This window comes from Sceloporus occidentalis, unplaced genomic scaffold, assembly GCF_023333645.1.
Source record: "Sceloporus occidentalis isolate IW3139 unplaced genomic scaffold, rSceOcc1.0.p SCAF_1, whole genome shotgun sequence".
Classification (NCBI taxonomy): domain Eukaryota; kingdom Metazoa; phylum Chordata; class Lepidosauria; order Squamata; family Phrynosomatidae; genus Sceloporus; species Sceloporus occidentalis.
This window is the reverse complement of record NW_028316981.1, coordinates 88,482,706-88,554,794: the sequence shown is the minus strand read 5'-3', so window position 1 is coordinate 88,554,794 and position 72,089 is coordinate 88,482,706. Positions and strand designations below refer to the sequence as shown.

The 72,089-nt window shown below is 40.8% G+C and overlaps 1 protein-coding gene across 2 annotated transcripts; it reads right to left on the bottom strand.

Annotated features, from left to right (window-relative positions):
* Nucleotides 1–31,518: 31,518 nt before the first annotated feature.
* On the bottom strand, nt 31,519–63,910 carry LOC149321768 (SPARC). Of its 2 annotated transcripts, none has more exons than XM_089528239.1 (10): nt 63,742–63,910; nt 45,507–45,567; nt 44,122–44,172; nt 43,496–43,580; nt 41,315–41,436; nt 39,010–39,130; nt 35,812–35,945; nt 34,785–34,933; nt 32,971–33,119; nt 31,519–32,310 (listed from the first exon to the last, which is right to left on the bottom strand). In XM_089528239.1, the coding sequence occupies exons 2-10, from the start codon at nt 45,561–45,563 to the stop codon at nt 32,282–32,284; spliced, it is 897 nt and encodes a 298-aa protein (XP_089384365.1). In that variant the 5' UTR covers nt 45,564–45,567; nt 63,742–63,910; the 3' UTR covers nt 31,519–32,281. The 2 variants fall into 2 exon arrangements, with proteins under 2 accessions (XP_089384365.1, XP_089384366.1); XM_089528240.1 differs by having other exon boundaries at nt 44,122–44,169.
* Between the last annotated feature and the right edge of the window lie 8,179 nt (nt 63,911–72,089).

Genomic DNA, 72,089 nt, shown 5'->3' with positions numbered 1-72,089 from the left:
AAACTCATGTCAGTTTTCCATTGCCATATTAAGAACACTTTTTTGTTAAAGTAACAGCATTTCATTATGACTGAAAGTTGATAAGCTTTTGTCAACAGACAGGTAATTATTATTAGTTGTAATAGTTGTTGTTGTAATCATATTTTATTTCTGTCCCAACTTTCTCCCAATATCGGTATTCAAGGTGGCTAACAACAAATTTTAAAATAATACAAAAGTGTAAAAAAATCTAACTGGAAAGTTTAAAAAACAATTAAACATCTTATAAAGTTATAAATGTTAAGAATTTTAAATATTAAAATATATTTAAAATTCTATACATACCTTAAAATCTGAGTTGTATAGTAACCAACCTTTGTCATTTTGAAAAACCCTGATGGCACAAGAATGTTTTTACTTGCTGCTGAAAGGAGAGCAGGGATGGGGCCGTCCTGGCTTCTCTAGGGATGGAGTTCCAAAGCCTGGGAGGAGCCACCAAGAAGAACCTCTCCCTGATTCCTACCAAACAAGCCTAGGAGGGTGGTAGAACAGAGAGAAGCGACTCTGCAGATGATTGTAGATCTCTAATAGTTTCATAAAGGGAATATAATATAATAATATAATATAATATAATATAATATAATATAATGGCTTCAAATAACCTGGACCTAAGCCAAATAGGGCATTATTAGTCAAACAAGCATTTTGAATTGTGGATAGAAACAAAACAGCAATGGTAGCAACAAGGGAGATATCTACTCCCTGTCGCTAGCCTCATTTAACAACCTGGCTGCAGCTCTTTGGGCGAACTGACGCTTCTGAGCACTTTTCAAAGGCAGCCCCATGTATTACAGTAATCCAAACAGGATCTAAGGCATGTACTATTATGGCCAGATCTGACCCCTCCAGGAACTGATGCAGTTGACACACTACGGAACTAATCACACAGGAGGCAAAGCACCCAAATTGTTTTCAGACACATCAGGCTAACTGAGCATTAATGCAACATTAACCCATGCAGAAAGTGGGCAAAACCATGCTGATTTTCACTTTCGTGATTAATGCAACCGCCTGACTTATCAGGCTGGTCGTGTTGCAGCAGGAGGAGTCAGTGGCTCTCCCAGGCGGTTTGGGGCATCCTGGAAGCCGCAAGCGGCAATGTGGGCATCCAGGCTCCACGTAGTGGCTGGCTGGATGGCGGCATTTCCGGTTCATTTGGACTTCAACTCCCACGTGCCCTGGGAGCAGAAGTGCCACCACTGGGAAGCTGGGCCACCTCTGGGCTGGGAGACTACAACTCCTAGGTCCCCTTGCAGGGCAGAAGGGGCCTGGATTGGCTGCTTCTGGGGCTGCGGACTTGAGATTGGCTGGGAGAGGGGAATTCCTCCATGGCTTCCCAACCTATGATTGGCCAGCAGGTCTATTTAGGGCTGCGCGGCTCTGGGCTCGGTGCCATTTTTGCCAGCTCCCCACCCTTCTTTCAGGGTTGGTGATCTGCTGTCACAACTTTTCAAGTGTGGTAGCATAGGTCTTGGATCGGGTGGGCGTGGTTTCCTGTGCTGCAGAGCACTGGATCAGGAGTCCCTTGGGAACCCAGGGGTGCTGAGGGTCTACTGATGTCGCCAATGTGGAGGCAACATCAATTCAGTGTCCTCTGGTGACATGAAGCGAAGATGCGCATATGCGGATAACCGGCTCCTTGAGTGGCATGCACACTCTAAGCCGGTTCTCCCTCTGTCATTCCAAAGCCTGGCCGTGACCGGGCATTTCCGTTCATCGACCAACAACAGGTTGGTGGATGACATATCCAGACCTCAAGCTTCCGGGCCAACCCTCTTATAAGTTTGCTGTATTCAACAAAGTTGTGGCCATTTTTCTGCCAAAGCATTGTCTATTGTGTTATATGTACTGATTCTCCTTCCTTAGCAAATGCTCATTTAACCAAATGTCATTTGAAAACAATCCTACTTTTGCAGGATATTCTCAGATTTAAACCCCGTTTATCCATAGGATTTGGCCACTTCCCTCCCATGTGATATGGTCTTATGTTTAATTGTGCAAAGGTACTCTTGGTCACTGCTGAAACCTGGGCTTCTGGGCTCAGAGCTGAATTAAGGGGTACTTCCAAATTGTGAACCTGCATTTTCAGGAGGGATGTAACCCCATCTAACACAGGCTGAATCCCTATTCCCAGATCTGCTTTTGACTGATCAAGGAACACTTATTTTCTTATTTTGATTAAACTTCAGTTTGTTTTCCCTCATCCAGATGGGGAGATGAACAACTTCATACATGTTCTCTAACATCTTTTAGCCAAGAACAGTTATGGTTTCTGTTGTGCAACAACTGAGCGGCTGTTATGCAAATTAAGTGCATGAACAATGAGAAGAAGATAATAGTTGTTTAGTTTGGAACTAATCTTATTCTCAATGTTCATCTTAGTCTGTTTTAAGTGAGAAGTGTGGTATACCTAGAATTTATGAATCAGATCTTGGCCCATAGTGCTATACAGCAAGGATTACGCAAACATTAAATTGTTTGTTAATGTTTTGAGCATTGGACGATGACTCTGGAGAAAAGAATTTGAAGCTTTACCTTGCCACATAAACCTACTGGGTGACCTTTTGCAAGTCACACTTTCTCAGCCTCAGAGAAAGGCAAAAGCAAAAACCCCTCTGAACAAATCTTGCCATGAAAAGCCCATGATAGGGCTTGTCATAAATTGGAAACAATGTGAAGGCACATGACAACATTTCACACCCTCCAACATTTCATAGATGAATGCTAAGACACATGTAGTCAAACAACAGCAAAGTGTGTGAAAATGGCAAAATTTATTTATGATGGAGAATTTCCAAACTAGAAGAGGCTGCAGAAGTTTGTTTTTGCCTGAGCCAACTAGGAAGGACAAGAGTCTATTCCCTCCTCTCATCTCCCCTATGCTGAGTTAATTGAGTGCAAACTACTTTTGTAATTTGAACTCAGCTTGCAGCAATTAAAGTAAACTGAGGACAAAGGGGGAGAGAAGGAAGAGTGAGAAGCGTGAACATTTTAAAGCAGCCGATAAGGCAAGATGATAGATTATTAAACAGGACTATTCCTGTTTAAAAACTGCAGAGTGGTTTTTGTATATCTCTGATGATTCAGCAAAGAATACAACAGCAAATATATTTCTCTCTAGTAAAGTCCATCTAAGAATGACCACTCTTTGTTTCTGGTATCATACAACAAAGTAGGATTTCTCATAGCTTAAGGAATTTGGTTATGAATTGTTGTAACTTGGTGCATTGCCAGACTGATCACATCTTACTGTTTGTTCCTGCGCCTTTCCCATGTTAGTTTCGAAACTTATCATGGTTAAATACACATTGGGTTGAATTCAGATTTGGTTACACTAAGTTCCCAATGAAATCAAGTGGCTCCACTGACTAATTTCAGCATGAATTTAACAATTAGCTAACAATAGCTGCAATCTGAGCTTCATTTACTTAAGGAAGTAGCCAACTGAACTCTGTGGGAGTTTTCTTCAGAGATGTTTATAGAACTGCACTGTTAGTTTGGATTCAACCAACTGACTGAACAGTTTAGAGCTAGATCACCTTCAATTATTTCTATGGCTTCATTCCCATTTACCTCTTGATTCACTTCCTGCACTAATCCCTGTATGTTTGTAAATTTATTTTCCTAAAATTTAGAGTAATTTTAAAGTAGTACAGTAAATCTTTGGCACCACTAGGGTTTGGCTCCTGGGCCTCCCAGATGTATCAAAAATCTCTTCCCATTATATACAGTGGAGTAGTAACATTGCATTCCTTACATAAAATGGCAAAATCAAGATTTGCTTTTTGGATTTTTTTTTTAAAAAAATGTTTTCATATTGTGGCTAGTGGAATCAGTGGACACAGATGCATGGGTATGAAATGCCAACTATATAACCTTCAAACATTTTTCTAAGTCCTGCAGAGGTTATGATTACTTAATTTTCATGCCAAACTCAAAGCTGCATGTAATAATTATCTTACTAATATTGCATCAACTATTACGTTAGAAATCCATAGGATACATTTTATCAAGGAATAATGAGTAAAAGTATTTTTAATTATACAAAGTGAATATGACTGGTTTCAATGGGAAAAATATAATTACCTAAGGTGTCTGTTTATTGTAACGACTTCAGCACAGAATGAGATTTATGGCAAACGTATCGGTGAAACCTTAGCAATGAAATGATAATTAAATGGCCAGTCTTCATAAAAGCTATCAGTGAGCAAATATAAGCACTGTGCTTCACCAGGGTAATGTGCACTGTATGTGGAAATGGGCCTCTGTACATGGATTCACTGTGAGATGACCATTTGACTCTCACAAGTAATATGATGCTTAGATTCGGATTGAAAATGTAAGCACTAGGCCTGAAAGATTAATCTGTATTTATTATTTATTAATTACATAGCTCTGCTCTTCTGTACTTTAACTTCTCAAGGACTCTTGGGGCTTGTCTGTATTACCTACATTCCTACTGGGCTGGCTGTGCATTGTTTATACCACACAACCCTCACACCCAAATTTGGGTCCATGCTATTTATACAATATCCAGATCCAATTCAGGGTTTCCACTCCTTGTCCCACACACAAAAAAGACTTATCTCTTGCTTCAGGCTGCTGTCTTCCTATGCGAGCCTTGCGAGCATCTCTGCCAAGTTGTTCTGAGGTCAGAACAAGGTTGGGTGGCCAGCCAGCTTGCAGGGATCACGCGGGAAGACAGCCACCCATTGTTGCCACATTTTGCTGCAGCAGGTCAGCATGGGGATTTGGGTGGAATTCAGGGCCAGAATACTCTGGGAGCAGCTTGGAGTATTCTGGCAAATGTAGATGGGCCTTGAGGTTAGTCACCCAATAAGTTTCATGATCAATGGGAATTAGAAAATAAACCTTTCACATACCAGTCCTGCTCTAGCTGTCTGACCACTATACTACACTGCATGCTGTCATTTCAAAAATAATTTTCAAAGCCCAGCTATGGTCTGAAACAAGTTATTATGCTTTGTTTATTCCTTTTCTTTTCAACTAGAATATCAAGTCAACATACATTTTTTTCTTCATCGATTTAATCTCCTATAAAGTACAGTCCGCCCTCCCCTTACTCGGGGGATCCGTTCTGGATCCCCCTGCATAAGGGAAAAAATGTGGTGCGCGTGCACCACTTCTTCTTCCGGCATGGTTTCCAGGGTATGCTGAAAGCCGCGTAAGAGGTGCCTGCGTATGACACAGGCACACTGTAAATTATGCTAAGAGATAGTGAATGGGCCAAGCTCCTCCTCACCATGAACTGCCAATATCAAAAATTAGAGTAAAGCTAAAAAAAAAAAAACTTGTGTCAAAATGCAGCCTGAAGAATATCCCTGTAGAATTTAAATATAATGGTCTTATAAAAAAAAAGTTTACATTATTAAGCCTAATTGACTGGGAGCAAGAAGAATTCTCGACTGAAGCCTGGGACATTGTCAGAGAGGCATTCAAAAAGACACTATCTGCAGACAAAGAGAGAGGAAAGCCTCACTGAATGACAGATTAAACTCTTTAAGCAGTTTGGAAAAAATAAAAAGCAAAAGTAAAGGGGGTGAGAAATAGGCTCATAATCATAAACACAGCTCTTCAATTGCTTATGTGCAGGGACAAAAAGAATTACTATAACAATCAGTGTAGTAGAGAAACAGAAGATGACAGCAAAAAAGGTAGAACAAGAGGCCTCTTCCACAAGATCTGATAAATCAAAGGCAAATTTAAATCAAGAGTGGGGATGCTCTGTATCAAGCAGGGAAACACACTGCATGATGAAGAAATAAAAAAATGTAAACAGCACACTGTAAACTAATATAAACAACAACAAAGAGATGAAAGGATGAGAGATTTCTTCAAGGAAGAAGCACTTGAAGATGAAACTACAATTTTAAAAAGTGAAGTGGAAGCTGCACTCAAAGCACTTAGGAGAAATGTATCACAAGGAACAAATGGCATCTCAAATGGCATCACCTTCAAACTACAGAGACAGAATCCATTAATATTCTAACTAAAATCTGCTAGCAAATAAAGAAAACAAAAGAATGGCCCACAGACTAGAAACACTCAATATACATTCAAATCCTCAAGAAAGAGGATTGCAGTAACCACAGGACCATTGCGTTAATCTCCCAGGCAAACAAGGTGATGCTCAAAATTCTACAACAAAGACTTTTATCATATATGGAGTGAGAAATGCCAGATGTTCAAGCTAGGTTTGGAGGAGAAAGAGGCACAAGTGATGTTTTTGCAAACATACATTGGATAACGGACCACTTCAAAGAATTTCAGATGAAATTCTTTAAGACGTTAAGGAAAGACAAAAAGCAAAGCAAAGCCTTTGTAACAAAGCCTTTATTTGTGTAGAACATAAAAAACTATGGATCACTTTTAAAGAAATAGTTGTATCACAACTAGAACACATTCCAGACTTTAGGAAAGCTTATTTCAGTGAATTTAGGGAATAACTGAGTGTGATCCCATGGTCAGGAATACTAAAGATGAAGGGAGTTCAGGATAGATGGGAGTTTCTCAAAAGGGAAATATTGTAGGTTCCAATGAGGAGGAGAAATAGGAGGTGCCTCAAGAAACCAGGATGGATGTTTAAAGAACTTTCAGTTGGGCTGAGTTTTAAAAGAGACATATATAAGAAATGGGAAAGGGGGAAAATCACCAAAGAGGAATTCAAACAAATAGCCAGTACATGTACAGGTGAAGTCAGAAAAGCTAAAGCACAGAATGAGCTCAGGCTTGCTAGGAAGGTTAAGAACATTAAAAAGGGTTTTTTGTTTGTTTGTTATATTTGTAGCAAAAGGATGAAGAAGGATATGGTAGGGCCATTGCATGGTGAAGATGGCAAAATGATAACAGGGGACAGCAAAAAGACAGAACTACTTAACACTTACTTTGCCTCTGTCTTCTCACAAAAGGAAAAGAGTGCTCAATCTGAGGAAAATGGAGCAGATGACGCAGTAGGGGAAATACAGCAGAGAATAAGTAAAGAGCTAGTGCAGGAATAGCTGGTTAATCTAAATGAATTTAAGTCTCCGGGGCCAGAGGAACTATATCCAGGGGTGTTTTTAAAAACTGGCAGACGTAACCTCAGAGCCACTGGCAATAATCTTGGAGAATTCCTGGAGAACAGGAGACGTCCTAGTGGATTGGAGGAGGGCAAATTTTATCCCCATCTTCAAAAAGGGAAAAAAAGAGGACACAAAGAATTACCACCCAGTTAGTCTGACATCAATACCAGGAAAGATTCTAGAACAGATCATTAAATGGAAGATCTGCAAGCATTTAGAAAAGAATGCCATAATTGCAAAAATCAACATGGGTTTCTGAAAAACAAATCATGCTAGACTAATCTTATCTCTTTTAAAAATAAAATTACGAGCTTGGTAGACGAAGCATATCTTGATTTCATTAAGGCCTTTGACAAGATCCCCCATTTTATTCTTACAAACAAATTAGTAAAATGTTAGGTGGATTTGCAATTGGTTGACTGGCTGGACCCAAAGGGTGCTCAGCAATGGCTCCTTTTCATCCTGGAGAGAAGTGAGCAGTGGGGTCCCTCAGGGGTCTATCCTGGGCCCAGTGCTATTCAACATCTTTATGAATGACTTGGACAAAAGAACAGAGGGCAGGGTTATCAAATTTCAAGATTAACCCAAATTAGGTGGAGTAGCTAATACCCCAGAGGAGATCAAAATTCAAAACTCAAAATTACCAGAATAGATTAGAAAGCAGGAACAAAATTAACAAAATGAAAGTCAGCAGGGAGAAATGTAAGGTATTGTTGCACTTAGATTAAAAGAAGAAGAAGAAGAGAAGGAGAAGGAGGAGGAGGAGGAGGGAAAGAAAGGGGAAAAAAAGAAATGCATAGATTTAGGATGGGGGACACCTGTCTTAACGACAGTACAGTGGGGCCTTAGTATCCATGGACTTGCCATCCGTGTATTTAAACATCCGCAGGCAGCAAGCTCCTGTTGTCCCGAGTGGTGGCATGTGCAGTCACACCACCATTGGGGACAGTGGGACTTGAGCATCCACAGATTTTGGTATCTGCGGGGGTGGGTGAGTCCGGAACGGATCCCCTGTCGATACTGAGGTCTCACTGTACATGAGTCAACAGTGTGATGTAGCAGCTAAAAAAGCCAATGTGATTCCAGTCTGCATCAATTGAAGTATAGTGTCTAGATCAAGGGAAGAAATAGTTCTATTCTGTTTTGGTCAGGTGTCACCTGGAATACAGCATCCGGTTCTGGGCACCACAATTCAAGAAGGATGTTGACAAGTTGGAGTATGTCAGAGGAGGGTGACTAAAATGGTGAAGAGTCTAGAAATCATGCCATATGAAGACAGACTTAGGGAGCTGGGTATGTTTAGCCTGGAGAACAGATGTTTAAAAGGTGTTATGATAGCCCTGTTTAAATATTGAAAGGGGTGTCATAGTGAGGATGGAGCCAGCTTGTTTTCTGCTGCTCCAGAGAATAGGACCAAGAACAATGGATGCAAGCTACAGGAAAAGAGATTTCACTTCAACATTAGGAGGAACTTTTTGACAGTAAGGGCTGTTCGACAGTAGAACATACTCACTCGGAGTGTAGTGGGGTCTATTCTGCTTTGGTCAGGCCTCACCTGGAATACTGTATTCAGTCCTGGGCACCACAATTCAAGGAGGATGTTGACAAGTTGGAGCGTGTCCAGAGGAGGGTGACCAAAATGGTGAAGGGTCTGGAAACCAGGCCATATGAGGAGTGGCTTAGGGAGCTGTGTATGTTTAGCCTGGAGAAGAGAAGGATAAGAAGTGATATGATAGCCCTGTTTAAATATTTGAAAGCATGCCATATTGAGGATGGAACAAGCTTGTTTTCTGCTGTTCCATAGACTAGGATACAGAGTGATGGATGCAAACTACAGGAAAAGAGACTCCACCTCAAGACTGGGTAAAATGGTAAGAGCTGATTGACAATGGAACACACTCCCTTGGAGAGTGATGGAGCCTCCTTCTTTTGAGGTTTTTAAATACAGTCCACCCTTCCCTTATGCGGGGGATCGGTTCCAGACTCCCCATCCATGTAAGGGGAATTCCGTGTATGCTCGAGCCCTATTTAAATTAATGGGGCTTGTGCATGCGGTGGTGCGGCAGCGCATGCACACCATTACCCATTATGAGGTGCACTACCCCTTTCCCCAGTGCGGCTTTCAGGGTATGCTGAAAGCCACGTAAGGTGCACCCACGTATGACGCAGGTGCACTGTACAACCATCTGTCAGGGATGTATTGCTTGTGTGTTGCTGCATGGCAGGGGGCTGGACATGATGGCCCTTGAGGTCTCTTTGAACTCTATGATTCTATTTAATTATTCTAAGGCATAACCTGTGCTCAGGACAAGAGGTTATTGTTATGACAGAATATCGAGAAATTGAATGGTTTCCAGTTGGCAAGAGGCTATTTATAATCTTTATAACTTGTATGCTGATTATATCATATAGGATTATATCATATAGGATTCTATTCTGAGGAAGGAAGTGTGAAAATTGGGGGAAGGAACATCAACAATTTTAGATATGCAGAAGATACCATGATACTAGTAAAATATAGTAAGGACTTGGAAGAAAGTCAATGAAGAAAGTGCAAAGGCAGGTTTACTGCTGAATATTAAGAAACCAAAAATAATGACCACAGATATATAAATTTAAAATAAACAGTGAAGACATCAAGATAGTCAAAAGTCTCCTATACTTTGGTTCAGTAATTAACCAAAATGGGGGCTGTAGTATAAAAAAATCAGAAGACAAAGATTTGGAAGGGCAGCTGTGAAGGAACTAGACAAGATCCTCAAGTGTAGGTCAGAATTGTCCGTGTCAATCCATTTCCCATTTCTATGTATGGTTGTGAAAGCTGGACAATGAAGAAAGATGATAGGAAGAAAAGAAACTTATTTGAAATGTGGTACTGGAGAAGAGTTCTGTGGATACCCTGGATTGCTAAAAAAGACAAATAATGGGTCGTAGAGCAAATCAAGCCTGTACTCTTCCTAGAAGCCAAGATGGCTAAACTGGACAAAACATGAGAAGCCATGACTCACTAGAAAAAATAGTAAAGCTTGGTGGAAGGCAGCAGGAAACAAGGAAGACCACATTACAGATGTATCTACTCAATCAATGAAGCCACAGACCTGAGTTTGCAAGACCTGAGCAGGGCTGTTGATATGGAGGTCACCATAAGTGGAAATCGGCATGGTAACAGTTAACAACAACAACAACAACAACAGGACTATACAGTTCGGTAGATTTTCTGTACATATCCCCCTCCCCAGTAACAGACAGAAGAAAAGTGTTTGATCTGATGCAAGTGACTCTGGTTGTAAATACCCTAAAGGCACCAGCTCCAGTCTGATCTTGGAAGCTAAGCAGGGCCATTACTGGTTACTACTTGTATAGGAGACCTCCAATGAATACCAAAACAAAAAACAAAAAACAAAAACCAAGCTTCATTTATATACCGCTTCATACCGCCTAAGCAGTGTCTAAGCAGTTTACAACTGTAACCAGGTGTTGTAGACTACACTTCAGATGAAGAAATGGGTAAAAGCATCTCTGACTATTCCATGACTTAAAAAACCCTGTGAAATCCATGGGGCTGCCATAAATTGGCAGACAATTTTAAGGCTCACCACAAATGCATATAAGTGACTCTGAAGTTTGAGTTATTACATGGATTCCTACTGCCCCACCTACATTTCACATCCCTGTCTAACAGAAAGTCTCATTTTGGGGTGAAAAAAGTGTGTTACAGAGAACAAATGGAGTTCTTTGGGGGATTTACCTACATCTGGATTAAATCTAGACACACCAAGTCAATGCCTGTATGTCAGGTAAAGGATTAGAGGAAGGATTTCAGCTTTCATCCACGTAGATTAATCTTGATCCTGACTGCTGGTCTCAACTTCATTTTAAAACAGTGAAATCATACAGTTGAGATTAACTTTGTTTGTCCTATGGAATATTTTTTTCTTTATAAATATTTTGACGGGAGAGTAGAAACAAAACATTTGATTCCTGAGCCATATTTACAACCAGTTTCATTTCTTTCTGGCCTGTGCAGGTACTCTCATGGCCTCCTGTCAAGACAATCTTTCCAACACAAGAAATATATGTAAAAGTGGAGAGTCCTTTCCCTCTTCTTACTGGTAAATTTGCCAACTTTAGCAATAGCAATAGCAAGTACATTTCTATACCGCTTATCAATGCATTTAAGCACTCCCTAAGCAGTTTACAAAGTGTAAACTAATTGCCCCCAACAAGCTGGGTACTCATTTTAGCGACCTCGGAAGGATGCAAGCCTGAGTCGATCTTGAGCCCTTTTGCTGGTATTGAGCTTGCAACCTTATGGATTGTGAATGAGTGGCTGCAGTACAGGCATTTAACCACTGCCCCATCAGGGCTCCTTTAAAACTGGTCGTGCTCCTATTCTTGAAAGAAACCTATCATGCTCAAGTTTTGCTCATGGCAATTTTGGTACTTACTGGCCCTTGAGGAAAACACAAAATCCATAACTGGGCAATAGCTTTTATTGTCCTTCAGATGGAAGAAGCTTTCTTTCCTCTGGGGCTGTAACGATTTCATCCAGGCACTAGGTAAAAATCACCATATGACCTCAGTTGGCTTTTTTACCTAGTGCATCATTCTAAAATTAATTTCCAGCTTTGCTTATATAAAGACTGTCATGTTTGTCTCTACCTCTATTCTGCTGACTCAGGAACCTGTGTGTTTTGCCCAGGGCAATGGACAGATCTGAGTTACAACCAGCCATCAGTTCTATGTCCAACTATGCATTGCTAGGTTGTAACCTGATGCCTACACACCTTCATGATTCATTTACTTATTCAGCCTCCATCTTGAGTATGAGTTTAACATCTGGCCTATTTTTTATTTTATTTTTTGGTGGTGGTGGTGGTGGGGGGTTCTTTTCCATCTGTCTAGCCTGCAAAGAGTTCAAGAGAACTCAAACTTTCTTGGTATCTTGGTTGCTCCTCATAAATATGGTTTGAGTATGGATTTTAGTTATTGCAGGCATTGGTTTTTCCAGGACACAAGGCATAACTCACTTGTAACCATTTTCTTTATTTCTGACAGAGGTTGAAGCTGAGAAGTAATACTATCCTGGGTGGGATGGGGATACTCACAGTTCTTCATCATAATAAGCCTATGTTTTTCTGGGGATCTTTTGCAGACAGCTTTTCAAGAGCATCCCCCCTCCCCCACTATGCCCTATGTTCATTCATGCCACCCGCATGCCTCTATTTGCTGAAAGATTTGTGAGATGTAATGCATCTAAGACAAAGAACTTTTAATTATTACTTTCAAGGCATGAAAAGCCTGAACAAATCAGAAAACAAGTTCAGCCTGCTTTGGTTTGGGGATTTTTTTTGTACAGCTCTGTCTCTTCACATTTCATAGAATCATAGAATCATAGAATCATAGAATCGTAGAGTTGGAAGAGACCACTAGGGCCATCCAGTCCAACCCCCTGCCATGCAGGAAATCCAAATCAAAGCATCCCTGACAGATGGCCATCCAGCCTCTGTTTAAAGACCTCCAAGGAAGGAGACTCTATCACCTTCCGAGGAAGTGCATTCCACTGCCGAACAGCCCTTACTGTCAGGAAGTTCCTCCTAATGTTCAGGTGGAATCTCTTTTCCTGTAGCTTGCATCCATTGTTCCGGGTCCTGTTCTCTGGAGCAGCAGAAAACAAGCTTGCTCCCTCCTCAATATGACATCCTTTCAAATATTTAAACAGGGCTATCATATCACCTCTTAACCTTTTCTCCAGGCTAAACATCCCCAGCTCCCTAAGTCGTTCCTCATAGGGCATGGTCTCCAGACCCTTCACCATTTTTGTCACCCTCCTTTGGACACGCTCCAGTTTCTCAATGTCCTTTTTGAATTGTGGCGCCCAGAACTGGACACAATATTCTAGGTGGGGCCTGACCAAAGCAGAATACAGTGGCACTATTACTTCTCTTGATCTAGACACTATACTTCTATTGATGCAGCCTAAAATAGCATTGGCCTTTTTAGCTGCCGCATCACACTGTTCACTCATGTTCAACTTGTGGTCTACTTGGACTGCTAGATCCCTTTCACACGTAGTTTCATTCAGCCAGGTGTCACCCATCCTATATCTGTGCATTTTATTTTTCCGCCCTAAGTGCAATACCTTACATTTCTCTGTGTTGAATTTCATTTTGTTAGCTTTGGCCCAGCTTTCTAGTCTATTCAGGTCATTTTGAATCTTGATCCTGTCCTCTGGGGTATTAGCTATTCCCCCTAATTTGGTGTCATCTGCAAATTTGATAAGTATGCTCCCAATTCTGTCATCCAGGTCATTGATAAAGATGTTGAATAGCACTGGGCCCAGGACAGAGCCCTGTGGGACCCCACTGGTCACTTCTCTCCAGGATGAAAAGGAGCCATTGTTGAGCACCCTTTGGGTTCGGCCGGTCAACCAATTACAGATCCATTTAACAGTTCCTTTGTCTAGCCCACATTTTACAAGCTTGTTTGCAAGAATGTCATGGGAAACCTTGTCAAAGGCCTTACTGAAATCAAGATATACTATATCCACAGCATTCCCTTCATCTACCAAGCTGGTAATTTTGTCAAAGAAAGAGATTAGATTTGTCTGGCATGACTTGTTTCTCTGAAACCCATGTTGACTTTTTGTGATTATGGCATTGCCTTCTAGATGTTCACAGACTCTCTGTTTAATGATCTGCTCCAGAATCTTTCCTAGAACTGATGTCAGACTAACTGGACGATAATTGTTGGGATCCTCTTTTTTCCCCTTTTTGAAGATGGGGACAACGTTTGCCCTTCGCCAGTCTGCTGGGATCTCTCCTGTTCTCCAGGAGTTTTCAAATATGATTGCCAATGGCTCCGATATTACATTTGCCAGTTCTTTTAATACCCTTGGATGGAGTTCATCTGGTCCCGGAGACTTAAATTCATTTAGATTAACAAGGTGTTCCTCTACTTTCTCTTTCCTTATTCTGTGCTGAAATTCCCCTATTCTGTCCTCTGCTCCATTATTTACATAGTTCCCAGATTTTTATTGATCTTGTACCTGCTGTTATTGTTTGTGTATCTCTATGGATGAGCACTGTGCATTGATTTGGATTTGGTAACTGAGATGAAGACATATGGGTGGCATCATGTTAGAGACACAAACAGGCATAAAACCAATTTATGCCTCCCTCTGTCCTCTCTTTTTTTCTTGTGGCAATCAGAATTCTCTTTCTTCCTTGTGCAGTGACCACTATACCTCCATGGACATTTAGTGGCCAATGGAAAGTGAGGAATGGCTGAGAAATATCTGGCTATTTCTCTACAGCCAGATACATGACCATAAAGGCACTCACTGAGACCTCCAGAAGTCCTGGAAAAAGACGTCATCATTGTATGCCTGGCAACACTCAAATAGTGGCTGTGAAGCAGGGCACAGGAGGATGGTAAATCCTGTAGGAGGGGAGAGGGGAGGCGTTTTATAGTTCTACCACTTTAACAATCTACCTCCCAGTGCAGGATCTTGGCCATCCTGGAACCATCTTACTTATACATCTCACTGCCAAACTTTGTGTCCTCAACAGAATATTTCTGTGGGCATATAAAGTAAAGCACAACTTTACAACAGGGGGTTATTTCCCCACTTCCGACTGGGAGATAAGATCCTTCTCTTTCAGATATGAAGAAATGTGTGGCCCTCCTTATATTGCTGGACTTCAGCTTCATCTTCCATCATCTCTTACTCCTGAGTATGCTGTCTGGGGCTGATGGAATTTGCCATCCAATAACATCTGGAAGGCTATGTGTTCTCCTATTCCATTCTTAATAAACTTGGGCAATTAAAGTAAAATGAGAAATGAGAAAATTCCAGATAACTGAAAGAAGGAACAAGATGATAGATAGATAGATAGATAAATAAATAAATAAATAAATAAATGTATGTTCGTTTTTCAGTTTGGCTGTAGTCAAGCAACATGATCATCTAATGAACTCTGACTTATTAGGTATAAGCCATGTTCTAGTTCATGGTACCCTATTACTCCTACTTGCAACAGGACAGGCTAAACTTAGTAAGTGTTTTGTTCTAATGGGAGTACTGTACTTTCTTTTCTCTGGATTTATTTTCTCCCAGCATGCCAGAGAAAGAATCCAAGACTTGTTTTAGGCTTGTTAGAAGGGAAGGGGACACATTTGCATTCAGACAACACATGAAAGTGGCAGTGGTCAGATGATATGCTGCAAGTGGAAGCCATTGGGGAATGCACATGCTCACACTCATAACCAATATGCCTAGGCCCCCATAGTTTGTTGACTTATCATGTGGTCTTGTCATTTTATGCATGTGTTTAATTTTCTGAAAGTTTGTTCCCTCTATCACAAGGTAAAAGAATCTATTTGGCTCTTATTGAAATGCTTTTCCTGTTGCAATTTCTGACATTTACTTCAGACCTGACAGCAACCTTCCTAAGAGATTCTGTCTATGAAGGAGCCGAGAGTTTCATACAGGATAGAGGCAGACCCAGATCTCGAAATGGGAAGAAAAAAAATGTTGCTTTTCTTTTAATGCTTTTGTTCCCAGTCACCTTATGACCATGGGGGGCAATGACCTTCTCGTTAAAAATGGTTGCTGTCTGAACCACACTCTGTTGTGGCTTGATCACACATGTCTCTAAATTCATCTGTGAAATGTTGGAGGGTTGATTGACTGGAATGATTGACTTAATAATCACCCTGGGTTGATCAACTCGAGGGCAGTTAACAACAACAAACAGCAACACTTAAAAATAACTGTTAGAGAGTTCTAGCCTGCTTCCCTGGCCCACAGGACAGAATTCAAAGTACTTCTACATAGGATGAAGCCACAGGAGCAAAAATGGTATAAAACTATAGTCAGGGCTCTGTATCCACAATTTCTGTACCACAGATTCAACCATCCACAACTTGAATGTGTGTGCATCTGTGTGTATACCAAAATTCCAAATAGCAAACCTTGATTTTATGTCTGGGGTCTTGCAACAATATCAGATTTGTATCTGTTGCTGGAGCTCAGACATGTGGGTGAGAAAGATGGAAAAATGCAAATCTAATCTAATTTTGCAATTGTTTTATTATTTTTTTGAGAAAGAAAATCTAGCATGAAAGGTTAAAACCTCCATAACAAATAGATATATAGAGGCTTTGTGTTTTTAAAAGAAATTATATTCAATGTTTCGGTTCCCATTTAAGCTCAGTAGAGTCTTTGTGATATATTTGTTCATTCATCTAGGAACAGATACATCATACAGATTCTGCTGATCACACAGCTTGTTCCTAATGTTTTTGCATTTTGGATTGTACTGACTGGAAGTGAGTTTGTAGGTTATATTCCCCATGCTATATGTGCATCAAAGCCTGAGCTTGTACGCACAGCTTTACTTATTTGATAGTAGCCCCACCACTCTATCTGAAAAGTGTAGGGTTGTTTCCCCCTTCCAAAAAGGTGTATTTGACTACAGGCTCAGGATTTTATCACATCAGCCCACTGTACCACCAAAATACTGCTAGTTTAAGAATGGAAGCATACTGGTTTGGCATCATGTATTATCACACTTTTTTCTCCAATAGTACTTTGACAACTCATGGTTATGCAATCTCTCTTCTGCCCAGCCTTTATAACCATGCTTTCCTGCCTATGTCCTACCCTTTCAGTATCTTTCAGCGGTTGTTGTTGCTGTTGTTATTATTACCACAACTGGAAATGTGGTGACATAAAAAACATTAAAAAGAAAATAAAAGTAAAACCAAGGGGAAGAAGTACAGAATCATCCCACTCATATCACACGACTGTCTGAGAAGTGGAACTGTAGCAGAAAGGACCTATGAAATGGAAATTCATAGTAGAAAAGCAGAGCAATTGGGAGGCATCGACAAAAACCTGTAAATGAAAAGGAGCACTCCAGCAATGGATGGAACGCAAAGAAGCAGCAGGACAGTCACAGCATCATGTGATAAGTATTGGCTAAACACATTTTTATACTGTTGAAATTCCGACTTCTAACCTCATGTGATAAAGTCGTCAGTCACTTTCTCTTTGTTTACAGAGGCTGATCCTTAGAATTCCATTAGTCCATTTCTCTGACATGATGTTGCTTATGTGAGACACCTGAATGATCTCTTAAATGCCTGAGAAAATAAATATGATGTATCCCTCATACCTCCTCTTCTGGAACCAGAAATGAAGTCAGCAAGGAAGACTGTTATACTGCAAGTATCAGAAGACTGAAGTAATATCTTCTGTGAACTTCTTTCAAAAATGATTTGTGAAAATAATATACTAGTTATGGCACTTGTTATTGTTGGTTAAGAAAACCTATTATTCACAGGTGTATGCAGTGCCAGGTAATGTGGTACAGTGGTTTGAGCATTGGATTATGACTCTGGAGAATGGAATTTGATTCCTCATTCAGCCCTGAAAACATGATCTTAAGTGAGTCTGAGCCCTGAAAACTCTATTAAAAGGTTGCCTTGAAGGCACACAACCAAGTATGTGGTGCAACCCCATTGCTTTTAATTAGGTAAAAAAGTAAAATTAATTTTTAAAATCGTGCTCTTGGAAAGAAAATTTGAAACAGAAAAGCAACAGCCTAGCTGATGTTATGGAAAATATTTCCAGCTTTTATCTAATGGTTATGCAATCTTTTGTGGTCAAAATTCAGCCCTCGGCCACACCCAACCTACATTTTTGGCCAGCAAAGCAACACCTTATCCAGACTAGTCTCAACTTTAGATTGTGTATGGATGTGGTGGTGGTGGGGGGAACAGAACCATGCCTGCTGGCATAATTTCTGAGTATGAAACTGAAGTTGTGAATGGTCTACATGTACAGAGCTGTAAGTCAGTAGACTCTGTATGTGCATTTAAGAATCTTAGCCTGAATAGTTGTATAGTCCCAACTAGAGTTTGTTATCATCGTTATTTGCCACTAAGTCAGATTCAACCTATGGTGATCCTATGAATGAGGGACCTCCATGACCCATGGTCATCAACAGTCATGCTCAGGTCTTATAAAACCAGGGACCTTTTATTGAATCCATCTATAATTCCTCTTTTCCTATTCTCTCCCAGATTACCAAGCATTATTGTCTTTTCCAGTGAATCTTGACATCTCATACACTTGTCCAAAGTACAACAGCCTCAAGTTTAGTCATCTTGTCTTCCAGGGAGAGTTCATGGTTGATTGGTTTTACGACCCATTCATTTTTCTTTTTAGCAGTCCACTGTGTCTTCAGAATTGTGTCCAGCACCAGAATTGGTGTCTTATTTATTTACTTGATTCATATCCTACCTTTCTCCTAAAATAGGGACCAAAGCTGTTAGGAAGTGGGAATTTTCACACATCAAGAAAAACGGAATTCAACTCTAGTATTTCATATATTATCAGTGGCTAGAATGGGAGGAGGGTTTGGTGATCTGTACTGTCAAAGGCTTTGCTATAGTCAATAAAGCTCATTCTCAAGGCTTGGGGATGGAGGATTCATGGTAAAAATTCACTGTGACATAATGTTTAAAGCTGGGGAGTCCTGTCTATATTAGCTATCCACTGTTCACTTCATGCTGCAATGACACTCCTCAGAAAGAGAAGAATGTACCTGAGAGAAATGTGTAAACTGAATCCTGACAAATTAGAAAGCATGTGAACAAGAACATTGTCTGTCAGTTTAGGAAAGAAAGAAACAAGAGGGAACTTGTTAGCAAACAAAAAAGAATGAAAACTTGTGTGTGCTGCATTTATTTATAACGTAGGTAAATAAGGGGTGAAAAGAAATGTTTGCTTTTTTTCTAGGAAAGAAAAAGAACAAACATTTTTGAAAGCACGGTTTGGGGTTGTTTATTCTTGATTGGCATGAGATAGCGATAGACCAATTTCTGCTTGGGTCAAAATAATTTCATAGACTTTCTTTCCTCCTTTTCTGCTTCCTCTTTCAGTTTGTTTAGATTCATTGCACTTGAAGTTCAGCAAGATGTTCCTTAGGGTGTTTTTAAAAAATGGATCAGACAGTAGTAGGGTGGCTATTCTTCCTGTGTTCCTGTGCATATTTACTCAAAAGTAAAGTTTCACAGAATTTTGTGTATGCAAGGGAAGATAATTTCTGCTTTAGGCCCTTGGCAGAAAGCATGTCCTCCCTTTCTGCAGGGAACTTTGGTGCTCCTTGCCTTTTGCAGAGTCTATTGGGCTGTGCCCACACATGTTAAAGTTGCAGCCAGAGGCTAAACACAAGGGAAGCCAGTCACAGTTTGAGCTTGCCCTGCCCAAACGGAAAAAGGTTTGTACTCTGAAGAGTGTCTGGGGGTAGTTAAGCATGGCTGTCAAAGACATCTATGTATTAGTGTATTAGCAGATAGGTAGCTTTACCTGGTAGAACAGCTGTTCTCTCTCAGAGTGTCAGACCTATGGGGATTTCCTCTCCAATGCACCTCTCCCCCCCTCCCCCGTGTGTGTGTGTGTGTGTGTGTGTGTGTGTGTGAGAGAGAGAGAGAGAGAGAGAAAGAGAAAGATGGGGAGAAGGAATGGAATTAATCCTGTTCTATATTACAGCAGTGGGGGTGGCTTCCACATTAGTGGGATGGTGAACTGATTCCAGATTTTAGAGCAATCTATAAAGGAGTTACCCAGAGGGATTAACCTTATCTCCCAAACAGCCTCAGTGCCTTGGAGAACTCCTTTAAAGTTTGGACTAAAACCGGGAGCAGCTACACTATGCCACATTTGAGCCACTAGTTACCACTGCTGTAGTACACTCGGCGCATCCAATCCAACTCAGCACCTCCACAACCACTGCAACTGCCTAGAACTGCTTGCCATTGGTGATTTTGTTTTGGTGCTTCAGAATAATAAGATTTGTGCAATCGTTTCTGACTTGCTACCTCTCCTCGCTCTTCTCCAGCCTTGCTGGCTCACATCCCAAAGCTCATCTTATCCTACCCAGCACTCAGTTTCCCATAGTGACCAATCACATGACTACAACTAAGCACGCAAGCTGGACTTTAGTCCTTAATCTTTTTTCCCCCACTGGTCCCCAGTAAGGTCTATGCAGTGGTATCTGCCTCTGAATACACTTTCCTCAGAGTCATCCTGACTATGGGTGCATCTACATTGACAGGAAAATCCAGTTTACCTTCAAGTTACCCTGATTTACAGTGACTATTGAGGGGAGTTTGGGAGAACTGTCCACCTAATTCTCTCTTTTGAACACATTCTGGTCTGAGAAATCACAGTATGCTGTGGCTACTCCAGGATTTGTCATGTGTTGTGACCAGGCAGCACCTGGCTACAAGGGGAAGAGAGCTAGGGTTTTCCTCCTCAATGTCCAGCCACTTACTGATGTTCTAAGAGAGTGAGGTCACTTTCCTTGTCTAGCTTCAGAACTGCAGTTGGACTGCTTTGTGATTGAAAAGGGCTAGTATATCACCATATAGTATTTTGCAGCCTGAAAAGGGCTAATATATCACAGTATAATACCTTGCACAAAGTTACAAAGTTACATTTACTAACATCATCAAACAGAGAGGCTATTTTTAATGTCCTTGTGGCTGGTCATTACAGTTATTTTTCTGGACTTCAACTCCCAAACTTCCCCAGCCATTACAAACAGTGGACATGTTGGCTGGGAGATTTTGGTAGCTGTCATCCAAAAAGGATCTTTTACCAGCTCTGCAAGAGACTGAGACATTTAACCCCATAGACACATTTTTGAGAACCATCTTCCATGACTGATGTGGGCAGTTTTTTTCAGAAAAGACTAACTTTTTCAATCTCTCTCTCCAGCCAGTAACTTAGTTAGTAACATATATTCTGAACTTTTACTGACACCTTGTGGACATTTTTACCAAATAAAAAGCCTGCTTGCATTGTATTGTTCCTTTGCATAGATGGGAGAAAAGGAGGCATTGTTTAGTAAAGCACTTGTTTGATGTATCCAGAAAAAATAGTTTTAATTTCATTTTGCGAATAACAGGAGGGAAATCTCATTTTCTCCCTGTCTCTCTTTCCTGTTCTTTCTGACATATTCACTAATCTCATCACTGTAACTCTGGAATTGTAGGGCCATTTGTTTGTCTACTTAGGTTCATATCACAACAAAAGTTTGGGCAATGACAGAGACAAATTACATACTCTTCAACATTTCACAGATGAAAACCAAGACATATGAACATCAGTGCGTGTTTAAGATTTCAAAAGTTATTTAATTAGGAAGAACACGCCAGCTAGCAGAGGCTGCAGTGGTTTATTTTTGCCTGAGACTCCTGGGAAGAGCAAGACTCCAATCCCTTTTCTCTTCCTACCCCACTGAGTTAATTAGAACTCATTTTGCAGCAATGGAAATAAGATGAAGGACAAAGAGGGAAAGTGAGAAGAGGAGACAGAAACAGGAGCATTTTATATGAAGTTGAAAAAGTGGAATGACAAAGATTGGGATTGCCAAATTGGGACAGTTAGAGAGTATGAAATTATGAGGTGTTGTAGAAGTGGTGTCGACACAAGTTTTCTCTACTTTGAAAACAAAGGCCTTGCAATGCAGCAAGTGTGTATTAAAATCACTTCTGCTACACTTTAGTGCTCCAAATGTTTTTGGAATACAAACCCCAGCACCCCAACCAATTTAGCCAATGATGAAGAATTTTGAGGGCTTCAAGCCCAGGAACATCTGCAGTCAGCCTTGAATGGGCCTATGATGCTTGCCTAGAGAAGTGGTAAAAATGGCACAAAAGCAATAAAAGGTGTCAAGAAACAACACATTTCTGCATGGTAGGGGGTTGAACTGGATGACCATGGTCTCTTCCAATTCTTTCATTCTATGATTCTATGATTAACTGTATGGCACAAACTGGCACAAATTCCCAGTCTGGAAGAGCTCAAATGATAAATCACTCAACAAACTATTAACTTAAAAACAACTAAGGAAACATTGGGAAGATAAACTGAGATTCTCTGAAGACCTGGTCTGTGTGAGATAACTGTTCTATGCCGGGTTACAAACAGCCAAAAAATACATATGGAATACGTATTAGGGTTAGGAAGGGGTGGTGCTTCCTCACCCCCCTAACCCTAGTACGTATTCCATACGTACAACATGGCAGCGCCCCTTCCACATGGGGGCCGCCATGTTTACGTATCGGACGCTATGCGTCCGCACGTGTCGCGGCATCTATGACGTCGCGAGTCCGCCCCTGGCGCCTCGCGACGTCATAGAGGCGCCACTTAAAGAAGCTCCATTTTGGAGCTTCTTTTTTGCTCCGCAAGGGAGCCGCGCGGTGTGGCTGCGGCAGCTCCCTTACAGAGCAAACAGCAGTGGTGGCAGACTGCCTCAAAGCGGCGGTCTATAACCCGCCAACATTTCTTAAAGCAAAGGGGCTGCCAATCAACCAAGTAAAAGGGGTCCCATCAAATATCTAGAAGTGTTTTGGGATATCTTTGGATCTTCATTTATGCTCGTCTGCATAATAAGGTTATACTAAACTGTACTGTCTTTGTCAATGTAAACTCATCTCATTCACTGAGTTAGTTTTTTCTGGCATGGTTGTTCATAGCCTTTTATGGCATGAGTTTACTGTTTACTGTTTACTGTCAGTTTTCCATTCCCTGGCTACTATCAGCAAAAAAGGAAATTAGCTCTTTTTCCAGAACTTTTAAAATTCTCTCCTATAAAAATGTAAAATACAGTAATTCTATGCAAAAGTCCCATACAGTTGAGAATTTTTATAAAGCTGAGAGAAAACCTTTTGAACTTGCCTCCTGGGAAAGGACTAGATATTCAAAAGCTTGGAGACTTCTAGTAGTTTGATAACATCAGCAAAATGCACTACCTGGTGGATATGAAACCATGATATTGGCATATCTTGAAAATTTCTTGTAGAATTAATGCAGTTTGTCATCACTTTGAGTGTCATAACTCAATATTATGGAATGCTGGGATTTGTAGTTTTTTGAAATACAGTGCGCCCTTGCCTTATGCAGAGATCTGTTCCTGACCCCTCTGCATAAGGCAAATAGCATGCATGCTCAAGCCCCATTGAAAATAATGGAGCTTGTGCATGATGCGCGGAGTGCACCATGAACATAAGATGAAAGCCGCGTATGACACGGATGCACTGTATTTAGTGTTCTCTGTCAGAGAATTCTGGTGCCACAATAGACTACAAATCCCAGCATTCTATAAGATGGAGCCATGGTAGTTAAAGTGGTGTCACACTGCATTAATTCTGCAGTGTGGCAGCAATCTCCTGAGAGAGCTGCATCACATATTACAGCCTCTGTGCCCTTTACAATCTTGGGAGTCTCTAGGATAGCAAAAATAAACAAACAAAAACCATTTCTATTTTCCCTAGCCGGGGGAGAATTTGATATGGCTTGATGTGATCCAGGGAGGTGACAGAAATGGATTTTATATTTTACCTTTACATCCTGTTGAATTCAAGCAGTTGGTGAATTCCTTCCTTTAGCCCATTACGAATCCTAATGATGGGTTTGAATCATGGAAAATCTCTTTCTTGTACTTAGAGATCCCAGTTAGGAGCAGGGGCATCACTAGGTGGTGTGGACAGTGTGGGCCACACCAGGTGACAGCCTAAAGGGGGTGATACCACCGCTTCTTTTGGCAGGAACAGGCTGTGATGTTTGCTTGCATTTCTTTAAAATGCTGAAGAAATGGTATGAGCGAGGAAAGGCTCAGTGGGAGGAGAAATGAAAAGCCCCAGGTTTTTTTTTATTCTTAAAATTCTATTTATATTTATAAATATAGATCATAACATTTTATGTAATTTTATGTAATTTTATATCAAAATAAAGTTGATAAAATTACTTTAAATTCTTTTAAATGTTTCTTAAAAGACATCACATCTTACCAAATTTTCACTTTAACCACATGAAACAATGTACATCTAAATACATTGCCTAGGATATTGTAAGTTAAAGGTATATCTTTAATTTTGCTAGTTTTTATGTTGCATCTATCGTCATTACTTTCTGTGATATGTGGGAATTATGATTTATGAGTAACATTAGTACAAAAAAATTACTAAGGATTTTGTATGGTGTTGTGTCAGAGGAGATCAAAGGGGGGGGTGACACTATGAGTTCCTCCACTGGGTGACCCCAACCACTGGTTAGGAGGATTCTGGGCATTACAATCAAAACCACCCTAAGTCTCCCTGCAGTTTGAACTATTTGCATTCCTGACAACTTTTGATTTCGAAAGCAGATGTGAAGACAATGAATAGTCCACCAGAGAGAGCTCTCTTCCATTTCTCCAGAGCTGCTTACTCTACATGTATTAAGGGACCAGCTGACTCAGGAGAAGGAAGGAAGGGAGGGGGAAGAGGCCAGGAAAAGTTTTCCTTTAAAGGAAGCCCTCTGGATGGGTGGGGTGGGAGGCGGAGGGATGGAGCTGCTCAGATGGAGTCTTGTTCGCTTGGAGGAAGAGAATACAGACAACTCAGTGCAATGGAATGTTAGCCCTTGTTTTGGCTGCTGCTGCTGGAGATAGATAGGGAGCTCTAGGATGTGAGGGTGCAGCTGGAGAGCAGGTTGCTGCTCTTCTTTTCTCCTTTCTCTTTTTTCCCCATCCCTTCCTCTAAATCAGAGTTTGCAAACATTACAAAGGTTTGCAACCTTTTTTGGGAGGATGATTCCTAGAACATCCCATAGCCAGCGTAGGAAAGTATTGTATAAGTCTAGAAATGTTTGGCAAAAAATTGTCCCAAAACTCTCAGCTTATCCACGGGTTAATGTAAGTATTTCAATTCATATTAAAAAAAAATCCCCTGCTGAAAGACAAGAATAGTATCAGTAGCACCGATCCCCCTCTACTCTTTCATCCATCCAGCTTTTAGGATGAATACAGTTATGCCTGCTGGACTTTTGTAATCACTTTGGCATTGTTTTCCTTTGCCTTATCCTTTAGAGCCTTTGTTACATATCCCTAGGTTTTACCCTCAACTTATCCACAGGTCATATCAAGATCCACATTTTTGGCCCCAAAACCTGGTCTTGACTTATACATGGGGTCAACTTATAGTCGAGTGTATACAGTGGACCCTTGTTATACACTGGGGTTTGGTTCCAAGATCCCCCGTGTATAACAAAATCCGTGTATGCTCAAGTCCCATTAAATATAATGACATAGCAAAATGGTGTCCCTTATAAAAAATTGAAAATCAAGGTAAATTTATACTTTTTTGGTACATTTTCAAACCGTGTATGCTTGAATCTGTGTATAAAAAAATCAGTGTATAAGAAGGGCTGACTGTATTTAACATTTCCATGATTAGTGGGAAAGGAAAGGACATCGAAGGGAGGCCTGTTTCATTCTCCTTTGGTTGTTGGGTTCCTTCATCAGCTGCATCTGCACTGGAGAAATAAAGAGGTTTGACACTACTTTAGTTATTATGGCTGCATTCTGTGAAATCCTGGAATTTGTAATTTATTGTGGCACCAGAACTCCCTCACAGGGGAGAATGAACATCTCACAAAACTACAAACCCCAGAATTCCATAGCACTGAGCCATGGCATTTGACGTAGTGTCAAATAGCATTATTTCTGCCATGCCGATGCAGCCCCTGTCTTCATTGACTTTGAAGCAGACTTTCAGAACCAAGGAAATCCATGCATTCTCAGTATTTGAATTGGGCTGGCATGATGTCAGAGTATGGGAAGTATGTTACCTCATCGAAAAGATTTCTTGGTACAGCAGCCAATTGATTCAGGCCAATGACAGGGCACTTCAAAAATTTGTTTGTTGATCTTTCTGTTCATGGCTCATTGGTTGCTCAATTCCCAAGGCTTGCTCAGTGATAAAAACTGTGCAGCACACCAGATGTCACTGGACTCCAACTCCCATCAACTCCCCAGCCAGCATAGTCAGTAATGAAGAATGCTGAAAGGGCCCAGCTGTAGCGGTGCCAGGCACAGCCTTCCTAAAACAAGATAGGAGAGACAATAAAGTGGGGGAAGGAGGGGAGATCCCCTTTTGTGAACAATTTGTGAAAACTTAATGTACAAGTTTTACTACTATGGTGAGGGATCATTTCTCTTTTTGGTCCCCATCACCAAAATGTATTGGATTGTCCAGAACACGCAGCGCTATATAGTTTGCTAGCCATTTTACTTTAGATTTAAAGCACATTATGTACTCTTTTTTTTTCAGTGCAAGGATAATTTTTTAAAAAGAAATGGTCATAGGCAATGACAATAAGGACCCTTATATAGAAACAATTACCTTTTGAATCAGTGGTTCTAAAACAGTGGTAGAAGGCTTTGGTGGGTCTGGGGGCTACTTTTCTGCCCCGGGACCCCCACCCCTTCCAACAGTTGGAAATGTGCAAAAAATGAAACCAGAATCTACTGGTTTTTGGAAAAGTGTGTTTTTTTATTTTAAAGGGTGGGGGAAGAGCATTTGTGACATGTATAAAAGGGGCTCCAGGAAGAAGCAATTTACTTTTTCTTTTCTTGAGGAAAGGGGCAGGAGCACAAAAAAGCCTTGGAGAGCTGTCCATTTTAGGTTGCATCCGCACTGCAGAAATAATCCAGTTACACACGACTTTAACTGCCATGGCTCAGTGCTATGGAATTCTGGCAACTGTAGTTTTGGAAGACATTTAGCCTTCTCTGTCAGAAACATATAGTGCCACAATAAATTACAGGCCCCAGGATTCCATAGCACTGAGCCATGGCAGTTAAAGTGCTGTCAAACTGGATTAATACTGCAGTGTGGATGCTGCCCAATCCATGGACTAAGAGGAGGGTCTTAGTGTGCTGTAGTAGCCCTTCAAGTGGTCATTAGTGCCATGAATGCTAATTCCTGTAGTAAACAACTTAGACTAGGATCCAACATTGCTTCAGCATACCATAAATATCCCATTACATTACACAATGTCTATATTGAATACCAGTATAGCACAATGTATGGGGTCAAAGTTTTACAACTCATTGTGAAACTGCAGTGCACCAGAGCAATGCATAGTGTCAGTGCATACTCACATGCTACTCTGTGTATTTTAATGTGCTACTTCAAGTACAATGCATAATGGTCCCACTTGCACAGTTCCACTTACAATCGCGGGGTACAGACCGCCAGAAAGAGGGGGTTGGTGGCAGCCTCTCTATTCTGCATAACAGTGCTGCAGCAACCAAATTGCGCAGTGTGGCTACGCGGAAACAAAAGGACCGCTAAAAAGCGGCTCCTTTTAGCTCCACCACAAACTGCCGGGGGAAGCATGAGCACGTCGCTGCCGCGTGTGCCCATCTGGAAGGCGTGCGACAGTGTCGTCACAGCTGTGCGTGCCGTGTATACGGTGCCGCACAGCTGTGAAGTCCTGGTGACGTCCTAGGGTTGTGGGATGTCTGGAAATAGCGCCCCAAGGCAACCCTAGCACGTCGCCAGGACATGCTAAAAGGCCCGTGTGTACAGGGCCAAAGTTATCAGCTGAATGTGATAGTTGCAGATTGTAAACAAAATAAAGAAACCATTCTACATGTATATCGTAATTTATACCTCTGTGTATTACTAACAGGATGCTAGCCTAAAACTGGGAATTTATGGGTAAAAATGTACCAAAAGTAGTTGTGTTCTTCAAGTTATTTCCAATTTATGCTGACCTTAAGGCAAAACTCTCATGGGGTTTTCTGGGCAAGATTTATTCAGAGGAGGTTGCCTTTGGTTTTCCCTAAGGTTGAAGGAGTGTGACTTGCCTAAGATCACCCAGTGGGCTTCCATGTCTGAACAAGGATTCAAATCCTGGTCTCCAGGATCATTGTCCAATGCTCAAGCCACTACACCATGTTGACTTTTATACCACAAGATTCTTAACTTATTAGGAAAACGCTGAATAGATTTAATATTTTCCACTGACATGATTTGGTTGGTTTATGGGGCTCATCTGACTCTACCAAGACCTATTTCACAGGGAATTAGTTATACACTTTAGGACCAAATGTGAAATAACTGTAATGATGTTTTCTGCATGAGTTGGAATTCCTGTTTGTGGCCATGCTTGTCAACTATTTGGGCTTTTAGAAAGAGCATGCCGTATATATAGCAAAAGGTGCAGATTCTTGAAAGCTTGAGACTCAAATAGTTTCATACCTGATAAGACTATATATGGGAAATCCAGCCCCAAATCCTGTTTTTCCATGAGGGCTAATTAGGTGCGTCATGGGATGCATGGGATCTCATTCCCTCCAGTGCCTGATATTCAGAGGCATGCTGCTTATGATCTTCAAAGTTTTTTTTTTTTTGTCTTATCCCTCCTTAAAACTGCCAAAACAGGTACACTTCATCCAGTCTGGCTGAAATGAACATCATGCAGTTTTATGAGCTATTTCTTGTCTGAATCTCCCACCAATAGTTTTCACTGGATGATGTCTAATCCAAATAATTCTGCCTTTTCTTCACACCATTCATACTTTTATATGCTTCCATTATGCTATCCTCTTTTTCCCCCCCATTAGCCCCATAGCTTGTAACCTATCTTCATAAAAAGGTTGCCCCATTCTCATGACTGACCTTTTCTGTACCATTTCAAGCTCTGCCATGTCCCTTTGGAGAAGTGGTAACAAGACCTATAGAGATTATTCTTGGGCACCATTGATTTACAAAAGGTATTTGCTTTACAGTATTATCAGTTTTATTTTCCAACCCCTTGTCTATGACTCCCTAGTATGGAACCATCCACAGCTTTGGTGAATAAATGTTTTGCCGTGCCCAGGCATGGAAAGATGTCCAAACTGATACCAGCATATAGGAAAACTGGAGATCATATTGCTAGATGGAAATGAATTTTGACAGTTTTATATCCTAGATTAACTCATGGTAGTCATCATGGTTTACCATGGCCCTGAGAATCCCAAGTAAATGCTCCAGGAAATGGTACTGACCCAAAATAACCAAGAGTTAGTTTTTATAACCTGTGAGTTTGTTTTCCTTTCCAGTACTTTTTCATATGCATGGAAATAAAAGGGCAGAGAACATGAGAAGAAACTCTGTGTGAATGACATCCTCAAAGTTGCAAGTGGCAAAACAGGAAATGCAAGCAAGTGATACTTCTACCTTCAGCACTCCAGCTGTAATGTGAGAAGCAAAAGTCCTGTGTTATCCTTCAGCAGGAGAATTTCTAGGCTAAGATTTGTTGCACATGATTCGCATACAGTATGCTGTATTCTGCTGAAGCAGTCACTGTTGAATTTGGTGGTGGTGGCAGAGCCTTGGTACATTTATGAGTGATGTTTGCTATATACCTAGTTTTCCATCAGAGGTACATTTGTGTTTGACTTTAGAGCAGAGCTTGGAAAGTTCCATTTTAAAAAAACAGAAAGACAGCGCAAATCATCCATAACTGAGCAGTGGTAGAATGATGCTCTGGGACCCAGGAAGTCATCCTTCCCTTATGGCTGGCTACAGGATGTCATAGGTCCCAAACACACTGCAACAAGAATCCAGTTTGAAACCACTTTACCTGCCATGGCTCAGTGCTAGGAAATTCTGGGAATTACAGCTTATTGTGGCACCCGAGCTATCTGAAGGCTAAATGTCTCACAAAACTATAGTTCTTAGAATTACCTAGCATTGAGTTAGGGCAGTTAAAGTGGTCTCAAACTGGATTATTTCTGCAGTGTGTTTTGGACCATAGTCATTCTTCTGGAAGATTTTTGCTTGTGAGATTTTTATTTGTGAAATACACACAATGGGAGAAATTATGCCCACATCCTTTCAAAAAATTCCAGTCACATATATGTATAAGTTTGTCTTCCAGGCTAAATACCCCAAAGGAACCTGATCACATCTGTTCTTGGAAGCTAAGAAGGTTCCGGTCTGATTAGTACTTGGATGGGGACTGTCAAGAAACACTAGGTGCTGTTGGCTATATGCCAAAGGAAGGAACTAGCAAACTATCTCTGAGTATTCCTTGCTTAAAAACCCTTTATGAAATTCATAGCGTTGCCATAAGTTGACCAGTGACATGAAGGTATGCAAATACATACAAGCTTATTTTCTCATGCTAATCTTGACAAACTATTTGAGCTCAATATTAATAAAATATGTTGACAAACTCAACCCTGGTGCTCCATATGTTTATGTGTTGTTATCAATTGTCCCTGCAAAATTAAAAGGGAGAGGGAAACACATACTGAACAGGGTGCTTCATATAAGCACATCAAGAGTGAAACTCTGACAGCATTACTCTAAAATATCGATTGGCCTGATTGATCCATCATAGTTTACTTCAGAGACCAAAAAACTGGAGTTTGATATAGGAGCTGAAAACTCTGTATTGGACGATTTGGGGAAAGTGCAACTCTTAGGACCACACTGAGCTTTTAGGTGCTCTTTTGAAGTCTCCTGGCTTCCCCAGGACCCTCAACAGCTCCTACACAACTATTTTTTTTAATTGTGCATTTTATGTTTTCCCAAAAAACAGCTGAAAATGGCTGGAAAATACTCCATCAAACTGCCATTCCTGGAAGCCTGGTTTGCCCTTATGCTTTCCTGACTCCCAAAAACCTAAATGCCCAAATCAAACAGAATAACTGGAAGTCACTTCCAGATTCATTTTGGCTACAAGTTGAGTGAAATCAGGATGATGTTCTCTCTGGGTATGTCAAAACTGGATGCTCTACTGAGTACTGTTGCTCACATTGATCTTTTTACAAGACTACCAATCCACAGATTCATTGCATTCACTGCTGTTCACCGTGTTTAATTATGGAATTTAAGGAGAACCTGAATGTTTCAGTCTTAATGAAAGGAGTTTTGGCTGTATTCAGAGACTAGGCATGGAACTGATTCAGTTATCCCTTGCTCCACTGCCACATTCACATATAGATGGGTCTATTCAAATCTTAGGATTATTTTTACACAGCAGTATAAGTTTCAGCTTCCAGAAGAGGTGTTCAGTAGCAACCATCTGATAATAAAAATGACCAGAAAATTCATGTGAGACAATAAACTCATTTCAGTCTCAATGGTTTCAAAGAGAATAGGGCAAATATCAGATGAACCACACTACAAAATGTATGAACAAGCTGCCCAGAGAATACTGTATTCAGAAGCAACGAATTGTTAAATGAGCTAAATTGCTATTTGTTTTTGATACTGAAAATATTCATTATTACAAAGGCACTCCTTCCATCAAAACACTAAACCACCTGAACCCAAATGCAAATGCTTAATAACCATATTGCATGTTTTTTCTGAATGGAAACATCACTTCCAATATTAGTTCCCAAAGGTAGGATGGACATTTTGAAGTCACCATCAGTGGGGAAGATACAATATGGGGAAATATGATTTTATCTTTCAGGATATATTTCCACTACAAATTAATCACAGCAAGAAAAAAGACCCAGTAAAAAAAACAATCACAACCAAACATAGGTAAGCACCAAATCTAACTTTTTAAGGCATAGTAAACAAAGCACCAAACAGTACAGTCATTGAGTAGCAATGAAGCATGTAGCATTTTTAAATTTTTATTTTAGAGGCTGTGGGCATGTTACAAGACTTCCCCCCCATACATGTCCCATATTCTATTTCCATGACTTTTTTTTATTAGTCTGTTCCCAATTGTTACATTCAAGAACTGTGGAATCAAAAGTTACCATTCTAAATTTTGCAGGCCTCTACCTTTGTTCTCACTTCCTATTCTGGTAGTGAATCAAATCCAAGTCACCTAAACTTTCAAAAAACAATTACATCACCTGACTTTGTAAAGCCCTGTCTCCCAGCTCCTCTTTTTGGTACACCTTCCTTTACTTGCCTTCTATAAATTAGGGACTGAATCCTCTGGAGTTCCTTAGGCTGCAAGTTAAATAGGCAAACACATGAAGATTTTTGTAAAAGTTAGAAAAGGAGTGGATCAGGAGAAGGAGTCGATACTTTGAATAAAAGCAGATTTTTTTTTCACTGATCAAATCAAAAGGTCAACAGAAATGCAGATGAGTGCGTGAGCAGAGTAATCTAGTGGTATAGATTAGGCTACTAACAACTTTCTGTCTTTTTCTCTTTTTTAGCACCGTTAATATATATGTTTAGATCTATATTAGCACCTTGTCCCCAATAAAACAACCAAAATAAAAACTTCAGACTGTTAAAAATGAAAGAAAATGTTGATTTGTGGATAGCGGATGAAGCTGCTGAATTTAGATCACCAGATCTTTGTCAATATCCTCTGTAAAAGAAGAAAAAAGAAAGAGGTTAAGAATAGCTTTCATAACTTTTGCATAATTCTAGTAATTCTCTTAGGCTGCATCTGCACTGCAGTTTCAGTGCAGTTTGAGACTGCTTTAACTGCCATGGGTCAATGCCAAGGAGTTTGGGGATTTGCCATTTTTCAAGGTATTTAGCCTTCTCTGTCAGACAGCTCTTATAGACAGTTGTCTGAGAGCAAGCTCCATTGAACTCAATGAGACTGTGTGGAATTTTATAGGAATGCATTGTTTTCCGCTAGTAGTATTTTGTAGACTTGTTTTTGTCCCTGCAACATCTCCCTAATATTCTTGGTCTTTAGAGATCTTCAGAATTAAGGAGACTGAACCTGTGGATCTCTAGATGTTGTTAGACTTCAGTCACCATCATCCCTGTCTGACTGGTCAGTTGTGAGAGATGGTGGCAAATGGCAATTCACCAGCATCTGGAGAGTCACAGGGCATCTGAAGGAGTAGGTTCAAGTTTACAAAAGCTGATACTACCAACTTCTATTTTTCAATTAGTTACAAAGGTGCTGCAAGATCCATTTGCTTAATTTCCAGACTAACACAGCTATGTCTTTGGAGGACCTTTCCCTGTTTCTCTTCCCAGTTGCACTTCAGAACAGATGTATAATACTTACTCTCCTTAATGCCAAAGCAACTGGCCCATTCCTCCAGAGCGATGTACTTGTCATTATCCAGATCACAAGTATCAAAGAAGCGAGTGGTGCAATGCTCCATGGGGATGAGGGGAGCTCTCAGGGGAGCCAACTCAGTATGGGACAGGTATCTGAAAGGAACATCAAAGTGGTTACAATAGCACCCAGAGGATACAATAGATTGGGGCTTTTGCTAGAGCAGAAAGAGTTCCTGTCATCATTTCCTTTGAGTAAAAATGCTATACAAATGGGTCAGAGTGGGATTACACATGCAGAGAGAGCTTGTAATAAGGGGAAGGCAATTATCTCATCACATTGGTCTACCACTTTCACTCATCTGTATTCTTCCTTTATAGCAATAGCAACAGCAAAAGCAAGTACATTTCTATACTGCTTACAGGTTTATAGGTTTATAGGTTAGGATTAGTGTCTTTGTTCAATAACTCCGCTCCATCATCCTTTGTGAAAATGACTGTTTGTATGTTGACTTTCTGCTGTGTTGGATCACTCCACTGCAGACATTCAAGCACCTGGTATCACCCACTTCCTTTTTCCTTTCTTTTTAATATGCTTAAATTTTCATTTGATAATAAGCTAGGTCTAATTTATGTGTTACCTGAGAAGCACAGGTTCCAGTTTCCCACATCTGCAACTGTTTATTTATTTAAAGCTAGCATTTTTATTTTATACTTATTTAATTTTATATTTTGCCATTCCAAGTATGTGCTAAATCCAATGGCAGTCCCAACCAGAACAGGCCTATTGAAATGAATGGAACATACATTACTTGTGTCTAACAAGTACCATTCACTGCAGTGGGTCTCTTCTGGCTGAGACTAACATTGGATTTACGTGAATAAAATAGAAAAGGAACTAATGCAAAGACTTTTCACAGGCTTTCTCTTCATCTTGTGAAGTTCTCATTTTGTCAGTTTTATTTAAGCAGCCAAAATGCAGCTCTTGGAAGCAGCATTAACATTGTGTAGGTAATACATGGTTGAAGACTTTGGCAAGAGAATCTCCCATTCTGTGGAGGCTACAATTTCCTGCCTATGTGAGAAATATGATAACAGTAGCCAGCGATGGTGATCTCCTTCCCTAGGAAACATCCCATTATCCAGATATGAAGTACATAATTGTGATGGCAACATAAGAGCTGAAAATGAGCTCAGCACATGTACATTATAACGCTGCAATTGAACCCCTTATTCTCTGGTATCAGAACCTTTAGCAATGTGCTTGTAAGAATACATTTGCTTGTATTTTAAATAAAAGTCAGATATCCATGGAATCAGAAGTATGTATTATTCCTCTGCTGAGTACAAAGTACTTGATCTGTGGTAAAGTTATGCAAGTACTGTATGTGAATCAGAGCTTGGGGGGAGGATGTCCACATCTCCCCAAATTACCCATCCTGCATGCCCTGGGCATGTAAGTGTGTAGGTGTAGTCCAAAAAAAGTAACTTTTCCAAGTTCTCCAATGATGGTACCAATTTGTTACAGTACATTTGTTATCACCCTGACCACCATCACCAACTAGCAGCATCTTTGTACATTTATTGTACAAAGTCATCTATTGACCATGCAATCAGAATTATTTTCACAGCTTACATGCAAGAGAGACTGGTGGTTTGTCTTCTGTGTCTCAGGGCTAACAGCAGCATCCAACCATTTTGCTTGTGAGCAGATAGGTTAATACTAATGTATTAGGTCTAATGCAAACATGACTTGTTTATCTAGGGTTTGAGATAGGCCAGGATAACACACCTCTCCTTTATAATCCTGTGGCTACATACCCATCAATGGGATGCTGGTCCAGCTGGCCAAATTGCCAGTGCACAGGGAAGATGTACATGTTGTAGTTCTTCTCAAAGTCACGGGCCAGCAGTTCCACAGTGTGGTCACCAGCTTCCAGGCGCTTCTCGTTCTCATGAATCTTCTTCACCTGTTCAGTAAGATAAATTTCATATTTCTAAGAATTAGTCTGGGACTGCAGTTGGAGCTTCACTTCCCCTAAAGTGAAAAATACTAATGTTTCATGTTGGGGCAAAAACAAGGAAGAGTTGTGCTATATGAATTATTCACAGAAATGTGCACCAAGGGGTGTGATATGAGATGAACTGCATGTCTTTTTTTCATCCAAGAGAAACTTGTGTCTGAAGGGACATATTTGCAGATAAATGGAATGTCACACAAGGTCTTGATGATAATATGGGGGAAAGCTTTATGACTTGTGTTCTGCTCCATGTTTGAGCATCTAAGGTTATGGTGCAGACAACATGGTTGATTGCCAGAAATGTACACTTCAATGAACCTGCTGCAGCCCATCCTAGATCTAGCATAAGAGTGGGAAATGGCTGTCCAGATGCTGCTGCACTCTAACTCCTATTAGCCCCAGTAAGCATAGCCAATAGGGAGGGATGATGGGAGCTGGAAATACATCAATAAATGTTCATTATCCCTACTGCACTGGATACATCAGTACAATATATGTTTGCAAGCATATATTATACGACAACAAAATATTTAAAATGCTCTTGAGATAGGTCAGCTTGCAACAGACCAATACTTCCTAAAATGGTGCTCTCCAATGATTAGCATGACAGGTCAATCATATCCAGGCTCATTGGAACTTATGTGGGGTATAGTCTCAAACTACTGAAAAGTCCCAGTCTGCATTGGACAGTAGTCTGTGTGCTGTGTTGGCCTTGGTAGAGAAAGATAATAGATCTTGTAACCTCAAACATGTCTAATATGAGCAAACTTCCCATTCTCTGCTCAGTGTAAACTCTGGACAGGTGCTTATGGGTTGATCCTACTTACCCTGAGTTTCTGCTTCTCAGTCAACAGGTTATTGTCTTCATCACGCTCATACAAGGTGACCAAGACATTCTTCAGCCAGTCACGCATACGCAGAGGAAATTCACTCAGCTCAGCATCAAGGCAGGGAGGAATGACTGAAATCCAATAAGAGGTCCATAATTCCAGAAACACAATTAAAAACAAGTAGCCAACATTGTACTGAGCACAGGGTCATTTGCAGAGTTTAGAGAAGGGGGATTGGACTACAATTCCCATGTAGAAGTGGGGGTTGAGAGCTGGTTTTTGGGAGCTGTCTGGGAGATTCTGGGGGCTGTAGTCCAAAAAAGGTAATTTAAAGCTCTGCATATTTCAGTGAACAGCCTGCCTAATGGTAGCAAGAAGATGGTTAGATATGCGACATGACACACTTATCAACAGCTACTTTGGTCCAACATTTATTTATATTTTTGCCAACACTGCAAAAAAAAAAAAAAAAAAAAAAAAAAAAAAAAAGCTCTCTTTGCAAGTGGTGGATCTAGTCTTTCCTATAGAAACCTCCAAATGCTCCAAGTGCTCTGACTTTCTGTACTCTGTGCCATCTGAGGAGATAATAGGATTAGCTCAATCCATTGCACTTTTTTACTGATCCAAATTTGATACTTTAAAAAAATCATTATAAATTACAAAAAACAAAACAAAAACCCAAATCCTATAGGTTTAATGCTGTCCATCAGCACCAAAATCTAACATTCTAAGGGACAGCAAAAACATCAAAATTCTCTTGACTTGTGACAGACCCCTGGAATTTCATAAATTCAAACCAAGATTTCATCAATATGATAAACATGCATGCACTCAGCAACAATAGTGGAAGGAAAACATCTATCTAATTCACATTTCCATAAATGGATACCTTTTAGCTGCACTGAACTAAAACTTTCATCAGAAGCAGCAGCAGCAACAACAACCACCACCCCCATGTTGCTGGGGATAATGGGATCCTTGGTCCAGCCCATCTGGAAAGCACCAAGTCAGGAAAGCTTGGCCTGACTTAGTTTGCAATCCCTGTAAACTGCTGCTTTAAAAATATTGACTAGCATTCTATATTGTAGTTACAGATTTGTAATCCAGTTTTGGATCTGTAACTGCCCCAAATTCAGTAGACCTAATAGTCACAGTGGTAGCATCATTGCCAGCATTATAAGTGCCCCCAAACCCCTTTAACAACCAGCTGCTGTACTGAGTGAAGTTCACAGTGTGTGTGTGTGTACACACACACACACACACACACACACACACACACACACACACCTCCTTTCCAGGCAAGCATTCTCTGAAGATACCAGCCATAGATGCTGGCGAAACGTCAGGAATAAACTCTTCTAGAACATGGCCACATAGCCCAAAAAACCCACAAAAAAACTATAGATCTCCTTTTGCCTGATGCAGCTGCTGGCTGTTAATTTGGTGTTGTGCAAGTCAGGCCAGAAGACATTACTTGTTACATACAGGTTGAGTTATCCAGAATTATTAAATCAAAAGTATTCCAAAAACCAAAACTTTTTTCATGAGTCACTGAGATAGTGACACCTTTGCTTTCTGATGGTTCAGTGTACACAAACTCTGTTTTATGCTCAAAATTATAAAAAATATTATACATAAAATTATCTGCAGGCTATGTTCATAAGGTATACATGGAACATAAACAAATGTTCTGTTTAGACATCTCTAAGTTATCCCATTATGTACATGTAAGGAAATATAAGTATTCCATTTTTTTTTAAAAAAAATCCAAAATCCAAATCTCTTCTGATCCCAAGCATTCTGGATAAAGGAGACTCAACCGATGTATGGATGTAGATCATCGATTCTGTTTTCTGACCTGATGTAATTTTACCCTGCCTGCTCAGGATTTTGGCAGAAGATATGCTTTCAGCATGTTTTCCCTGTCATACTCAAATTTAGGCAGCTTGTTAGTCAGACATATATGACTAACTATATGCAACTAAGTAGCTGATGTAGAATATCAGCAATTATTTAGGTTTAACTTGTTGAGTAGTATATTTTCTGAAATGTTAACCACCAGTGTTTCACAGCTTGGGGAAACAGCTATTAATGTATGTCATCATATTGGTAAGCAGCAGCTTCTTACGTTAGTGTCCACATAAAGCCAAAAATAAAAACATTCTGGCAACGCCTAACACCATAAAGCCACCATAGACCATCCATTCTGTTTTATGACCTGATCTAACTTTACCCTGCCTGCTCAGGATTTTGGCAGGGGATATGTTTATGATTTATTCAGCATGTTTTCCCTGCCACATTCAAACTTAGGGAGCTTGTTAGTCAGACAGGACAGCTACAGAGAAACACTGGAGAACAGGAAATTATCATAGCCACTGGGTGTTCCACAAACATATGGAGCAGCTGCAGATATCTTGAGCCAGGGCAAGAAAGAACTGTTACCAGGAAAACACTTGCTAATAAGAAGCAGTCTCAAAGCACTCCCAGCCAGACTGTGGGAGCACAATACCAGGCTGTTGAAGATAAAAGTACCTTTGACTGATCTTTTTGTCACTTACTTAACATCTCAGGTCAAGGAATCTATGTAAGATACATCGCAAAGGAAAGATCCTCCAAGGGGAACTCTTTTAGCAAAGTGAATGAAACATTTTGATTTTTTTTTTTAAAAAAAGGTCACTGTTGTTTTAAAATTAAGCTAGATTGATTTAAAATTGAGCTTGATTGTCAGGAGAAGACAGGGCCATTGCACTTTTAATGCTTGTGTAGAAGAGGGAAATATTTGCTTCTCATGCAAACTGCACATTTGCCTTTCTACAGAACTATTAAATATGCAGGAGCCTTGTTCGACCTGGCCATGCCAGAAAAAGGTAGATCTCTCTGGGTTATGCCTAACAGAGAAAAGCAATCTTGATCTTACACCCTGGATTCATTTGACCTGAGGAACTGATTTTCCAAATATGTCACCACCCACCTCATAACTGCTAGTATTTTGTGTGAAAGCATTTAGAGACAACTAGGGTTCATGGTGCCCATCATGAGAGTTACGATGAATGTATACAGAGCTCTTGCTGGATTTGTTTGTCTGACACATCACCATCCATATAAGGATGCAGCTTATTTAAAAAGATGACAGGCTACAAGCTGTTCTTCATGAATTATTTTATACATGGATTGTTCCGTAGCCTAAAAACTTACGTTTGCAAGGTCCAATATAGTCCAGGTGGAGCTTGTGTCCCTTCTTGGTTCCCTCCAAAGTGCATTTGGTGGCAAAGAAGTGGCAAGAAGTGTCATAGGTCTTGTTGTCTGTGGCACACACCTTTATGCAAAAAGGAAGGTTACATTAGTGAGTAGAAAATGTTCAAATGCAGCATGTTTTCTCCCCACCACCACAACCCTTTCAGGATGGGTTAACTAACATCTCTTCAGACACAAGCTAGCTCAAATGTTGTCATGTCCCAATAAATCTTCTGTTTGTTAGCCCTCATCCAGTCCACAAGTGAAATGAGGATTCATTCCAGGACTCAACTGATAAACAATCATTTCAGCAACTGCATTCAGATCCGAAAGAGCATTGAGTTCAAGTTGGAACATTACAATGCACCTTGAGACAGATGTTAGGAACAGAGTAGCACTCATCCAGTGTTGCCCTTTGGCATGGGACTCAAGAGGTAGAGAAAAACCATGGGCAAGCAGTGTCACCTACCCCATCTACCTTAAGCAGTCTTGAAAGTTGGTGATCAACCTTCAGATGACATAGTTTTTTGTGGGTTTTTTGGGCTATGTGGCCATGTTCTAGCATAGCCCAAAAAACCCACAAAAAACTATGGATGCCGGTCATGAAAGCCTTCGACTTCTCATCATGACAGTCTGCATGGTCATACCTGCTAAGAAGAGTCCAAAAGGCAAGCAACTGTGATGATCCTTTGAGAGGTTCAGAAGAATTTTACTGCCCTGGTTGGTATGAAAAGTTATTTTTATCCCTAGAGGTATCCCACTTCTTCCCATGAAGCAACCTGTTCCAACAAAAGCAATGTTGACACTGACCTGTCAGTGTTCCAAAAAAGCAATGTTGACACTGTCGGAGCAATGGTCCGAGATTGCCAGTTCTTTCAACACTTTCCTCCAGCAACCAGCCAGTATACTGTATTACCCAGGCTGGGCAAATTTTTGTTAGCCAAGATAAGGAAAACAACAAGTAGTGTCTTCAAACTTTAAAGAATCCAGTATACTTTTGTGGGGCAGCAATTGTAATTTCCAGTGGCTTGGAACCAATTTCCTTGGTTGCTTCTGTGTGGCAGTAGAATCTGCTCTGTGCTCTATGAATAGGATTCAGCACCTTGAATAGTTCCTTTAAAGTTCATGACGAAAACCCAGAACACCATTCCATTGATATAAAAACCACAAGCCACCAAAGATTGTTTTTTCACCCAAACTGATTCTATTGACTCACCAGTGTCTTGGAGTCTGTGTGAACCATAAGCAAAGTAAGGCAACACAATGTATTCAGGCAACAGATCCTGGGGGAAATCATTGGCATCTCCCCAGCTGTTGCTCTTGGGCTCCTCAGACATTCCCGTCTCTTAGAGGATGGTGCTCAACCTGTCCCACATCCCTTAATTCAGACATCTGCCTTCAGATGGGGTAGAGGATGATATCCAGATGCCAATATTACAGAAAGATTCAAGTTGGCTTCTGAGGCTATATTTATATCTTCCCTAGAATTATATGGTTGCTTTTATCCTATAATAGCTACACAATTTTGCTTTTAATACTTGCAGTTTTGATCTGTATTTCCATAGGCTGGATTGTACAGTTACCATTCCATAGTGGAACCAGGTCTTGCAAGGTGAAATTGCCAGGAAATGTTTGATTGACAGGGATGATGTCATCTTCTGTCACCACAGTCCCATCAAACTTTGCTTTCATTTCTGAGATGGCCCTCAGTCCTCACAGCACCAGGGTGGAAATGGGAGTTTCCCAGCAACAGTGAATGTTTAACCAATTTTTTGCTGTATGAGAGAGCTTCAGAGGAATTGAATGGTTGCAAGGAGGGGTATGTAGCTTGCCAGTTATTCTGTCCTTATCCCTGTTGTAGGCATCACCAAGCACAAACTCAAATAGGTAGAAACCTATTCAGGTTAAAATATAAACAGACCTACAGGTATAAGGAAGTCCATAGGCTGCCATGGTATAATAGTTTGAGTGTTAGATTGGGACTGTGGAGAACAGGGTTCAGCTATGGAAAGCCACTGGATGACCTTGAGCAGGCTATACTGTTTGAGACTCATAAGAGGAGCACAATGACAAGCATCCCTTGAATGAATCTTGCCCCCCAGAATCTCCAACCCTATGGGAGAGTTGCCATAAGTCAGAGTCGATGTGAAGGCACATAGCAAAATAAATAAGCAATCACTGTTTCCAAGGCCTCCACTTTTGACTATTTGCTGTACTGGCCCAAATCCACTCCCATCCTGGCTGTGAATCTAAAGCCTCCACTCACCTTCTCAAATACTGCAGTGCTGGCTGGGCAACTGGAGGGATCCTGGCATACACACATAGGGGTGTTGTTCTCATCGAGTTCACAGACTTTGCCGTGCTTGCAGTGATGGTTCTGGCATGGGTCTAAGCAAGAGGAGAGAAGTCATTTTAGAAGTAAAAATTGTCCAATGATGCTTCATAAAGACCTGGAGGAACTAGTCATGGAAAAATGTATGTAGTCATTTCACTCAATGGTAGTGTCTGAACTACACAGCTCAGTGTTTTCTTAGCTTACCAGGAATAGGATATGGTAACATCAATGTTTATGGATGAAGACCTCAATAAGTCACTGGGGGTGTCAAAAAGTAGGTGAGCAGAACTCTTTAGTTGTGAAGTGGCAGCAATTTCTTTTGCTTGCCAACTGATACTGTCCTGAATGTCATAAGTATTTCAAGTCTTCCCTCTTCAGTTCAGTCAACAGTAACAAAACAGTGTTTGGAAAAGTTAGGCTGGAATTTCCTGAATCCTCCAGCCAACAGAGCCTGTAGTCTTGTTGACTGGAGGATTCTGGAAGTGTAATCCAAGGAAGTTTTGGGGGCTCTAAGAATTATAAACCTGTAAAATGAATGCAGAATTGAAACGAGAAAAAATGGAATCGGAAGCATGTTGTCTAAGGACAATTCCCTTTCCCTATGGCTCTTCAAACTGATTCTCTCTTAAAGTTTAAAACATCCTAGAGCTCTTGGGAGGTCTGTAGATCAAGGATTAAGACTCTAACATACTTAGATACCGTCAATACAATTGGAAATAGTGCCCTTGATACACAGAAAGACTTGGGTCCCTTCCCCCTCTTGGATTTTTGTTTTTGCAAAATCCACATGTGTTATTTACTATATTTTTTTAAACATGCATTATTTTGGATTACTATGATTATTTAATGAAGAAGGTCATCAAGCAGGATTGTTTCATTTGCTACAGATTACACAACAACATATTCCAATTTCAGCCAGCTAATGGCTGGCATACTGTTAGTTAGTTACATGTCAGACTTGTGCATGTGTGTGTCTTCAAGTTGCTTGTCAACCTATGGTGACCCCATGAATATCATAGGGTTTTCTTAGGCAAGGAATACTTCCTCTGAACTATAGCCCACAGCACCTGGTATTCATAGGCAATCACCCATCCACGTACTAATCAGTGTTTCTCTGAAGATGCCAGCCACAGATGCTGGTGAAACATCAGGAATAAACTCTTCTAGAACATGGCCACATAGTCCAAAAAAACCACAAAAAATTATGGATGCCGGCCATGAAAACCTTTGACTTCACAGTGTTGACTCTGTTTAGCTTCCAAGATCAGATGGGATCTGGTGCCTTTATAGCATTTAGGCTCTTATCAGTGTTATGACTGCATAACATTTCCTAATCACATTTACAATTGTGGTATCATTGCCATAGTTGTAAATGTCCTTAAACTCATCTTAAAAGCCAGTCAGCCATGCCAAATGACAGAGTTCTGTAGTGCTGCCAAGCAGGGCATTGTAGGATGAAATGACCAGGCCCCTCCTACCAAAAAGTGACAGTGCAAGGAGCAGAAGCAGGGACCCCTTGTATAATCCTGTCACAATTCTTTGTCACATTATCATTCACTGGCAGAAGGCAATTGGTCACATCATCCTTTAGTGCTCTGTTCACCAGCACCACAGAACTCCATTGCTAAGGATGGCTGAGTGGGTTTCAGAGGTCAGACAAGGAGGTGAAGTGTAGCTACAATAATGCAGTTATACCTCTGATGCAGGTTCTTGGACTGACATTTATGTCTGCATAAAATGGTCTTTCTTATTCATGAGTCAGAGATCTCTTGGTGATTTAAGCTAGTCTAAGGGGAGGGGTTATGTTAAGAGTACTACTTTTTATGATGTTGAGTTAGAAGCTATCCACGAAACTGTTTCTTCTATGCCAGACGGTACAGTACTTGTCAGAGGGCACCCAAATGTAGTTTTCCCTCAACCACAGTGGCGACTGAGGAGGTGATGTGGCGATACTGGCAGCCATTGCTCTCCCAAGTCTCCTATGTCTATATGCTGGTGGAACATGATACTCTGACAGGCCACATAGCTCAGTCCTAATGCTTACACAGAATTTTCTTTTAGGAATTTATATAAAAATGTAATACAGAAGGTACTAAGGATGACACCACTTACTTTCAGCAACAACCTCCTCCACTTCTTCAACAGGCTCATCAAACTCTCCAACCTCCACCTGAACGGGATTGATTCCCACAGGTTCCTAAGGAGAAGGGTGGAAGGGGTCAGTTAAAGCCATGCATTGATTATTGATCCTGAGATGCCACTCACAAGGCCAGAGCTTGGAAAATTTGTTCTTTTGGTATAAGTTCAGAATTCCCTAAGCAGCATGGTCAGTTAAAAATGTAATGTTTTCCAGCTCTGCAGAAGACATAAGAATATACTAGCCACCTGTTAATGTGGTGCTCTTTAGGCCAGTGCTTCTTAACCTATCTGATGTGGGGAGACTGGAAGGTATTTCCTTCCCCTCAATGTGCCAGGGACCAGCAATATATTTCCCCCCATGGGCTTCTTGGTTTCCTGGAAACCACTTTGGCCTGGCAGCTAACATCTCAGGCTGGCACCAGTTCATGGGCCACCACTTTGAGTAGCACTGTCCTAGACAACAATTCCCATCACCCGAGCTAGTACATCTGCATGGAATCAGGTGATGACTATAGGCAAAGCCAAACAATTATTTCAGCGCAGCCCTTTCCAGAAAGCACTTGAAAAGGAAAAGGAATCACTTTCACACCAAGTAATACCTCTGTGGCAGGATCCTCTATTACTTCCGTCTCATCTGGCAGAGCCTCCTGCTGAAAGGAAGAAGAAAGGAGGAGGTAATATGCTGCACCAAGTATGAGATATTCTCTCTGTTTTCAAGCCTCACTCTGACTCCAGTGATTATAGAAGTCTGTGGCCAAGCCTCATTTGGGCTCCCATCCAAGTGCTATAACATGAAGCCCTCCACTTGTGGCTGAAATGTAGTTCCCATCATCCCTCTAGGTCTGTAGGCCGGTTAAGGCTCCTAGGAGTACAGTATTTTCTAACATCTTGAGGAGAGCTTGGGGAAGTTAATTGTTAAGTCAACAACTTCCAGAAGCCTGTAGACAGTGGGGAATTCTGGGACCTGAAGATCCAAAAATGGACTTTTTCCAAGCTCTGATCTAGATAGCCACACATTCCTCACCCTGTAGTGTAAGTAATGCTTCTCTTTGCCACAGGTGACACTAATGTAGTTATAGTGTAGCTCCTTATCTGGCCACCTTGTTATGGAAGGCAGCCTTATCTTATCTCATACCTCACAGGATGGGAGCATCAAAATTGAAGACATTCAGTTATCCTAGACCTGGCACTGTGAACAGACTATCCGTTGTTTTGGTAGCAAAGAGATCCTCACGTATCACTTATATTGAGCTAGAATGGTGTAGTGATGGGAGACCACAATTTGAATCCTTGCTTAGCCATGGAAACTCGGGGGGATCTTGGGCAAATCACTCCTTCTCAGCCTGAGAGCAAGACAATGGCAAACCTCTTCCAAATAAATCTCTCTAGGAGGGAGAGTAGCCATAGGTCAGAGTCAACTTGAAAGGGCATGACAACAACACCTTCATTACCTGAGGGAGTTTTAGTGTCTTTCACAAGCAGAAAGCCAACCATTCAGTGAGATGAAATTCTGAGAAACTGCATAAGACCAGGCTGTCTTTAAAGCAAGAATGGGAGTTGTGTGGCTTTCCAAATGTTGTCAGAAACACTTCTTATCAGCCCACACCAGCATACCCAATCATGAGGCATGATGGCAGTTGCAGTCCAACAACATCTGGAGGGCAGCCTGATTCCCATCCCTGCTTTAAAGCAGCTCTTGAGAATTCAAGAATTCCTGCTGCTTGTTTATGGTCTTGCAAACTCAGGGCAGCCATGGTTTCCTTGACTGAATCTGTGGCATGGTCTGTATCTTTTCCTACTGCTTTCCACTGTAACGAACATTATTGTCTTTTCCACTGGAATGGGGTCAGCAGTTGAAGCTTTAGTGAATATGGGCCCCAAAATTCTCCTAACTGTTATGAATAACTGAATGGGAGTCTTTGAAAGAGGAGAGATTAAAATTCATTCTAGAAAAAAGATTTGTAGGGCTGGGCATGATACTCACTGGTGCCGCCAGGGCCTTGCCTGCAAGGCAGAGGAGGAAGAAAACCCAAGCACGCATCTTTCTATGGAAATAGAGAAGAGAAAAAAAGGATTAACAATCTTTTGGAAATTATGTGTTGTATTCTGTTGAATTGATTTGTCTGAAAATTGCAGATTTTTTCCCATGACAATTAGATTATGATTATTTCCATATATTACATTGCATTCCACCATTCTTCCAAGGATTTCAGGGCAGCAAACCTGATCAGACTCTCTCAAAACTTTATTCTTAGAACAACCTCATGGGATAGCCATGGGGTAGGTTAACAGATAAAAGAGTAACCTAATATTATAAAATGACCCTTTATTATTGTGTGAGGCTTTAAGCCTTAGTCCTAAAAATACACACAAACTACTGCACAATATTACTACACTACACTAAATTGACATCTGGATTGTTTGTCTTCTCTTTTAGCAGGGGTATGGATTGTGTGAATCTCTGTATGATGTAGAACTGTATTACCCAACAGCCCTAGTTTGAGTAGGCAATAGTGAGGAATGCTGGGAGGTGTAGTCCTAAAACTTCTGGAGGGTGGCATGATACCCACCCCTGGTTTAAAATAAGTCAGTGGTGCATAACCAGGGGGCCAGGCAACAGCCAAAAGCATGAGAATTTTTACAGTGCTAACATTAATTATCTTGAAGGTCTTTCTGTGACCACCTTCTCTGGCCAAGGTACTTGGCTATATATCACCTCCAGTTTCAAACAGTCTGCCTCTGAATACCAGCTGCTAGAGAACATGAACAAGAGTTTCCACTTAAGATCCATTTATGGGTTTCTCATGGACATCTGGTTCACCACTGTAGAAAAGAGTGTTGGACTATGTAGGCCTCTGGTGATCCATCAGAACCCTTCTCAAATTCTTATATTAGAAGAACATAAATCCCATGAAAACAGCACTGCTTGTACTTGTAAAAAAATTCCCAAAGGAAAAAGAAGCATAGGAGTGTGGGGGACATATAGGGGGGGTGATACAAAAGCTTCTGGAAGAAGTGAAGTCATGTTTTATTATGACTTACAGATGTTCATCTGGCGTGTTCTATAACCCAGTTGTGAATTTAAGACATAAATGAGTGGAGTTCTCAGATATGAGACCTGTAAACACATTTGATTATTTGAATTTTGCAGCTGCTATTCCAAGCAGATTACACATCAAGAGTACCCATGAAAACCCTTTTATCCTCTTGGGATATCAGAGTAAGGCACATTAAAGAATCACTTGGTCAGCAAAATAACAGAAAATAATGACTGGATAGGTCAGTTTTCATATTTGGAAGAGGGATAGGCAATTCCACATATTTTGGGCAACAACTTCAGTCAGTCCTCAAGAGCATGGCTAATAGCCAGAGATTATCACTGGCCAGGGTGGATGACCACTCCACCAAAATACACTCCAAAATACTGCGAACCATCAAGTTGTCACTTCCTTTTAACTTCATAGTCCTTCAGATAACATAGACACAATGACAGAAATAACAACATGAATACTGACTTCTGCCGTGATCTAGCCATGATTTAAGAATGATTTAATGCAGAGGATGGATGCTGACTATCCTGCTCTCCCTTACACTCTCCAGAGTGTTCAAAATATAACTTTTGTGTCTTCTTTTGTGGTCAGATGCACAGGCTGTCCTGATGTCAGATGTCTGTATCTCCCACTGTTACTGGAGATACAAAATTCAGTTCCAGACACTACAGATAAGATGGAACCAAGGGAGACAGAATAACATGTGCTTCCTATTCTGTTACATAATGCTCAAAGTCTCTCTTTGCTTTCATACCCTTGCCCCACTATTCATGTTTGCCCAACCTTGTTCAACCAAGTCTTTGCAAAAAGAAAATCCTGAGAGATTACATTCTTTGCTTATCTACAATCTGGCATACATAGTGAAGAATACAATGGTAAAGTCCTCATCTCAGATTGCTATTCTCAGCTGTGATGAGTCTTCAGGCCTTGATTCATACTCTTCCTGTTCTGTTACAGAGGGGTAATTGCTCCATATGTTGGTAATTTTTTCTGCCATCACATAAAGTTTTTAAACTTCAATATCTGTGTTAATACAAAATGGAATGACTATAGTGAAGAAGGTATGGCTGTTGTGTCTAGCACCAGGCAAGAATCTGAAGAGGCAGACAGTGAGATAACAAAATAATTCTTCGTGGGGCTGCCTTGACAGCTAGCAAGCCATCCAGGGTCAAAACCTGGGAACTGTTGCCATGCTGCTCATCAGCCAAGTTGCCCAGATAGCATCTATTGTGGAATAATCACTTCCTTCTTATATCAGAGAAGGGATCTCCATGGCAGTTAGGATTTTGTATTAAGATGGATAAAATTGCAGAAATGATCTTTCCTACTGCTAGAAGGTTTGCATGACAAGACTGGATTTAAAAACAAAGACAATACTGACAGTCAGATTTTCAGATGTACAGGTTGAGTCTACCTTATCCAGAATTCCAAAATCCAAAATATTCCAAAAACTGACATTTTTTTTCATGAGTGGCTGATATAGTGATGCCTTTGCTTTCTGATGGTTTGAGGTACACAAACATTGTTTCATCCACAAAATTATTAAAAATGTTGAATAAAATTACCTTCAGTCTAAGTGTATATGGTATATATGAAACATAAATGAATTTTGTGTTAGAACTTGGATCATCTCCAAGATATCCCATTATGTGTGTATATGCAAATAAAGGTATTCCAAAATTTTAAAAAATGGATAAAGGAGACTCAGGCTGTAGCACCAACATGGCTTTCCTCTGACTTTGCAAATATAAATGCAGGTGTACATGTGAAAAAACTGGCCTATCCAACCCACTGCAGTTGCTCATCCCCTGGCCTAATTTAACTTTCCCTATCTAAAATTTTGAGCACAAAGCAAAGTTGAATTTTGGTGGACTAAAGAATCATATAAGAATTAATGTGTCTGTTTCATTTAGTGTAGGAGCAAGACCTCCAAAACTGATTTTCCTCATGGTAACTGAAATTTAAGAGAAAAGAGAAAAATATGCTAGTTTCAAATACTGTATTTACATTGAAGTACAAGTTATGTTGGTGGGAGAAGATTAGCTTTTTATTCTAGTGCAGTTTTATGCACATTCATTTGTAAATTGGTGCCACTGGTATCAATTAAATATCAAGAAAGTAAGTGTGAATCAAATTAAAACCTCACTCATCCAAAATTGAAATCAGGCCCCCAACCCAGAAAAATTCACTTAATGCCACATTTTGAATGCCAGCTTGGGGACTTTCAAAAGTTCACCTTTGAAACTACGTACATGCAGATTTCATCACCACTTGAAATCTGAGACAAATGTGGGCAGATTTTTCCCATCCCATAATATATTTTAGGTTTAATAAAATATACAAATGCAAATTTCTGACAGACTGCAGTATAAGCCATTTCAACTCACTTCCCTCCCCATTTGAATGTGGGACCACCTTCATAGAATCATAGAATCATAGAGTTGGAAGAGACCGCACGGGCCATCCAGTCCAACCCTCTGCCGGGCAGGAAATCCAAATCAAAGCATCCCCGACAGATGGCCATCGAGCCTTTGCTTAAAGACCTCCAAGGAAGGAGACTCCACTACACTCCGAGGGAGTGTGTTCCACTGTCGGACAGCCCTTACTCTCAGGAAGTTCCACCTAATGTTTAGGTGGAATCTCTTTTCCTGTAGCTTGCATCCATTGTTCCAGGTCCTGTTCTCTGGAGCAGCAGAAAACAAGCTTTCTCCCTCCTCAATATGACATCCTTTCAAATATTTAAACAGGGATATCATATCACCTCTTAACCTTCTCTTCTCCAGGCTAAACATCCCCAGCTCCCTGAGTCGTTCCTCATAGGGCATGGTTTCCAGACCTTTCACCATTTTAGTCGCCCTCCTCTGAAGACGCTCCAGATTCTCCATGTTCTTTTTGAATTGTGGTGCCCAGAACTGGACACAATATTCCAGGTGGGGCCTGACCAGAGCAGAATACAGTGGCACTATTACTTCTCTTGATCTAGACACTATACTTTTATTGATGCAGCCTAAAATTGCATTGGCCTTTTTAGCTGCCGCATCGCACTGTTGACTCATGTTCAACTTGTGGTCTACTTGGACTCCAAGATCCCTTTCACATGTAGTCTCATTCAGCCAGCTGTCCCCCATTCAAGAATGTAGGAGGACCACATAGATGCAGCAAAACTTTCATTTAAGTTTCCAGTTTTTGTATCCGCTGAACACAGTAAGTTTGTACTCATATTTTACACTGAAACTGAAAGAAAATGTTCACTACACAACTTCTGTATCAGGAGCATTGCCTAAGCATTGACATTTTCCCATAGAGCTGGAGCACCCATTTCCCAAATGTGCTGGATTGCATCTCCCATCACTCCCTCAACATCTGGTTAGCAGCACCCATAGCAATAAGGTAGTGACTCCCTTTCCCTTTGACTTGGCCACTGCCCAGTGCCTGCAAAGCCTTTCCCCCTACCCACCCATCCATCCACCCCTGCCGCTTTCCCTCCAGCCCAGTACACCAAGTTCCTTCCTTTCTCCTTTATTTGCTCTGGAGGCTGCTAAAAGCATTCTCCATCACTGCCAAGACTTGAAGCTGAGGTCAATAGCTGTTCCCCTTTCAAAGAGAATTTTTAGGATGGAAAAGTACAGCTGAATCTGGCTGCTTCCTTCATCTCTGACTTATAAAGAATTTTCTTTTTCATCTTGCACTTCATTTACCTAGCTGAGCATATTTCTCTTATGTCCTAGCTATATTTAAGCTAAGCTATGATAGTGTAATTGGGGTTCAGAGGTACATGAGAGGGGTCAAAGTGAGGGTATACATTTGAAAAACAACACTCCCTCAGATATCCCTGATCAATACTTGGTGAAAATCTCAGCAGCATCCCTTGCACCAGAGAAGATCAGAACCTGATTGTACTTGGGTGTTTGGAGTCCATCTGACAACAAGCCAGCAAACACTCAGTGCTGCTGTTGTTGTGTTTGGAGGTAGACAGGGCACGGATCAAATTTAAGCAAATAGTCTTTACATAAACGTCTGTTGCTGGAGACAGGAAACAAGGTGATTTTTTAAAGTGTAAAAGAAAAGCCTCATTAACCAAAGTTATTTCCAAGAGAGTTTGCATTAAAACTTTATCTTGGAAACTTTTGAATTGGGCACCTTCATGATCTGCAGTCACTACATAGTGCGACTCTCCTTTAGTGAGGGTTGGTTCCATAGCTACCACCCAGTTATCTGTGGGGAGAAAATATGGGCCAAGAAATGCAGACTGAAGCTTAATTTGAGCATCAGGGTAGAAGTATCATGGATGCAGCAGTTTTAAAATTCTGGTAAAATCAATACCCTAACTATTGAAGAAAGAGATCCAACATACACTTACAGGAAAAGTTCAATTCCTATGCAGAGGTGTCAATATCTGATAGGTTTTTCAATACTTTCCTTTAACTGGGTTTATTTTTTCTTTGCATCAGGTCTCTAAGCAGGAACAATATAATTTTTTTCTCAAGAGTAAATACATCACAGCTACACTCCTTTCACCTCTGTCACCAAGCTCTGTCTTCCTATAGGAAAGAATTCCCAGGAACTAATTTCTTTATATATTTTAGCATTTTTTTTCTTTTTTAAAAAATAAATAGTGATGGTTGCAGGACATATTTTTATGTGACACAGGTGGCACCCAGGTAATTTGAAAGCATACTGCAACTAGGAAAGACAGGAGTGGGAATAGCCATGGTTATTTTTCACATTCTGTTTAGATATGTTCAGGCAGTTTACATCACTTCAGTTAAAGCTATGTGCAGGCAATTATTCTGGCATCCAAAGAATCTCAGCTTTCATTTTTAGAAAAGGCTTCAAGTCCTTAAATTTTTGAAGATTATTAACTTTGCAAACGTGTGAATGCTGCCTAGGCAAATTAAGAAGGACCAACAGTTCCTGTTTGAAAAGGCCTTCTGAAACTATGTTATTCCTGTGCTAAAGGGAAGCAGAAAAAATTATGCCAGATATACAAATATTGCTTAATTATCATGTACCTCAGCTGTACATGCTTGCTTTTCATGATGCAGAATGTGGATTATCTTGGTGAAGATTTGTAATCTTAATTGTAGAGTACACACAGCCATGTCTATGGTGGGCACATAGCTGTGTCTGTCGTACTCATACTGTAAAAAGGGAACATGATCTCTCTTCTTCCTTCTCTTCTATATACACATGCAAACATTCTTTAAGATTTGCTGCTCATTTGCAGTGAATACAATCCCCTTCTCAGCCACTTAGGCTTCTAGTCAAGAGCAGAGACAAATCCCAAGGAGCCCTGGTATTCAAAGCCAGGAGTTATTTCTTGAAATTCTCTGCAGTTTTCTTTTGTTCTTTTCTATGTGTCTCTCTGTAACTATGAGGATCACAGCATTGTGCTTTTTTAAAAAATGACTGCTGAATGCATGCATATGCACTGAATTTAGACCAGGCCTCTGAATATTCAGCCTTTATTTATCAACTGCCCTGGTAATAGTTGTGATATAAACAACTAGCACAGCCTATTTACATATACATAGTTTCATGTGGTTAAAGTGAAAATTTGGTGGTTTTAGTGCTGGAGTAGGACTTTAGGAGACCAGGGTTTGAATCCCTGCTTGGTAGAAAGGTTCTCTTGAACCCGCTCTCACATTTTTTCAATGTGTGGAGAGACAAAGGGTCACTCCAACCAGAACTAACTTCATCACCACTTTTGAAGAGATTAAAAAAGCACAGATTCAGGTGACTGTAAAATCATTGTAATCAGAAATGTACCCTCAAGAGATCACATCAAGAGATGTGTCTTTCTTGGTTCTGTTTTGACTCTAACTGAAATATGTACAGAATGTATTTGCATTGTCATATGCTGTCAATGGCTACTAGTTATGATGGTTATGTGTGGCCTCAAGGGATGGTAGGTAGTATGGCTTTCAATATGAGTTGCTAGGGAGCATGAGCAGGAAGGTGCTGAAGGGTGCAGATCCTACTTGTGGTTTTCCTATAGCAACTACATACTTGGTCACTGAACATTTAACTAGGCAGGACTTTGGCGGGTTACAGACCGCCCATTTGGGGCGGGCTGTACCCGCCCCTTTCCCCGGTGTATCGGGGCCTCAGTGGCCGGAACAGCAGCCACTGAGGCCCCGATCCGCCGCTTTTCAGGCTGTGGGGAAGCGGCAAAACGCTGCTTCCCCGCAGCCTGCAAAGGGGTGTCCCTGGGGCTTCAAGCCCCAAGGACACCCCGCCGCGGCAGGGAGGAGGAGAAAGGGGCCGCTTGGCTCCTTTCTCCTTTGGTCCACTGGGCGCAGACGTGTGAAGGCTGCGCCCAGCGGACCAAACGGAGCTCCTTCCTGCTCCACGCTAAGGGCGCACTAGGCACCCTGGCGCGGAGCGAGGACGTCACTTCCGCCTCGCCCTGTATAGAGGCAGCGCGGTCGTGAGGTCCTCATGGCGGCGGCCGTGTGGAACGGCCGCCGCCATTTTGTGTGTGCGGAGCATGCACTAGGGTTAGGGGGGTGCAAAAGCATCACCCCTTTCTAACCCTAGTGCGCGCTCCGCACGCACAAAACGGCCCATTTGTCTCAATACCTCACTATACTGTCATAGCACTATTATTCCCCTTTTACTCCTACAGCTACCTTCTGTGGAATTCTGGGATTTAGGGAAGGGCATTTAGACTTCTTAACCAAAGTGCTCTTAGACCTCACTAAACTACAGGCCCCAGAATGCCACAGGAGGCAGACATAGCATTTAAAGTGGAATAATAGCACAATAACAGTATGCTAAGATATTGTCATGGTCTCATTCAGGATTGCTCTTATGTTCGAAAATTTAAGCCACTGATGTGATAAGGCTTTGGATAAAACATTTTTGTTATGGATTCCAAGAGGATTTCCAGAGGCAGGTGTGAGAACTGTTAAGAGACTGGCACTGATTTTATTATGCAATAGTACTAAAACATAAAAGAAAAGGAAGGACCAAGCACCTTGTCTGATTTCTAGAATAACTAATTAACAAAAAATTATCTAAAATGCCTTCCAGTCTATTTACAGCAAATACTTAGATAGGATAGTATGGGTGGTTCCATTAGGAACTGAAATAATTACATTTTTGATTCATTGTATTGTTAATTGTATTGTTTTTAAATGTTGTGAAGAGGCTCTGAGTCCCAGCTCTGGGAAAAGAGCAGGATACAAATAAATATAATAATAACATTTTTTGATTCAGATGGTTTATTTCAGGCTATAATGTTTATAATAGGTAAGACATACATAAAATATATCTAAAATTCATACAAAATCCTTATTGTTTATAGTCCAAAATACCTACATCATATTTATTTTTATATTAGAGAAGTTGAACAAAATAGACTTGCTTTTTCCCCCCCCATTTGCCAACAACAACTGGATAAAAGAATCCATAGCCTCTATGCTCTTCTGTACATTTCCACTCTGTGGGTTTCATACAGGCAGAGGAAAATGTCTGAGATCATGAAAACTAAACAACTTTTTACTGTCATTACCTGGAAATGTCAGCACAGTCCATATGGCAAGAGTCCTGGTCAAACTTAGGCAATAGACATCCATATAACTGTTTGGATTCAGATTTAGTTGCACTTAAGAACAGATCCAATTAAATCAAAATAACTTCAATTAGTTATGAAGTCATTTTGCCTTCAACTGATTTATTGTAAGTATGATTAAATCTGACACCTATTTGCTGCCTGTTTTAATAAAAAGGTATGTGCACATGTGTGTGTGTGTCCCTTTGTTTGCCTTCATCTTAGCTCCAAAGCTGTGACAAGTCATGAGAAACCTGGTATGGGACCCTAAGGGTGTGTGCTTCAAAGTTGTTGTTTTAATGGATTAGTTAATTTTAATTAAAACTACCTTTAGCTTGCAGAGGGCTTGGTGTAGTGGTTGAGTGTTGGACTAAGAGATTAGTCCAAGAGATCACTAAGAGATCACTTTGGAGATCAAGGTTCAAATCCCCACTCAGGCATGGAAACCCAATGCATTTTTCAATCAACAACAATGGAGAACCAACTTGGTGTAGTGATTTGAGTCTTTAAGTCATTTTCAACTTATGACACTAAGGCGAACCTATCACAGAGTTTTCTTGACAAGATTGTTTAGAGAAGGGGTGGCCTTTGCCTTACTCTGAGGCTGAGAAAGTGTCATTTGTCCAAGGTCACCCAGTGGGTTTCCATGGCCAAACAGAGATTCAAACCCTGGTCTCCAGGGTCACAGTCTAATGCTTAGACCACTCCAACAACCTGGCTCTCACTATTATCTTATACCCCACCATTACAATTTGATCTCATGAATTAAAATTGGCCCATAACCAATTTGTGGAATATGCTGGCTCAGAGTGTGGTAGAGTCCCCTTCTTTGGAGGTTTTTACAAAAGTTGGATGGCTATTTGTTGGAAGTGCTTTGATTCTGTGTTCTTGCATAGCAGGGAGTTGGACTCTTGAGGTCATCCAATCTATGATTCTATAACAATTAAACTAAAGCTAACAATTCAAGCTGATATGCTTGATACACTTGAAATTAAAATGAATACTTTCTTAGGTTTTATGTTTAGAGTTGTTTCTGTTTCTTTAACTTAATCTCCCATGTGTTCAAATGTTCCATCAGACAAAGAAAGTATTTGAGGCTGGAGAAAGTGTAGCTGCAACCTGGAATTAATTCTAGGGGACACTGGAAGTTTGAACCAGATTTAGGCTGCATCTGCACTGCAGAAATAATGCTGTTTAACACCACTTTAACTTCCATGTCTCAGTGCTATGCAATCCTGGGATTTGTAGTTTGTTGTGGCACCAAAGCTCTTTGACAGAGAATGGTAAATGTCCTACAAAAATACAAATCCTAGAATTCCAAAGCACTGAATCATGGCAGTTAAGGTGGGGTCACACTGCACTAATTCTTCAGTGTTAATGCAAACACGGTCATAGTATAACTCTGATTAAGGCAATAGGTTTTCATACTATCTATCATTTCACAGATGAATATTAGGAGATGGGGAGTTAAGCAACATCATACTGAAGTCAAGATGGTAATCAGTATTAATGAAGAACATAGAAGGCATGAGAAGGTCCAACAGTTTCTTTTTGCTAAGGCTTACTGAGCAGGGCAAGATTCCTCCTTGTTTTCTCCTCTCCCCCTGCTGAGTTCCATGAACACCAGAAATACCCAATTTCACATAGTTTAGATATCTCTTAGTTCCCCCATCCACTCCAATGATCCTTCTTTCTCAGCTAGCAGGTACTGTTTCTCTCCACTCAACTACTGATGCAAATTATCTTCCTTTCCTTTTACTCATCCACCTTTCCCCTCTCCCATGGAATCACTTGATTCTTCTCTGCTTACCTATTCAGTTGCTCTTTTCCCTCACCCATCTGTCCAAGCGCTCTTTCTTTTTTCCCTATGCTATTTATCTTACCCTCACAATATTTTTCTTTCTCTTCTTCTATGCTGGTACTCTTTTAGTCCCTCACTCTTATCCGCCACCAAGATAATCATGTCAATTCTCTCTGTCTCTGTCTCTCTGTCTCTCCCATCAATTTTTGTTAAGTGTGAGGACCCTGCAGCAGGAAGCAGAAGTTGCATCAAGCATGCTCTATTCCACTACCACCATTCATGCCCCTGGCTGCAGGTTATGCCTGTATGACTGTAACTTGACAGAAAGAAGCAGAGAGAGACCATGGCACCTAGTGACTGAAAATAATATTGCAGGCTATTGTTGTTGCATGTCTTCAACTCATTTCTGATGTACGGCTATCATAAGACAAACCTAACAAGGGTTTTCTTGGCAAGATTTGTTCCGGAGATGAGGGTTGCTTCTGAGTCTCCCCCGAGACTCCTCTGAGACTGAGGGAATGTGATTTGCCCAGGATCACTCAGGCAGGTTACACACCGCCCAAAAATACGTATTCCATACGTATTAGGGTTAGGAAGGGGCGGTGCTTCTGCACCCCCTAACCCTAGTATGTATGGAATATGTACAATATGGCAGTGCCCCTTCCACATGGGGGCCGCCATATTGACGTAACGGACGCTCTGCGTCTGCACGTGGCGCACCGGAAGTGACGCCGCGAGTGCGCCCTTTGGCACTTGCGGCGCCTCTTCTGGGGCCCGAGAAGGAGCGCAATTTCCGCGCTCCTTCTCTGCAGCATCCGGGAGTCGCGCCGTTTAAAGGCTGCATCTCCCTGACGCTGCAAGCGGCGGCGGAGCCAGACCGTGGCTTTTCGGTGGTCTATAACCCGCCTCAGTGTGTTTCCACATGGCTAGTCACAGCGATTTGAACTCTAGTCTCCACAGTATAATCCAATACTCAAACCACTACACCATGCTGGATCTCAATGATGAATTCTTCATCGAGTTGACAGCCATATTCATCTTATAGCAGCTCACTCTTATGGAGTAGATGCATGCAGGGCAAGACAGTTCTGTGAGCCAGGGACATCACTGGAGATGTGTGAGGGATATGGACCACACTGGGTGACACTTTGGTGGAGGAGACACCCAGTCATACCCTCAGGCTGATGCAGCTACTGGAAGCACAGGGGCAGTGCTTCTGGGTCTGGTTGGCAGCACCAGCAGCATAAATGGTGCCATGGATTCCTCCCCTTCCTGCCATCATCACCTCCCTTTCCTGCCTTGCTGGCTGCTGGGCAGTAGCAGCAGATCATCGTCACCACTGCCACCACTCCTTCTTCTCTACTGCCTTTGTTCTTTTGGCCAAGAGACCCAAGGCTACAGAGAAGCAGCTGGCAGTGGCACAAGCCAGTTGCAAGCTCACCACAATTGCTGGTACTTGCCTGCACATTTTGTGAAAGTATAGAAACATCTAATTTTGCATTTGACTGTTGATTGTCCTCATTATCTGGAAGCTGCCACATATTCACTTACAACTGAAATCTTTGGTTCTCATATTCTGCTGCAACCTTCCAGAAACTGTTTCCCTCCAGACATTTTGTATCGTATTTTATTGCTGTTTTTATTGTGTAGTGTATTATGTGGTGTAATTGTACACTTTAGTATACTGTAACCCGCCTTGATCTATGGAAAGGCGGGCTATAAATAAAGATATTATTATTATTATTATTATTATTATTATTATTATTTTGGAATGCAACCCTCATCAGGCACAGCCAACATAGCCAATGCCCAAGGATGATGGAAGTTATAGTCCAAAACATCTAGAGGGATAGGTTGCAGAAGGCTTCTCAACTATAACCAGATCTAAGAATGCGTGTATGTGTGTGTATCTTCTAGACTTGTTTTCTATCACTTGCTCTATGATCTCCCACGTATTGAATTAAAGAGTGTAAACAGATTGGGCAGGGACTAAGTCCCTACGCAATTATGGCACTATGTTGAACATTCTGAGGACTTAGACACACTGGACTTCACATTGCCATCTTCAGAATCAGGATCCCTTGAATGTATCCAAATGATTCTGAAATAAATTTTGCTGACCTTCTAATGGATAAAGCCCAGGTTAGTATGTGTAGATTAGGATAGTGGACATGAAAGAGACCTCAGTATTACAATTCCAGAGAAACTGGTTTTTATTTGTGGTTTCAGGACACAAAAACTTGCCAGGAAGAGGAACAAGCTCCAAATTTGACAACACACTGGGTTAATGCCCTTTGGTAGGCAACCTCTACTTTTCATGTACCCTGACAGGCTAACCTGGGACTGGAAGTAATAACAACAATACTTCAAGTACCGTGGGGCAACTAAATCTAGCCTAGTATTGCCTGAACCCAGCACCCTACCCCAATAGATGTTGTGCAACATCCCCATCATCCCCATTATGGCCATGGTGACTGGGGCTATGAGAATTCCAAGATATTGGGGGTGTGACTGGACTAGCCACCATTTTGATTACCCACAATGCCTGGAGAAACACAGTACTTAAGGCAGAACTCTTTAATAGTCATGAATACACAATATGGTACTTATAATGTGTGTATGGTTTTAAAAATCTTTATCCTTTCATTTTCTGTGAAGTCAACTTTATATCAACAGTTTTACCATTGAGAACTTAATATAAGAAATAGCAGCTTGCAAAAGATCAATGGTCAATCAGTGTCTTTCAGGGGCCAGACTGGCTACATAGTACAACAATAGTGGCAAAGAGGAATGAATCAAAACACTGTGATTGCCATCCTATTCCTGACTGGCTTCCTGTTCCAAGACAGTATGTTGTTTCCTGCCCTTCTCCATCATAGCAGGGTATAAATAAATTGTTGTTGCTGCTGCTGCTGCTGTTGTTGTTGTTATTATTATTATTATAAAATGGAGGTAGATTTATTTTCTCCATCTGTTAAATGGACTGTATCTATCTGCTCTGCAGGACAGGTGCCATGAATGTATCACTATTTTATTGTTTGATTTTATTTTTAAAGAGGAGTTTCTTGCCATACAATAATTGGTTTGTCAGTGCTACATGTATGGTTCCATACAGTTACTGGCCTGTCAAAATATCCATTGCTTAAGGGCAGGACACCAAGTTTTAAGGTACAGACAAGAAAAAGTATTCTACAGTGTGATTCCTCCCTGATCCAGAATGCTTGGGACCAGAAGTGTTTTGAATTTCGGGTTTATTTATTTATTTATTTTAGAATACCTGTATTTGCATATATATACATAATGTGATCTTTGAGATGGGATCCATGTCTAAACACAACATTCATTTATGTCTTACATATATCTTGTACATATAGCCTGAAGGTAATTTTAGTCAATATTTTTTAATACGGAAACAAAGTTTTTGTACACTGAACCGTCAGAAAGCAAATGTGTCACTATCTCAGCCACCCATGGGAAAGGTTTTGGTTTTTGAAATATTTTGGATTTCAGAATTTTGGATCAGAGAGACTCGCCCTGTATAACCATAATATTAGTAAGAAAGCAATCTAACTTTTCAGTGCTAGTCCTTGGCTGCACATGCCAGATTTCTTTCTAATCCGGTTTAGCAAATAGTTTCCAAAATAAAAGCAGATCACAGGCTTTATTATGATATTTCATTAACTGGGACATCATTCCAACTGAGGTGATAGAACTAAGACTAACTAAACCACTTTAAACCAAAGCTTGGGGAAAATATTTTGGGACTACAGTTCTCAGAATCCCCCAACTAGCATGGCCTGTGACCATGCTGGATGAGCAGCCTTGGAAACTATAGTCCATCCTCCCCCCCCCCCCCCCCCAAGTTCAGTTTCAGATTGCAGTGGGACCATCTTGTTTTGTATTTTTCAGGACTCTCAGACAAGTCTTCTTAAAATGTGTGGGGCTGGAGGGTAGTTTCAGCCTGCAATGAGGGATTGGCAGTGATAGTACTTCCTTCCCTTGTTGATCCATATGCCTGCTGGGCTGATCTCACATTTCTGGTCTGCCAGCAGGGAAGGAATTGTAGCACAGTTGCCTTGTGTTCCTTTTGGCCCAGCCAAAACCAGCCTGCCCCCTGCCTTCATCATAGGGGGAAATGGAGCACAAGAGAGTTGTGCTCTGCTGCTTCATCTCACCAGAAAGTACCCAATGACCTTTTATGTCGGGTGCACAAAGTGTAGTCTTCTAGGTGTTGTTGTAGTGCAACACCCAGCAGCCCTAGGCAGCACACACAATGGGGAGGAATGTTGGGAGATGTAGTCCCACATCATCTATTTGATTGGAATTTGTACATCCCTGCCCTATGTCATCATGGGCACCTCTGGGGTCATGTCCCATATTTTGGATTGCCACGTGCTATACTTTACAGAAGACAGCCCTCTGTTGTTTTTCTGTTTCAAGGGCCCTCTAGTCCATGCCTGATTTAATTACTGTTGTGTGCCTTCAAATTGTTTCCAACTTATACCAACCCTAAGGTTTTTGGGGGCTGTGTGACTCCTCAAGATCACCTGGTGGTTTCCATGGCCAAGCAGGGAATCAAACCCTGGTCTTCAGAATCGTAGTCTAACACTCAAAACATTACACCAAAATGCTTGTGTGATTGGGGTGGAACTCATAAAGATGAATGTTCCTCTATAATAATAATAAATAATAATAATAATAATAATAATAGGTTTTATTTATATACCGCCCAATCACTGGGAATCCGAGCGGTTTACAACAGAGGGGATAGTAGACAATTGCAATTGTCTGCAAGCAGAAACCCAATATGTAAGGGAGAAGGCCAGGCCAGAACACTTCACCCCAAAGCTACTTAGCTCTTTATGTGCAGGACACTTCCCCACTCAGGCTGCATCCACGCTGCAGAAATAATCCAGTTTGACACCACTTTAACTGCCATGGTTCTTTGCGTTTCTACAGTTATGTGAATTGTAGTTTTGTGAGACATTTAGCCTTCTCTATCAGAAAACTGGTGCCACAGCAAACTACAAATCCCAGAATTCCATAGCATTGAACTGTGGCAATTAAAGTGGTGTCACACTGGATTATTTCTGCAATGCAGATACACCATCGGGGAACAGTCAGTTATGAGCATGGAGCTCCTGAATACAGAAGTGTAGAGCCCAAAAACTTCAGGGGAGAGTTGGACTAATGATGCTAGGCATGGGAAATGAAGGCTTGTTGTGAATGTAATTTTCCAGCTAATTTTGGTCATGTTATCATATAGTTTCAGTGGTGCCATCAAAGCAAGCTCAGCTGTTAAAAAGTCAAGTTGTCACTTCTTAGCACTGTGTTCTAAGGAAGAACTGACCGGAAATTTGGATTGGACAGAAGCCCAGACAGTTGCCACCTGTGAAACTCCTTCAGTTCTCCCTCTTCCCCCTCCCGTCCTCCCCCCCCTGTACACTAATGCACAAATGATACAGCAACCATTCTTAGTGGTTGCTGTATGATTAAGCTGTGAGCCACACAATCAAGTCTAATGAAGGGCAAGTGTGTTCAATCATAGCCCTTTGTTTTCAGCCATAATCAGATACTGCTGGCATAAATAACCGTGTACTTAATTGATGTTCTTTCCATGAACAATCAAACAGCAAGCAAAGGGCATACTGGGGAGAACCTGACCCCTTGTTCTTGAACTAGAGAAGCAAGAGACAGACAGTAATTAGTGACAAAAGTACATTATGTTCGTTTTTCTACATTTTATTCCCCATATTCCAGAATGGAGCCCAACAGCTGAACACAGAGATACTGAGTAACCAAATCATGGTGATGCCTGGCACAAACTAAGCTCTGGGTTTAATGATACTGAGTTAAATTCTTTTACTGACTTAATGGTGCGCTATGCATGGGATTAGACTGCATTTGCTGCCCATGACATATCTGTTTTTATTCATCTAATTTATGCCCTGCCTTTTCACTCTCGCACACAGAAACACACATTGAAGGGGGCAAGCATGGTATAAGAGTTTGTTGGACTTAGACTTCAGGAGAATAGGGTTCAAATCCCCATTTGGCCCTGGAAACTCACTTGAGCAAGTCACAAAGTCTCCTAAAAGGAAGGCAATGGCAAATGTCCTCTGAAAAAAAAATCTTACCCAGAAAACTCTATGATATGGTTGCTATAAACTGGAGTCCACTTGAAGGCACATAATAGCAGTGACTTTTCACCTCTCCCAAAATGTGCATAATAATAAGAAATAATAAGCAGACAGGCTATTTCGAATAAAAAATGTTAATAAATCAAGATACAATCTACGCACATATTTCTTTAGATGTTGCATAGTGGGACAAATTCAGAATCAAGGCAACACTATTTCAGGAGGGAAAACTTTTTGTACTTTTCACCATCTAAATTCTTCCATTAGGGGAAGGAGAAAGGGGAAAATGCTTTCATCTGAAACCATCCTTCTTTTTCAACTTCTGAGGCTGTACATCTCCTGAACCAGAAGTCCCTGAAAGGGTTTCCATGGGAGCCGACATTCCATTGTAGGATAGTCACACAAGAGAAGAGGGTTTTTTCCCCCAGAGCAGGCGGGACTTGGCAAAAGTTTGAAAAGTTGATATCTCTCTGCTCCCCCTCCTCTTGCCTATGTGGCAGACAATGGCTTTGTTCAAAGAGCTGCATGAAACTGTGCATGCATTTACTTTAACCCTCCCTCTCTCTCTTTCTCACACACACACCATCTCTCTTCTTTCAAACTAAAAATGTTTCATTTCTCTTCCTTCCTTCCTTCCTTCCTTCCTTCCTTCCTTCCTTCTTTTCTTTCTTTAATGTTACTTGAGAAGAATAAGACTAGTCTGACCAATGGAATTCTTTTTCTCCTTCTTGGCACTTAAATTTCTACCTGCATTTTACAGTAAACTGTTTTAGTGAAGTTTCTGGAACAAAATCATAGCTCCAAAAAATAAAAGAAAAAGAAAAAAAGAGGAAAGATGGGAAGCAATTGAATTATATTTATTCTCCATGGTTTGGAACGGAAGAGGCAGCTGCTGCCTTTAAAGGCAATAAAGTTCTTTTTGAGCAACAGCTCTTCATTTTTAATAGGTTTGCAACATCCTGGCTTGACCTTAATTCTCCTTCTGGTATGTTGCCACTCTTCCAAACCCTGTCCTAGGCAAAACACCAAGCAAGTAAGGATGATGATATAGAGGAGAGGGTATTTTAATACTCCCTAGTCCTTTTAATGGGCTTCTGAATGGGCTAAATTTGCTAAGATAAAATCCTCTTGACAAGTTCAGTTCCTCAGATGCCCTGTAGCTTGACCTGCCCAATGACTGGGTGTATTCCATGTGCCAACTCAATTAACTAGCCAGGGAATTAGTTGTGAAACCTTTGAGACAGAGTAACAACTTCTTTAGAAATTACTGTAGCCTCTTCCGAGAGAGAGAGTTTGTATGTATATGTATATGATGAGCAAATTATATTGATGTCGAGGCAGAAGAGTCCTTTTTAAAAAAAAAAACTTTGCCAGTCTAAAGTTATTAACATGCCTCTGCTATAAGAAAACACCTTTCATGCACTGCATACCAAAAGTAGGGCACAGCAAGCAAAAGACTCAAGAATGCATTTGCAAGGAAAAGTAAAACACAGAATATCCCCACACATTATACAACTGCCTTTCCTCTGTTAGTTTATAATTCAGATGCTGATCCTAGTTTTTTGCACATTATCATTTGTTTGCTTACTCCTGAGAAAGGAAGTTGAGCAGTAAGAAATACCAGAAAGCAGGATAATGGAAAGAAATCAAGAAAGGAGGATTTTATGCCATACCTCAGGGACAGGGCGATGGAGCTGAGAAAACTTCAGTCTCTTCAAGGGTCTGAAGGAATCTAAATGTCTTTGAAGGTGGCAACAGGAAAGTGTTCCAGAGGATAGCTGGGCCGGGTTTCTTTCTCCTCCTCTATTTTCCAAATCTGTGTTTCTTTCTCTCTCACTACAAGTGGGTTGGCTTTCACCTCCCCCACGTCTCCCTAAATATATTCTGAGGCTGTGGCCAAAAGCTAAAATGATAGACCAGAGCAATCAAGTAATGGCAGAGGAAAAACACTGCCTTTAGAGAGTCTCTAAAAGTAAGATAAATAGAGGATATGAGGTGATGGCTGCATTTCTAGCAGAAACTGCTGAATGTCCATATTTCAATAGGATGATTTTGTTACTTTCTGCCTCCAGAAGAGATCTAATGACTTTTGGAAATAAATATTCCCCAGAAATCATGCCAGTTTGAGGGACACAGTTGCACAGTTGTTTATGCAAACAAGGAGGATGCAGAATAGTGGGGATAGCTGTATATTGGTGTACAATTGAGCTAAAAAAATCTGCAGTTGTGGCCTTGCAAGTGAATAAGGGCCCAAATGCTGTTAGTTCTGACTAGTGTAGCCATGTTGAATCAATGGGAATTATATATGGATTGCTTAATCAACAACTGATTCAATGTATATATTCTAGTTGGATTAACCAACAGGATTTCAGCCAAGAGTTGCTGTTCAGCCAAACAAATCTGCAACAATATTTATTTGTTTTTGTAGATGTTGCTTATTTGCTTTATACACATTTCCCCTCCACACTAATAAAATCTGTATGTTATGTATGCTGCCCAAGAGGGTCTTCATTTGCTACAGTGAAGCATTTTGGTTAGGAAGCTAAAGCAGGCCTCCCTCAAATGATGGGGCAGAATTAACAGTTGTGACTGAGCTTCTCAAGACACAGACTATATATAGATGAAAACCAGAACACTTGTGACCAAGCAACCTCAGAGATGTATGGTCAAGATGATTGTCCTGGGCCCAGTGCTATTCAACATCTTTATCAATGACTTGGATGACAGAATTGGGGGCATACTTACCAAATTTGCAGATGACACCAAATTAGGAGGAATAGCTAATACTCCAGAGAACAGGATCAACATTCAAAATGACCTGAATAGTCTAGAAAGCTGGGCCAAAACTAACAAAATGAAATTCAACAGGGAGAAATGTAAGGTACTGCACTTAGGGCAGAAAAATGAAATGCACAGTTATAGGATGGGGGACACCTGGCTGAATGAGACTAGATGTGAAAGGGATCTAGGAGTCCAAGTAGACCACAAGTTGAACCTGAGTCAACAGTGTGATGCGGCAGCTAAAAAGACCAAGGCAATTTTAGACTGCATCAATAAAAGTATAGTGTCTAGTTCAAGAGAAGTAATAGTGCTACTATATTCTGCTTTTGTCAGGCCCCACCTGAAATATTGTGCCCAGTTCTGGGCCCCACAATTCAAAAAGGACATTGAGAAACTGGAGCGTGTCCAAAGGAGGGCAACTAAAATAGTGAAGGGTTTGGAAACTATGCCCTATGAGGAACGATTTAGGGAGCTGGGGATGTTTAGCCTGGGGAAGAGAAGGTGAAGAGGTGATATGATAGCCCTGTTTAAATATTTGAAGGGATGTCATACTGAGGAGGGAACAGGCTTGCTTTCTGCTGCTCCATAGACTAGGACCCAGAACAATGGATGCAAGCTCCAGGAAAAGAGATTCCACCTCAACATTAGGAGGAACTTCCTGACAGTAAGGGCTGTTCAACAGTGGAACACACTCCTTCCTCGGAGTGTAGTGGAGTCTCCTTCCTTAGAGGTCTTTAAGCAGAGTCTGGATGGCCATCTCTCGGGGATGCTTTGATTGAAGGGGGGGGTTGTATTGGATGGCCCTTGTGGTCTCTTCCCACTCTACGATTCTATGATTAATACACAAACTAGGAGAGGCTGCAGTAGTTTGCTTTTCCTGAGATTACTGGGAAAAGCAAGATTTCAACCCTTCTTCTCCATCTCCCACTGAGTTTACTGAATCCAAATTATTTTTGCACTCTGAATTCTGTTTTTAACAAATGGAGTAAGCTGAGGACAAAAAGGGAAAGTGGGGAGAGGAGAAAGAAAGTGAGACATTTTAAAAATATTTGGAAAAAATAGGACAATAGAGAATTCATAGGGACTGTCCCTGCCAAATCAGAACAGCTGGAAAGGCTGCCCGTTTGTTCTCTCTGGGTAGTATCTTGTATGGGGATTTTGTAAGGAATCAGCCTAACCCTGAATAGGCCTTCATGTGTGAATTGGCCCTTGGGGTACAAGAGAGCAGTATATCCGTTCTTACAGGAGAAGCCAATTTCCTGACACACAGTAAAGCTGCTCTGGTCTTGTTTACACATTGCAGCAACAAATCCAGTGCAGCTTAAATCCATTGATTCCAATGGGCTTAAGGGCACTAATTCTGTGTTGGGTAAGGGCCAGACAGTACATAATGAGTGATCGCGCATCTCTTCTAATGCGAACTAGAGTCTGTCCATTGTATTAGTAAAATGTAATGTAAACATGATTGGTAGCTCTATTTTTTCAGCTGAAATGTGATAATTATGCTTTCGGACCCCTCTCTTTCGAAGTGGAAATGTTAGTAGAGTTTGCATCAGGAGACATGTGGCCCTCCAGTTGTTGCTGAGCTGCAACTTCTCTAGCTAGCATAGCCAGTGTTAAAGGATTATGGGAGTTGCAGTGGCACAGCAACAGCTGGAGCGCTGGCTGTAATTGCTCATCAGTTCAATAATTCAAGTAATTAACAAATCATCCTGTCTGAACACTAATTTATTCAGATAATGAATGATGCATTGCCAGGAGGTTTTTGTTCCTTGCTGTATTTCAGACACTATGTCTATTGTCTGTGCGCATTTAGAGCTGGATCTCACAAACAAACAAATTCCAGCATCACTGCAGAGAGTTACCTAGAATGATGGGGACAGTAACAAACATGCCCAGCATCAACATTTGGGCTAGTATGGGTGTGCTGGGCACCACCCAGGCTTATGTAGTCACTTTAGATGCCTTTCTTTATTCATATTTTGAAAACACAGGGGATAATTAATCTGACAGGTACATGGTTACTGGTGCTAACTTTACTAGTTTCATGTTAAATGTAAATGATATTTTTCTACAGTAAAGTGATCCTTATTGACAAGGATCCTTTCATGCTACACTATCACAGCCCTTCAGAACCACTTTAACTGTCATGGCTGCATCCAGTGGTAACCTGGGATTGGTGTAGCACTAGAGGCTGAGCATGCTAATTTTTCATGAAACTGCAACTCTGAAGGAATACATTGGATAGAACCATGGTAGTTAAAGTGGAATTACCCAAAATAGTGGAATTATAGTACTATAGTAGTACTGTACATAGTTTTTAAAACCTTTAAATCTCTTTTTAATCCATTGTGATGGTTAAAATATTTTTAGCTTATTTATATTATTTTATTGTTTTAAACTGTTTAACTTGTTTTAACATTATTTGTAAGCTGCCCCAAGATCTTTTGATATAGGGCAGGCTATAAATATTTAAATTAATAAATAAAATCGTGTGAAAGGTCCCTAGCTAAATGTGAACAGCATCAGGAGAATAGAAGCAAAATCCCTTTTATTCCTATAGTCCTGACGGTGCTAGGATTCAAGTGAGTGTATAATATGAAATTGCATATGTTTAAGAGTATTACTTTTTATCAGGGTTACTGAACAGGATGCATTTTCATCCTATGACCTCTCAGGAATGTGGAAGCTGTTGTTAAGCACAGAATGGTTGCAGGCATGTGGGAAGAGATATGTTGGTGGTGTACTTCAAAATAAATTAACATATATGGTCACCTAAAGGGAGTAGATTATAAAACCATTAAATCTAGGTTTTAAAATTACTGAGGCAGGAGATCCCATCTGATCTTGGAAGCTAAACAGTGTCAGCCCTGGTTAGTATTTGGATAGGAGATTGCCAACAAACCCCAGGTACTATAGGCTATATTTCAGACTGACAAAACCACCTCTGATTTTTCTTTGCCTTAAAATACCTTATGAAATTCATGGGGTCCCTATATGTTGACAGGTGACTTGAAAATGTAGACATGCCACTGTCTACTACATTACATTATCATGACCAACTCAAAAGCCATATAAGGGACCAATAGTGCTCCCAACAAAAATTGTTCAAGGAACCTGCATAGTACTCAATATGGCAGACTGCAAAAAGTACAAAATATATGGGGTGTTTTGTCTCTCTGAAATACAAGTTTCAATTCTGATTGGGTCTTCCTTGCTTGTGAGATGAAATGTAAAACTTGAGAAGGGAGGTGAATCCTTACTGGACTTTTAAATAATGAGACTGAATCATAATTAGGGTTGCCATAAGTCAGGAGCTCCAAACCGGGACAAATGTAGGACAAGATTTACAAATGTAGGACATTTTTTTTTTTTAAAAATGGAGGACACACCAAAAATAATGATTTTTTAAAAAATGTTAACATAAATGCATGTTTCTTAGACACGGTCAAAATGGAGGACACTTTCTTATTTAATAACAAAAATAAAATAAAATAAAAAACCAAGGCTGGGTTGTATATATTTAAAAATTTTAAAAAAACCTTTCCCTCCCCCTGGCCCAGAGGCCTATCCTCCTCTTTTGCCTCCTCCTCCTCCTCCTCCTCTTACTCCTTTGCCGCCGCCGCCACCGCCTCCTCCTCCTTTGCCTCTTCTTCCTCCTCCTTTTCCACCTCCTCCTTTGCCTCCTCTTCCTCCTCCTTTGCCTCTGTCTCCTCCTCCAAGGCTCCCGACACTGGACAATGGCAGACTGGGGCTGGAAACTAGGCCAGTCCCTGCTCGTCTGCCATTGGCCAGAAGGCTTAGGAGGCAAGTGCTGCCCCTTAAGCCCTGCGCGCAAGCGCGCAAAAGGGGCAAGTGCACGCTGCTGCTGGCCGTGGCCCAGGCAAGCGCTGCGGGCTGTGCAGCAGCTGTGCTGGGGGGGAGATGGAGGAGGAGCTGTGGAGGCGGAGGGTGGCGCAGCGCGGCCATGGAGGAGGAGGAGGAGGAGGAGGAGGAGGAGGAGGAGGAGGAGGAGGTGGGTGGCCGGCCAGCCGCATTAGCGGCTGCGGTAATGGCCGCATGAGCGCGCCCGTTCCGGAGGCTGGGCCCAGGACAAAGGCCGGAATTGGGGGGGAACCGGGCCGGGGCAGGCAGGGGCCCCCCCAAAAGTGGGTTTGTCCTGGGGGCCGCTGGGATATGGCATCCCTAATCATAATGTATAGCCCAAATGAAAGCTGTAGCATGATCTGCCTAGCCCTAGATAATTTTGGGGAGATGAGAGAGGGACCAGCAAAATTTAAGTCTTAGTAGCTGTGATACACAATGATGGCTGAGGAAATCAGAGAACTGTAATTGCAAAAGCAACATTTATGAGCTCTGGTACAATCTTAGCTAAAGTAGTATCAACCAGATTATTCATAAGGCTTAGTTAAGGGGGATACGATTAGTAACTCACTAGACTAGTGGTTAATTTTTTTCTGGATCTAATGTTTATGGATGATTATTCCAGAACAATGGTGGTTCACACATTCCATTCCACTACCTGTAATGGCATTTACAGGGAGTGCAGCCCTATACATGTCTACTCAGCAATAAAATTCACTGAGTTCAACTTGCCTTAAGAAAACTGGGAGAGTCAAACTTCCTGGCACACTAAAACAAAGCACTTCTAAATATGCCATTGCTGACCTTAACAAATATGAAAACCAGGAGGTAACAAATATGAAAATAAGGAGACAGTGGTGCTTTTGAACAGTCTCTCATAAAGCATCCAGTCACATCCCTCAAGGACCTCTATAGACCTCAGACAAAGAACTTTGGGTGGAAAAAAATGTTTAAGTGCCCTTTTTTGTTCATTGCTGGCTTCCTAAAAGTTCCATTATAAACATTTCAAAAAATGCTGGGGGAAGGCAACTGTTATTCAGGAACTGAATAAAAGTCAGCTTTTTCAGAGAGAATATATAACACTCTGTGTCAGTGGTTCTCAACCATTGTTATTGTATATGTCACCAACATTTTTTCCAAAGCACCTGGGTGATACTATGATAGAAACCAAAAGGCCTACTTTTTCCAAGAAGGACATATATATATTTATAGACCTTTATAAATGTTTATATGTTTACAATTTATATTTATAAGCTTTAATAATATAAAAATATCAGTAGTATTGTTCTGAGTAAACACAAACAAACAAAAACAATAATTCTATTACTAGTTGGAAATTGTTCTGAAAATCCTGTGTTGCATCTACTTTTGTGTTCCTTTGGTGGTATGTGTACATGAGTTGAGAATTCCTGTTTTATGTATCCATCTGAAAGAAAATTTGTACAAACCACTATATCAATGATAACTGGCGTGCGCGCACACACACACATAAATGAAGAAGATTTCTATAAACCAATATTTACACATCATGGAAATGTGGACAACAGCAGCAGACCAGTGTGATGATCATTGTCTTATAGTAAAGTGTTTTGGATCCAAATAAAAAGGATGATTTGATCTGATTAAATATTTGAACTTGAAATAATGAAGTTAGAACGTAGTTATTTATAGCTAGAAATATTTTGCAGTGGTCTCTAATGTACTAACAATTGCTAAGTTAGTTAGAGCTAACAAGTGGAAAAGTACTAATATCAAGAGTGTATGAGTAAAATTAGGCAATTAGCACATTTAAGTCGGGATGCTTTCAGGTGAAACTTTTCTTGTACAATCACTCTGCCTCATTCTCTTAATTTTACTGAGGATTCAGATGTAGATGGGTATCTTCCACTTCTCCTCCTCCAGTGTTTTTCCACAGATCACCCTCTCATATATATATATATATATATATATATATATTCTACAAAATACATTAAAAAGAAAAGATGGAATAGTTGCACAAGAGCTGGTTTTGATTGCTAATGCTAAGAGCTTTTCATCTGTAAGCAGCATAAATTAAGCTGCATTCTTCGCATACTTACTTGGGAATAAGTTCCACTGAATGCAATTGGGTTTGCTTTTCAGTAGATATATAGACAGAATTGTACTGCGTGTGACCTTGTTAGACCAAGAGATGGAAAGCAACAGAAGTCCAAATGTATGACTGAATTATATTCTCTTATTGAACTTTTGAAGGATAACTAATGCTAATCCAATTTGTAGCGGCTTTTCTAAATTGTAAGCATGGAATCTTGGATTTTTCAGTTTAATGTCTTTTAGGGATTAATAACACTAATTGCCTAATTGTAATATTATTTAATTTTAATTGTGATGTCTGTACAGTTTTGACAATGTGTAAGAGTAACCTTTTTGTCTGCTGCTGCCTGCTTTAAAGTCAACTGTGGAGTTTATCACATGGGAGGCAAAGTGCCCAAATCCCATGCATAAATGGGGTTTAAATTCCAGGGAAATCCTGCAAGAGTGGGTTTTTTTCGAGATGTCACATGAATTAAGCATTAATGTGACATTAACCCGTACAAAAAGCAGCAAAATCACACTGCTTTTTAATTTCGGGATTTTCCCGAAATTAAAAAGTGAGGCGATTTTGCCACTTTTTACACGTGTTAATATCACATTAATGCTTATTTTGAGCAATGACATCTAAAAACAATCCCACTCTTGTGGGTTTTTTCTAGGTTGAAACCCCGTTTATGCACGGGATTTGGGTGCTTTCCTCCCATGTGATAAACTCCTTTGATTTATAGAAATCCTATCAGAGGAGATTTGCCTTTGCCTTCCTCTTAGGGTGAGAGAGTGTGACTTGCCCAAGGTCACCCAGTAGATTTCCATGACTGAGCAAGCAACTGAACCCTGGACTCTCAGAGTCCTAGTCCAATAATCGAACACTACACCATGCTGACTTTGCTATTCTCCTTTCTCTGTGTGTGTATATGTCTGCATTTATATATGTGTATGTGTGGGTGGGGGTGCGTGGATGTAATTAAAATATCCAGCACAGCTATAGCAATTTTCAAAGGTAGTGAGTTGGACTAGCTGGCTTTTGCAGTCCCTTCCAACTCTATGATTCTATGTCTACAGAAATTATTCTATGAAATGGTAGGAAAATTGAATTTACTCAAAACTGAATACAATCCAGAGTTGGAACAAGGTGTTACTGTACTGGTGGAACAGCACATCAAACTACTGCACTAGCATTGTATCTGGGACTGGGATGGTACTAGCACTCTTGTGGGCTGAACAGGACCAAAAAGGAATGTACCTATCTAAAGAAGAAAGATGGAACATGGCACAACAAATTTACGTCTCCAGGGCTTATATG

Excerpts from the sequence above, each read along its gene's own strand:
- LOC149321768 (XM_089528239.1), bottom strand. The coding sequence starts at position 45,563 with ATGCGTGCTTGGGTTTTCTTCCTCCTCTGCCTTGCAGGCAAGGCCCTG. Across the intron at positions 35,946-39,009 it reads CTATATTGGACCTTGCAAAC|TCATTCCTCCCTGCCTTGAT; the intron begins GTAAGTTTTTAG and ends ATTGGATTTCAG. Across the intron at positions 32,311-32,970 it reads TTGCTTTGGCATTAAGGAGA|AGGATATTGACAAAGATCTG; the intron begins GTAAGTATTATA and ends CTTCTTTTACAG.